General features: G+C 37.8%; 2 protein-coding genes, 2 long non-coding RNA genes and 3 pseudogenes across 4 annotated transcripts; 3 read left to right on the top strand and 4 right to left on the bottom strand.

The window, feature by feature from the left end:
* The window catches only part of LOC126611065 (7-deoxyloganetin glucosyltransferase-like), a 2,042-nt pseudogene extending 1,078 nt beyond the window's left edge, over nt 1–964 (bottom strand).
* Nucleotides 965–25,528: 24,564 nt separating this feature from the next.
* On the top strand, nt 25,529–27,842 carry LOC126611081 (uncharacterized). The gene is made up of 4 exons (XR_007618676.1): nt 25,529–25,953; nt 26,899–26,986; nt 27,117–27,148; nt 27,311–27,842. It is a non-coding gene; the product is annotated as an uncharacterized LOC126611081 (long non-coding RNA).
* Nucleotides 27,843–28,331: 489 nt separating this feature from the next.
* Nucleotides 28,332–31,090, top strand: LOC126611085 (uncharacterized). Its single transcript, XR_007618679.1, has 3 exons — nt 28,332–29,439; nt 29,864–29,956; nt 30,732–31,090. It is a non-coding gene; the product is annotated as an uncharacterized LOC126611085 (long non-coding RNA).
* A 139-nt stretch (nt 31,091–31,229) lies between these two features.
* On the top strand, nt 31,230–32,200 carry LOC126611077 (uncharacterized). The gene has a single exon (XM_050279259.1). It carries the CDS (start codon nt 31,383–31,385, stop codon nt 31,890–31,892), a length of 510 nt encoding a protein of 169 aa, XP_050135216.1. The 5' UTR covers nt 31,230–31,382; the 3' UTR covers nt 31,893–32,200.
* A 17,193-nt stretch (nt 32,201–49,393) lies between these two features.
* Nucleotides 49,394–51,142, bottom strand: LOC126611066 (7-deoxyloganetin glucosyltransferase-like). Its single transcript, XM_050279249.1, has 2 exons — nt 50,538–51,142; nt 49,394–50,321 (listed from the first exon to the last, which is right to left on the bottom strand). The coding sequence occupies exons 1-2, from the start codon at nt 51,043–51,045 to the stop codon at nt 49,399–49,401; spliced, it is 1,431 nt and encodes a 476-aa protein (XP_050135206.1). The 5' UTR covers nt 51,046–51,142; the 3' UTR covers nt 49,394–49,398.
* Nucleotides 51,143–54,204: 3,062 nt separating this feature from the next.
* On the bottom strand, nt 54,205–55,143 carry LOC126611788 (ADP,ATP carrier protein 3, mitochondrial-like; annotated as a pseudogene).
* Nucleotides 55,144–58,282: 3,139 nt separating this feature from the next.
* On the bottom strand, nt 58,283–60,425 carry LOC126611069 (7-deoxyloganetin glucosyltransferase-like; annotated as a pseudogene).
* Nucleotides 60,426–61,593: the final 1,168 nt, after the last annotated feature.

Here is a 61,593-nt window from a genome sequence, read left to right on the forward strand (position 1 = left end):
GACAACATTTTTTAAACAATTTTTTACAAACATTTTTGTGTGGCCCAATTTGTAATGTATATCAATGATCTGAACCGTCTATCTTTTAGGTATTCTCTAAAAAATCATGTTTACCATCAATCACCCAAATCTAAACTCATATGATCGTTGGATTAAAGATTTAGGGTTTTTTTTTTGTAGAACCATATTCATCTATTTTTTTTCACTACATATGAATGTTTTAATACTTTTGAATTTGTTTAAATTTTTTTTACAAAGATGACATATAAATGATGTTCTAAAAGATATATTTCAGATCGTTAAAATACACTATTGAGTGGATCCCACAAAAACGTACGTTAAAAGTTGTTTGAAAAAAATGGGGCCACTTATATTTATGTGTGTGTGTGTGTATTATTTCACCTTTGAGTGGTGCCAGGCCTTTTTCGACCAAAGCACGAAATTGTATGATTCCCATGAAACTGCATGCAGCAATAGTGTAGAACAGTACTATAGGGATTCCAATCTCCTCAGCAGCTGTGATTGTGAAGATGCTCATTCAACCATCCGAAACTATGCAAGTCACTGGAGGATTGTTGGAAGTTGTTATGGCATCATTGTTGAGTTTATTGAGGAGGTCACGAAACGGAGCCAAGAAATTTTGTTTTCTTATGGCGTCAGCTAGAAAAGTGACATCTTGGGTGGTATCTTCATCTGAATCTGGAAGGCCATCTGGGATGGCTGCGAACCGAAAATCAGGTAAGCCATCAAGGGAATTGGGGCCTAAGGATTTAAGAAAGCGCTTGTGGTTGAATTCCGAGTTGACAAAGGTAATAATATGAAAACCTCTATGGTGGAGGAGCTTTGCAAATTTAAGCATTGCCTTGATATGGCTTTGACTTGGAATCGGAATGCAAACAGCATTGCGCCTAGCAGCTACTGCCTTGGGATCCATTTTAGGTTTTGTGTTTGCATTGCAGCGGTTGCAGATTGCAGACTATTTATAGAGCTACTGAGGTGCTTTTCTACATGTCGTGTTAATTTGTCTTTCTTTTTGTTTTCTTCGCACTAGTCTGGGAGGCTAAATATCTAGTTTGAATTATTTTAGGGTTGAGAGAGAGAGAGAGAGAGAGAGAGAGAGAGAGAGAGAGAGAGAGAGAGAGAGAGAGAGAGAGAGGAAAAGGTAAAAAAAGGAAGCGTAGCTGTTAGGCATATTGAACCCAGAGGGGGCGTTGAGGGAGCGAAAGTGCAGTCGCACAAGAACTAAATTTGAAGGGGTCCAAAATTTTTGTTATCTAATATTAAGTAATAATGTTCTATATTTAAAAAACTGATTTTGTTAGCACTTTAAAACCTCATTGTGCACTTCTATAAGAGTAATTTTATTCCTTTCTAAATATAAAAATTTGGAGTACATTGAGATATTTTGATTGTCAATTATAACACTCTAAAAATGATATTTTTTTCAATTTTATTATATAATAATGTGTTATATTCAAGTGAAACTTTAAATTTAGAGTTTTGAAGTTTCTTTTTCATGTTTGATTGTTTAAGAGTTGTTTTTTATTATTTAGTGAATGTTGTAAAATCGACGGTGAGTGCAGTAGAATAAATGAAACAAGACACAAAATTTACGAGGTTCCTCTACAGTCAATGTGACTGGAGTACGTCCTCGGGGCAGCAGTGGTGCTTTCGTTATAATTTGAAATAATAGGAGTACAAAGATAACTCTCTCTATTATCTCCTCTCCTCTTCCTCTCTTTTCTCTCTTCCTTTCTTCCTTCCTATCTCTCCCGTAAGTCTCTCACATTCATTTTATAAACAAAAGAAAGCACTATTCACTTTACAAATTTTCCACAAATGAATAGTGAAAATACTGTGCATAAATAGTAACAGACTATATATGTGGGTCATCCACATATTATTCACAACAGTGAAGGTTATGTTTGTAGTTATTTTTTTTTATAATTAATGGCATTTATAAACTTGTAATCAGTGAGCTAAAGTTTATTTTAATTTAACTGATTGTTTTCTAGCATCAATATATTATTCTAATTTTTAAAAATATTTTAAAAATTGATCCTTTTATATATTTCGTACAGACCCCTGAAATTTCAAAGGCGACCTGAAACCTAGGAGACGAAGAAGCAAAGTTCAATTGGGATCCTCTATGGCCCTTTTCCTCCCGGTATGTTCTTTCTTGCTTGTCAAGTTGAACCTGATTAATCATTACAATTAAAATAAAGAAAAGTTTTGTTTTGTTTACATTGTCGTTTTTGTTTTCATAAAAAAGTAGTTACAATAATTGGACCCTGGTAGCTTATTAATTAGATATAGGTAAAATGGCATTCGTCAATCATGCAGCCATCACAGAAATGATACACAACCGCACTACCAACATGCAGCCAATGAGTTAAAGGTCCAAAATTTAATTAGAACAATAATGTTGTTATTTTAATCCCAAGATGCAACTGTCCTACCTAGATTTATTGAGACAATGTGCCAGTTGTCTTTCTTTTTTGTTTTATTTTTTTTCAGTCTGTCTGTATATCTCATATATGTATTACTTATATGTAATTGCTAAAATCCATAATAAGAATGATAAACTTTGTAGTTCATGCAGATTCACTATTAATATTGTTTCAACTTAACTATCAACTTATAAATTTGAAGGAGCCAAACCTCTAAATTGCCACGAGCACTATGTTCACAAAGAGTGAGGAAAAAAAAAGAATCAAAGAAATAGGAGATTTGAGATATGTCAAGAGAGTTGCTATTTCAATTGAGAGCATAATTATGTTGGAGTATGTGGCCAAGTGGCAGCTTTTGACTATAAAATTATAAAGAAAAAGGTAGACAAAATAATTATGTCTCTTCCTTATTTTGGGGAAAAGAAAAGGGTTTTTTGTCTAAAGTTTTCTTGGTCTATGTGGGAAGTCACGGATGAGTTTTGGAAGTAGAAGTAATTGCTACTTTTGATGAAGAGTAGTAATGAAGCCATAAGAGAGGAAAAAACGTAGCAGAAAAATCAGAGCAAAAACAGAGGTGCTGCAGCCCCATTTTGAAGAGAAGAAAGAAAGGTGATTTTCTTTCTTTGTTGGTACTCACTCAATCAAAGTTGTATGTGTGTATTAGATTTGAGCTTTGTATAGAGAGGAAATTATTCACTATATTTCCCTCTCTATTTGTTTCTTTGGTGAGTGAGAGTTATTGGATGTATTGGGGTTTTGGGTTGTGAGATTGCCAACACTTTGTAAACTCCCATTTCGTTGATAGTGGATTATTGGGTGAGCTCCTACTGCTCCGAGGACGTACTCCAGTTACACTGACTGTTGAGGAACCTCGTTAAAATCTTGGTGTCTTTTATATTTTGTTCTTGCATTTTCATTTGATAAATTTCCTGTGGGTTAGCTTGAGTTGGTTCCAACGGGTTTGGTGCTATCCTAGCACAACAATTGGTATCAGAGCACTAGTTGCTCTTGGGTACTATCTAGTTGCCAAAGATGTCAGACGGGCAAGATGAAAATCCTTTTGGAAGCAGCTCCGAGTTTGCAAGAACTACGGTGCAAAATGCAAAGTTCGAAGTGGAAAAGTTTGATGGCACAAACAACTTCGGGATGTGGCAATGTGAGGTCAAAGATGTGTTGGCTCAACAAGATCTACTTGCCGCTTTGGGAGAGAAGCCGGAAGCTATGTCGAAGTCGGAATGGGAGAAATTAAATTTGTGGGCTTGCTCTTCAATTCGGTTGTGCCTTGCAAAAACTCAGAAGTATTTTGTGATGCGGGAGATGGTAGCAAGTGTGTTGTGGCAAAAATTGGAAGACAAGTATATGACGAAGAGTGCAGAGAACCGGCTACACTTGAAGAAAAAGCTCTACCGCTTTCAATACAAAGAAGGTACAAAAATGATTAGACACCTTGATGCTTTTAATAAGTTGATTGCCGACTTGTTAAATTTAGATGAGGATATTAAGGATGAAGATAAGGCCTTAATATTGTTGAATTCCTTGCCGGACTCTTATGAGCATTTTGTTACCACTATTATGCATGGTAAAGAAACTGTGAAATTTGAAGATGTGTCAAATGCCTTGATGAATTATGAAATGAGGCATAGAGATAAAAATCATGATAGTACCTCTGAAGCTTTATTTGTTAGAGGTAGATCATCGGAGAGGAGATCATCTTCTAGTAGGAAAAAATCACATTCTCGACCTAGAGGAAACTCTAAAGGTAGAAAACCTTTGGAAAGGGATGAATGTGCCTTTTGTCGTAATAAAGGCCATTGGAAGAAAGATTGTCCTAAATTGAAGACCAAAGGCAAAGAAAGTTCTGAAGCTAATGTTGCTGAGGTTGAAACAGATTTTTCTGATTTTGCTTTAACCACTTCCTCATTATTTGATTGTGCTACTAAGTGGGTGTTGGATACGGGTTGTACTCATCATATGACTCCTCACAAGGATTGGTTTTCAAGCTTGAAAGAGTTTGATGGTGGCGTTGTGTTCATGGGAGATGACAATCCTTGCACAACAAAAGGGATTGGTACAGTTCGTTTGAAGTTGCATGATGGCATGGTTAAAGAGTTGACAGGTGTTCGGTATGTACCGAATTTGAAGAAAAATCTTATTTCTTTGGGTACTTTGGAATCCAAGGGCTTCAGGTTTCATTCAGATGGACAGACATTGAAAGTTACTTATGGTGCACTTGTTGTGATGAAAGCTCCTAGATGTGGCCATTTGTATTTATTGCAGGGAAGCACTGTGACAGGTGAAGCATCTGTAGTCTCTGAAAAAATGGGCACATCTGATTCAGATACTACTAGATTGTGGCATATGAGATTAGGCCATGCCGGTGAGAAAGCTCTACAAGGGCTTGTGAAACAAGGTCTTCTAAAAGGTGTCACGACTTGTAAGCTTGATTTCTGTGAGCATTGTGTTTTGGGGAAGCAAACTAGAGTGAAGTTTGGTACTGCTGTACATCAGACGAAGGGCATTCTTGATTATGTGCATTCGGATGTTTGGGGTCCTACAAAGACTTCCTCTTTGAGTGGTAGACATTGGTTCGTGACCTTTGTTGATGATTATTCAAGAAGGTCTTGGGTCTACACTATGAAGCACAAGAGTGAGGTGTTAAGCATTTTCTTGGGTTGGAAGAAAATGGTTGAGAACCAGACTGGGAGAAAGATTAAGATTTTGAGATCGGATAATGGTGGTGAACATCCGATCCTTTCTTTAAAGTTTGCAAAGAAGAAGGAATTGTGAGACATTTCAGTGTTCGGGGAACTCCACAACAAAATGGAGTTGCAGAAAGATTGAATCGAACCTTGCTTGAGAAGGTTAGATGTATGTTGTCTCAGTCGGGTTTGAGCAAGTCATTTTGGGCAGAAGCAGTTAATTATGCATGTCACATCATCAACCGATTACCCTCAGCTGCTATTCAGGGTAAGACACCAATGGAGGTATGGATTGGAAAATCTTCTTCTGATTATGACTATATCCGTATTTTTGGTTCACCTGCTTATTTTCATGTGACTGAAAATAAACTTGATCCTAGAGCCAAAAAGGCTATCTTTCTTGGTTTTAGTAGTGGTGTCAAAGGTTACAGGTTGTGGTGCCCAGAGATAAAAAAACTTGTAATCAGCAGAGATGTGACATTTGATGAAGAAAGTATGTTCAAAGACTCTGAGAAAAATGTGAAAGATGTCCAACAGGTGGAGCTTGAGAAAGTTGCATCTGGTACTTCAAATCCTATTTCCGCTGATGTTGAAGTCACTACAAGTGAAGAAGTTGGAGACCATGAGGATGTTGAAGAAGTTGAACTTGAAGATTCTATTCAAGTTGAAGAGCAAGTTTCACCTCAAGAGTCTATTGCCAAGAACAGAGGAAAGAGACAAATTACCAAGCCAGCTCGGTATAGTGACTATGTTGCTTTTGCTCTTCCTATTATCACTGAAGAGATTCCATCCAATTTTGAGGAAGCCATTGAGAGTGAGGAGAAGAAGAGGTGGTGCAATGCCATGGGTGATGAGATGAATTCTCTCTTGAAGAACAAGACTTGGGAGTTAGCTAAATTGCCTAAGGGCAAGAAAGCTATCGGTTGCAAATGGGTGTATGCCAAGAAGGAAGATACTGATGAGAAAAGCAATGTGAGATTTAAAGCAAGATTAGTTGCTAAAGGGTATGCACAAAAGGAGGGCATTGACTAAAATGAAATATTTTCTCCAGTTGTGAAGCACTCCTCAATTCGTATTATGTTAGCTCTTGTTGCACAATATGATCTTGAGCTTGTGCAACTCGATGTGAAGACGGCTTTCCTACATGGTGATTTGAATGAAGAGATTTATATGTGTCAACCGGATGGGTATATAGTGAAAGGGAAGGAAAATTTGTTTTGCAAATTGAAGAAATCACTTTATGGCTTGAAGCAATCTCCAAGACAATGGTATTTGAGGTTTGATAAATTTATGAGAGGCCAAAATTATTCTAGAAGTCAATATGATCATTGTGTGTACTTCAAGAAGTTGCAAGATGGGTCTTTCATTTATTTATTGATATATGTTGATGATATGTTGATTGCCTCAAAGAATGTTGAGGAGATTGAGAAATTGAAGAAACAAATGAAGAATGAGTTTGAGATGAAGGATCTTGGTGAAGCAAAGAAGATCCTTGGCATGGAGATCACTAGAGATAGAGAGAAGGGTTTGGTCAGTTTGAATCAAAGACAATACCTTGAGAAGTTGATTCGGAAGTTTGGAGTTCATGATTCAACCAAACCGGTTAGTACCCCTTTGGCTTCTCATTTCAAATTGAGTTCTCTACAATGTCCTAAAAATGATAAAGAGAAGCTGCAAATGAAAAATATACCATATGCAAATTTGGTTGGTAGTTTGATGTATGCAATGGTATGCTCTAGACCGGATATTGCTCATGCAGTTGGCATGGTGAGTCGATATATGCATAATCCAGGTAAAGAGCACTGGCAAGCAGCTAAGTGGATATTGAGATATCTCCATGGTACTCGAGATGTTGGTTTATGCTTTGAGAGGGATGACTCTGGTATTGGTCATTTTGCAGTTGGTTATGTTGATTCAGATTATGCAGGTGATCTGGATGGAAGGAAGTCTACTACAGGCTATGTGTTTACTATGGCTAAAGGGCCAGTTTGTTGGAGGTCCATTTTGCAGTCGTCTGTTGCCTTGTCTACTACAGAGGCTGAATATATGGCAGTTGCTGAAGCTATAAAGAAGGCCATTTGGATACATGGGCTGATTAGAGATTTGGGGGTTGATCAGAAGCAGGTGGAGGTACATTGTGATAGTCAGAGTGCCATTTATTTGGCTAAGTATCAGGTTCATCATGCGAGGACCAAGCACATAGATGTACGTTATCACTTTGTTCGTGAAATTGTTGGTGAAGGGGAAATCATTCTCCAGAAGATTCCAACTAAAGACAACCCCGCTGATATGTTGACTAAGGTTGTTGGTGTAGCCAAGTTTGTTCATTGCTTGAACTTGGCTCACATTTTGCCTATATAAAGAAGGCGTTGAGCAGTAGGAGTTTTTTGGAGCATTTGGCTCGGCATGAGTTGTTCTCTTGCTAGTGTTTGGGAGTGATGTTGTGTGTTAATTGTGTTGGTTGGCTTATCATGGCGTTTTTCGGAACTTGGCCAAGGTGGAGATTGTTGGAGTATGTGGCCAAGTGGCAGCTTTTGACTATAAAATTATAAAGAAAAAGGTAGACAAAATAATTATGTCTCTTCCTTATTTTGGGGAAAAGAAAATTTTTGTCTAAAGTTTTCTTGGTCTATGTGGGAAGTCACGGATGAGTTTTGGAAGTAGAAGTAATTGCTACTTTTGATGAAGAGTAGTAATGAAGCCATAAGAGAGGAAAAAACGTAGCAGAAAAATCAGAGCAAAAACAGAGGTGCTGCAGCCCCATTTTGAAGAGAAGAAAGAAAGGTGATTTTCTTTCTTTGTTGGTACTCACTCAATCAAAGTTGTATGTGTGTATTAGATTTGAGCTTTGTATAGAGAGGAAATTATTCACTATATTTCCCTCTCTATTTGTTTCTTTGGTGAGTGAGAGTTATTGGATGTATTGGGGTTTTGGGTTGTGAGATTGCCAACACTTTGTAAACTCCCATTTCGTTGATAGTGGATTATTGGGTGAGCTCCTACTGCTCCGAGGACGTACTCCAGTTACACTGACTGTTGAGGAACCTCGTTAAAATCTTGGTGTCTTTTATATTTTGTTCTTGCATTTTCATTTGATAAATTTCCTGTGGGTTAGCTTGAATTGGTTCCAACGGGTTTGGTGCTATCCTAGCACAACAAATTAGATATTCCATTGTTACACACTTTTGACAATTATTTCTATCTCTTGTTATTTCTATTGTTCAATATATGATGGACTATTCAGAATTCCAACACATCCAATATCTCATGCATTGGATGAAAAGTGAGGGGTTTAAAAATAGACTGGTTAATTAGCCGGGTCTTCCACTTAGGCCATCTTCAATGAAGATGCCTAATGGAGGGCTGTGCTATAATTTTGTGGAGTTCATCAAATTATTATCTGGCCAAAGTGTCATCAGACTGGCCAATGTAGCCCTCATCTTAGCCTTTTTTTTTGGGGCCCAGATCCTAATATACAATAATTGATTCAAATTCAACGGTTAGATTTGAAAATATACAAAGATAGTTTTATATTAACCAATAAATTTAAAGTATAAACTTAAACCTAAAAAATTATTAAGGGGGCTATATTTAGCCCCTTTGGTTTGAGATAATACATGAGTATAACCTGATACTGTTCATTTAATAATAATTTCTTGCAGAGCTATAATTATAGACGGAGCTATACTTAACTCTTTCGGTTGAAGATGATCTTAGTTTTCCCAGTACGTACACGTCAAAGGGTGTAACTCCAATCTCTCCGAAAAACATGCATGTTTCTTTGGATCCAGGGGCGCTTGCTGATCATGGTGAAGAAGCTTAGCAGAATTATAGATACGCATCGAGGTCGGCCAAAGTAGGAGATTACAGAAAGTTTCAGGAAAAGAAGCTTAGCAGCCAAACAAATTAAGGAAAGGGAGAGCCGGGGAATCGAAGTAGGATTTGATTTTCTCTAATTTTTGTTTTTTTACTCTCTTTGTGTTTTTCTTATTTTCAATGTTATGCATTTAAATATTAATGAATACTCTTTCTTAATCACCACGACAAGATCTTTTCAACGTGATTCAATTTTGTGTGTGTGTGTGTGAGAGAGTGACAAGAGAATGTAAATTTTAAGCGAAATCATCACTTGTGGCTTCTTATGTCATGTTGCTTTTTCTTCGAGTTGATTCATAATATAACCGGGAGGATCTTCGTCAGATCCTTTTTGTGAGAATCATAAGAATCCTCTAATCACATCCGTTCATCATATATTATGCAGTCAGAAATTATTGTTAATTTTTTTATTTAAAATTGAATATAAACAGCATCTGACAAAAACTGACCGTACGATATACGATGAACGGATGTGGGTAGAGGATCTGGTAAGGATCCTCTCTATTATAATACATGTTTAATTAGTGCTTGTATGCCTAATAGGATCAGCATCCTCTCTTGAGCAAAGGGTGAGGATCTTCCTGACCAAGTCTATCGGGCCATTGAAAGTTTATCTAATGACTACAATTATTATAACTTTTAGAGGAATCTCCTGTTTATAACTGTTGGATAAATTTTCAATGGCCCGATGAGCTTGATCAGAAGGATTCTCACCCTTTGCTTAGGAGAGGATCCTGATCCTGCCTAATAATACGTGTAACACTGTTTGTGTTTTTCTTGTTTTCTATTTTATGCATCTAAATATTAATGAAAATTATGCTTTAGTTGATTTGCCTTTTATGCATGGCTTAGGGACGGTTTGTCAAATTACTTTAAAAGTAATTATTTATAAAAGTTGGGGCTAAAATTGTGTTTGATAAATGAAAAAAAAAATGTTCTTTGTCAAAATTATGGGCTCCAAAACAGGAGAAAGCAGAAGCAGCTCTACTTTTGCTTCTGAAAACAACGTTTTTTTTTCATAGCACAACAACCCCAAACTAGCCCTTAGGGAGATTATGAAAGAAAATAGGCAAGGTTTTGAAGAAATCGTTTTATGCATGACTTATTAAAGCATTTCTAAAGGAGATATAAAAATGTCTACATAAATTATAATAGTAAAAAAAGATCACACTAATATTCTTCAACTTAAATGTCAATTCCTATGTGGCAATGATATAAATTAACAGCAAGAGGGTTGATGTCAAATTTGATAGTAGTTTCAAATATTTTTTAATTAATTATTAATTAAATTTTATTGGTTTAATCATTATTATTATAATTAATGTTGTTGACCGCTACATTTGTTTAGATCCTCCCTCAGGTGTTTTCAATCAAGCTAAGATGATGGGTCTCCTTTTGTTCAATAAAAAGGTGAACGGTCCCAATGTAATAATTATTAAATATCTTTTATTAATCATTTATTTTATCTCTACTAATTAATAAAACATTCTTTGTTAACTAAAATATGATGAAAAAATAAATTAATCTTCTAACATACAAAAAAAATTATGGGCAATAATTTAATTTCACATATCCAAATTTTACTGTTTTTTATTGAAGCATCACCTACATGTGATGTTAGAATACCTCCCCACGTTCTCTCTCCTCTCCCTCTGTCCTAAAAAAAATGTGTTCATACACACAAAGTGTGTAGACAAATACTAGTAATATAATAAAATAATAGTTTAATTTGATATATCGAGTAAAGAGTAAAACTTTAGAAGATGTCAAAATGTCACATAGGCTATCAAATTTAAATTTTATGTTCAAAATTTGAAATATCCTTTAGAGATACTCTTAGTTGATTTGTCTACCCCCCTAGGCCACACCTTTTATCATAAATTTCAAAAGGGAGCATTTTTGCTCATCACCATTAATTTTGATGGATGCTCACCACCCCTTTGTAAGAGCATCCCCAATAGGGGCTTTATCCTCCATGAGGCTATCACATTTCTAGCCTTAGCGAGAAATTTCATCCCCAATGAGTCAGAAAATGAGGCTAGATCCACTATTGGGGTTAGCAACTTCCTTTCTTGGGTAGCATAAAATCGAGCTACATATAGCCCCAAAAAACAATGGGTCCCACAAAAAAAATAGGAACCTATGTAAGTAAAATTTTATCACTCTTCCTCCACTTGCGAATACACTTATACTCTCATTTTATTATTTTTTAATTCTCTTTTCTTACTTATTTTTCTTGCAATTTGACTAATTAATTATTGTTTTAAATTCCATAAGAATTAAAATTTCAAATTAATTTAACGTTCATGGGCATTGATGGGTGAAACTTTCAAATATTTTATTTTTCAAAATGATTTGATACTAATTTACCCATTAGTGCTAGGAAAATTGTTGTGTTATACTTGAAAATCAAATTATTTCAAAGGGCAAAGTGGGGGTTTATTTCTTTTAACAGATGAGATTGAGATAAGGGAATCTGATCCAACCAACGGTTTGTAAGTGATGAAATCTAACTTTGTCACAATTTGAACTTTTTAGGTTGAAGGGTTCATAAAAAAAAATTAATATAGCACGTTCAAAAATCAACTTAAGAAAAGCTAACAAAAAATAAATAAAATAATAATCATCGCTTAATCAAATTACTACATAAATAAATATATAGAGCCCGAAAGATGTAGCCCCTCATTGGGAGATATTCTTTTATAAAGCCCCAAAGATTCCTCAGAGCTCTAAAATTGGCTATATCCACCACTTTTTTCGGCCCTCATATAGAGCCCCTTATTGGAGATGCTCTAAGACTGTTACATATCAATTAACATAACTAGGGTTAACAATGGAAAATTAAGGAATCTCTTAACACTTAACGAGGAGAGAGAAGTCATTTAGTGTTACAGTCTAGTGATATTCTTTCACTAGTAATAAGTGAAAGGTCTTAAAATTCGATTCTCGTCAAAAATAAATTTGAACCATATTATTGTTAGCTTTTTGTGAGATTCAACCCACTCTCTAATTCTATCATTTGTTAAATAAAAAAAAAGTGAGAAGGGAGAAAATAATTTAATATTAACAAAAATAGATTTTATGAGTTTTTATGCGTTCCTTCTTCTTCTCCAAAATCAGCCCTTGTCTCTTTCGCTGGAGACGACAATTGATGGAAACCCTATCAATAAGGGAGAGGCATAGGCATCGCCTCTCTATCCAATCAGTCTTCCCTGGCCTCCCCAACAAACTCTTGATACGAAATAAACCTCCCGCCATGGAGAAGAAAGAGATCTAAAGTCTGGTCCCCTCGAGCACCCTTCCTTTGAACCGGAACTGGTCGAGAGAGATGCCTCTTCCTTCCTTCGTCATCTTCCACACCCACGCCCCTTCTTCTTCTCTCCTCATACGTCAGATTATCTCTACTCAAAACAAATCGTTCGATACTCTGTTTTAGATCAATCTTCTATTGACATGGTCTCTCAACAACACAACAGCGCAAGAGTTGTTTGTGATATGGTCTTTCTTATTTTTCTAATATTCATTCATAGTTGTTCAATTTTAAGAGAGAGATAGAGAATGGTGGGACTAGGGAAGAAGAAAGAGAGGCTGAAGAGAAGGGGTTGGCCAGTGGCAAGGAAAGTGAGGTGGCTACCGTCGCGAGGTGTTCTGATGGGTTGGGCAACTGTTGATATTTTTTTATGATTAATTTTAGTTTTATAATTATCATTTAAAATTAATAAAGTGCTTTTAATTATGATTAAGTGAAAAGACAATTGTAAGAAGATGGTGAGCACCCACCAAAATTAATAACAATGAGCAAAATTGCTCCAGTTTCAAAAAGTAATTCATTGATTAGTGGATTTGCAAATGAAAAATCAATTGAGCAAGACAGAAAGACAGCAGTTGGTCACTAGTTCCCGACTTTTCTCCTTATTTGATAGAGAAAGAGAACTGTTTTACAATAATGTAAGAATTAAAAAGTGTTCCGAGAACTCCACCTCATATAAGTACCGAATCAACATGCATCTGAAACGTGACTTTTTGTTTTATGCATTGAAATTCGTTTTTTTGTTTTTTTATTTTATTTTATTTTTTTATGTTGAAAATCAATTAGTTCTTTATATTTTCATCAAAACTCAATTCTAAAGTTTTGAAACTTCATCTTCTTCGTTTGCAACCCCCCATTCTTTTAAATTTTAGTCATCAATTGAAAATGTCCACCACCTTCTTCACCGTCAATTTCCAATTCCGTCAGTTGTGCGCTCAAAATCCCCCAATATCACCATCTTCAGAGTCTCCATCGCCAAATCAACGGCGAGATCTTGTTGTCCATCAAATTCCCCACCCTCCTCACCAACCTAAAATCGACAGCACCGCATCGTCTCGTCCTTCATCGCCTGCTCTCTGTCAAGTCCTTGGTTGAGTTGTCCACCATGCGCAACACTAACAAGGGCTTGAATCCAGCAAAGCAAAAGGGGTTTAGTATGTTTAGGAGTTGGGTGAATCTACGAATCTACAAAGGAAGAAGATGAAAGGGGCGAATCCGCGAATCTACCAAAGAAGAAGATGAACAAATTAAGAAATTGGAGTTAAAACTTTTTTTGTTTTTTTTCCAACTGTTGAAATGTTTTATTAATAGGTTTTATCTCGAACAAACAAACAAAAAAAGCAAGAAATTTAATAGAAAATAGATTTGCCACATGTCAAATGTTGATTGGGTGGTACTACCGGGTACCCTGAAAATTTTCTCTTAGAAAACATGCTTCACAATAATTTGGTTTGTCATTTACCTTCAAAACCAAACCCGACTGAAGATGCTTTACAGAATCACTTTTGTTTTATATTGCTGAAATTAGACCTGGCAGTTTTTGACACGACACGAAAACGACACGAAAATAACGAGTTTTGGGTCAACACGATAACTTATCGGGTCACTATCGGGTGACCCGTTAATAACGGGTTCTTAACAGGTATACACGCGGGTAACACGTGGGTAACCTGTTTCGACCTGTTAAGAAAAAAATTATTTTAATAATTTTAAAGTTTAATTACTAAAAGATTTATTATAAAATACAATAGTCATATTAATATATACAATATATTCTATATTAAATATATAGTTTTGTATTATTGTTCTATATAAATTATAAAAAAATAAAAAAAAAGTTTTGGTCATTATTTATTTTTATTATGAGAGTTCCTTATTATCATTACTAGGATAAATTTTACATAACATATTCTTGTCCAAAATTAAAATATACTAGTATAGTATTTGTATATGCAAGAACTAAGAAGACATACATACAAGTATAAAAAATGTGAAAGAATATATAAACACTCGTGATTTATCATTATTCCTCTACGAATAGATAATTGTTACACTTATATTATCGTTTAGATTTTTAAAATCCTTCAAACCCTCATGAATAATGTTTTTTATTTGAGGGAAAAATTAATAAAATTAATAATAATTATTGTAGAAGTGTAAAAAATGTAAAAATATATATATACAATCACTCATATATAAAAAAATGCAAATGCTTTAAATTAAAGATCAAATTTATTCATTACATTCTTATAGGGTCGAGGAGTGTATATGTACAAAATCATCAAAATCGAAGCTAAAATAACCGTTAAATTGTGATTTTTCGTTTATAACCGTCGAAAACTTTTGTTCCATTACGTAATCTCTGAATGTTTGTTTTTTACGATTTTTTTAAGTTTGCAATCTCGGAATGTGTACAAATAAGTTTGACGGTTGGATTGTTGAAAAACGTTTCGTAGAATGCATATTGCATCAAAACGGTATATTAAACAAACACTTAGAGTTAATATTATACTTCTATTAAGTATAAAATAAGTTTTTGTGGTATCCACTAGTGTAAATACTTTAAATTAAAGATCAAATTTATTCATTACATTCTTATAGGGCCGAGGAGTGTATCTGTAAAAAAATCATCAAAATTGGAGCTAAAATAACCGTTAAATTGTAATTTTTCGTTTATAATCGTCGAAAACTTTTGTTCCATTACGTAATATCTGAATGTTTGTTTTTTACGATTTTTTACGTATGCAATCTTGGAATGTGTACAAATAAGTTTGACGGTTGGATCGTTGAAAAAAGTTTTGTAGAATGCATATTGCGTCAAAACGATAGATTAAACAAACACTTGGAGTTAATATTATACTTTTATTAAGTATAAAATAAGTTTTTGTGGTATCCACTAGTGTAAATACTTTAAATTAAAGATCAAATTTATTCATTACATTCTTATATGGTCGAGGAGTGTATCTGTAAAAAAATCATCAAAATCGGAGTTAAAATAACCGTTAAATTGTGATTTTTCGTTTATAACCGTCGAAAACTTTTGTTCCGTTACGTAATCTCTGAATGTTTATTTTTTACGATTTTTTACGTATGCGATCTCAGAATGTGTGCAAATAAGTTTGACGGTTGGATCGTTGAAAAACGTTTCGTAGAATGCATATTGCTTCAAAACGGTAGATTAAACAAATACTTAGAGTTAATATTATACTTCTATTAAGTATAAAATAAGTTTTTGTGGTATTCACTGGTGTAAATACTTTAAATTAAAGATCAAATTTATTCATTACATTCTTATAGGGTCGAGGAGTGTATCTGTAAAAAATCATCAAAATTGGAGCTAAAATAACCGTTAAATTGTGTTTTTTCGTTTATAACCTTCGAAAACTTTTGTTCCGTTACGTAATCTCTGAATGTTTGTTTTTTATGATTTTTTACGTATGCGATCTCGGAATGTGTACAAATAAGTTTGACGGTTGGATCATTGAAAAACGTTTTGTAGAATGCATATTGCATCAAAACAGTAGATTAAACAAACACTTAGAGTTAATATTATACTTCTATTAAGTATAAAATAAGTTTTTGTGGTATCCACTAGTGTAAATACTTTAAATTAAAGATCAAATTTATTCATTACATTCTTATAGGTCGAGGAGTCTATCTGTAAAAAATCATCAAATACGGAGATAAAATAACCGTTAAATTGTGATTTTTCGTTTATAACCGTCGAAAACTTTTGTTCCATTACGTAATCTTTGAATGTTTGTTTTTTACGATTTTTTACGTATGCGATCTCAGAATGTGTACAAATAAGTTTGACGGTTGGATCGTTGAAAAACGTTTCGTAGAATGCATATTGCATCAAAACGGTATATTAAACAAACACTTAGAGTTAATATTATACTTCTATTAAGTATAAAATAAGTTTTTGTGGTATCCACTAGTGTAAATACTTTAAATTAAAGATCAAATTTATTCATTACATTCTTATAGGGCCGAGGAGTGTATCTGTAAAAGAGCATCAAAATTGGAGCTAAAATAATCGTTAAATTGTGATTTTTCGTTTATAACCGTCGAAAACTTGTGTTCCGTTACGTAATCTCTGAATGTTTGTTTTTTACGATTTTTTACGTATGCAATCTTGGAATGTGTACAAATAAGTTTGACGGTTGGATTGTTGAAAAAAGTTTTTGGACCGCTAGCAATAGATAATTTTGTAGTAGTAAAACCTTAAATTTATTTAACCGTCGATTGTCATTTACGCTTTATTCTTCTTACTGAATTTCATTTTTAAAATTTTATTTTTTGAAAACATGATCATCTGGCGGATGTAAGAAGATGATATCACGTTTCGATATTTACGGTTAACTGAAATATGAGTCAATGTCATATAATTTGTAGAAATTTTATAAACATCAAGCAATATTTTCACTAACCGTAAAACTCTAAATATAATATCAACGATCCAAACCGTTGATCTACCTGCACCCTCTAATAGATCATGTTTTCAAAAAAGAAAATCTAAAAAAACGAAATTTGATGAGAACAATGAAGCATAAATGTAAACAACAATCAACGGTTAAATTTTGATCTATGATTTATATGATTATAGTGGCGAATTTCGAAGTTAAGCTCTACATGAAAGTTATAAAGCTTGTCATTACGAGTGTTTATATATTTGTTTTCTATATTTTTTTAGACTTCTACATTAATTAAAAAACTATTAAAGACTTTAGGTAAGCGAAAATATACTTAAAACAAAATTGCGTTTTTATGTTTTGGATGTGATAATATGGAATGTATATACTTATTTAGTATTATGTTTTTCATTTGATTATTTATTGGTTTAAAATATATTTTCCTTAACGGGTAACGGGTCGGGTCATATTATCTGTTAATATTATTGGGTCGATTTCGGGTCGGGTCATTTTACCCGTTTATTTTACTGGGTGTTACACGACACAACTCGTTAAGATATCGGGTATGACACGAAAATGACACGAACACGGAAAACACGACACGAATGTCAGGTCTAGCTGAAATATTACTTTACCATCTAAATTGTACATGCACTTGTTCTTCTATTCCTGTTAATAGTGCTGGAGTTTTTATCCAAATTTCGATAAAAAAAACCGATGTTTTGTATCTTTGGCACGAGAAAATCTTAGGTGCCACAACTTATGTATACCTATGTGTCTGCATCCCAGTGACAAGGTAAAATCTCTCAGCATACATAGCAAATAATGTAGCGTTAATATTTTCAACCCGAAATTAGTATCTACACAAAATTGAAGATGGTGGCAGGCTAAACATGTTTGCTAATCCATTGAACCAATAACTTCTAGTAACGCAAGGGCATTTTTCTTGGTTGTCCATATGCAGAACATCTAGACTTTTCTTATAATTGAAATTGATTCACTAATTTTTCTAAGTTTCCAGATGAAGAACCGCGTGGACAGTGTCTTCCTCTGCCAATTTCTTCCACTCCATGGCCTCATTCTTCATTCTCATACCCTTCTCTCCTTGCATCCGCTCTCTAACAAGAATTTCCACTTCATCTCTCTTCACATTTTTATCAATCTCCATACCAGTGCCCCATTCTTTGCAAGTATAGTGACAGTTTGTTTGCTGATAGCAAAGAATGGCCAACACAGCATGGGCACTCCTGCAGACACACTTTCCATTGTTGAATTCCAACCGCTGTGTGTCAAAAATCCTCCAACTGATGGGTGACCTGCTCTTGAGGGCACCAATTGTTGGAACTTGTGAGGGACTCCCAGTCCCACATCACCCAAACCTTTTTAGAAACATTTCTTTATAAGTGAGTTCACTCACTTATGATTTGAAAAGAATTGGACCAAGGCCATGGACTTTGGGCCTTAGACTAGGAATATTTGGGCGCACATATTAAATGTCAAAGATAGACCTTGGGTTCAGATGGACAAAAAACACAAGTATCATTTTTACGTTTTTGATTTTTGCACTCAGTTTTTTTTTTCGAAAGGATAAAACTAATCACGTGAACAGTTACAACCGTTTTTAAAGATAAACTTGAATGGCTTTAACTGCTCCATTACGCCATTATAAATATGGCCGTCAGATCAGAAACCAAAACAATAATTCCATCGATTCCTTTTCATACTTCACAAAGAAACACCACAACCAATTCGCCAAGAATCCAAGTTTGAGTGCAAGAACTTGGGTTAGATAGTTGTATCTTGCAAGATAGACGTCCGTTGAACTACTGCACTGGTGTAGGGGCGAATTTCTGTTTTAGGAGATTGCTACTACAAGCCTCTATCTTCCTAAGAGCAAGTTCACCCCTAAGGACTTTGTGCCAGCACCCAGCCCATTTATCAACTCTAGTGAACAGTAACAGACTCAAATGAACAGTAATAGGCCAATGCATCTCCACTCCTAAAAAAATGCGCTGGCACCCAGTGAAAAAATACGCTGGCACAAACGATCTCCACCCCTACAAAATGCGCTGGCACCCAGCCTATTTAAATTTTTTTTAAAATTTTTCTAAAAGAATAAAAAAATAAAATAGTTTTAATTTCGGATAGGATTTTTAACTAATCTCGTCATGCCACGTGTCATTATCTGAACGTACTATTTTGTGAATAGATTTCCGCTAAGATTTTCAACCAATCTCGACACGCCACGTGTCAATTCCGTTTTACAATAATTTAGCCAAGATTTCGATAAGATTTTCAACCAATCACGTCATGCCACGTGTCATTATCCGAACGTACTATTTTGTGGATAGATTTCCGATAATATTTTCGACCAATCCCGACACGCCACGTGTCACTTCCGGTTTACAATAATTTAGCCAAGATTTCGATAAGATTTTCAACCAATCATATAGTGCCACGTGGCATTGTCCAGAACCTCATCCTTTCTTTTTTTGTCCATATAAACCCTACATCCCTACATCCATCCTCACACCAAGCTCAATCCTTCTTTTTAGCTCAGAATCCTTGTTCATTGTTTTCAAATCTTGAGTTCTTATTACAATGTCTTCTTCAAGAAGGGTGTATAAACAGTTGCAGGAGCAACAACAAAGGTTGTTGGCACAACAGGCAGAATTGGCCAATCTCGAGGAAGGTGGAGGTGGAGATGAGGCTTTCTTCATGGAGGAGGATGAGGATGATCACCATAGAAGGCAGAAGGCCTCACATTCCCGCCGTGTCATGGAAGCCGTGGGTCAGATAGCCAAACTAAGACGTGTTGCAAACCTCGATAGAAAAAGGGAAAAACAAGGTAAAAATTTATTGGAAGATTATTTTATTCCCAATAGCATATTCCCTGATCATATTTTTAGACGGCGTTTTAGAATGCAACAAAATTTGTTCAACAAAATCATGAGTGATATTTGCAACCATGATCCATACTTTGTGCAAAAAGAGGATGCTTTTCATGTTCTAGGTCTTATTCCCGAGCAAAAAATTACAGCATCCTTGCGAATGCTTGCATATGGAGCATCTGCAGATCAAGTGGATGAGATCGCGAGGATGGGAAAAACAACTATTCTGGAGTCCCTGATGCGGTTTTGCTCTGCAATTGAAGCCCTCTACACCAATGAGTACCTCCGGACACCCACGCCAAGGGACATGCGAAGGTTTCTGAGGAAGGGTGAGATGCGAGGCTTCCTGGCATGATTAGAAGCATCGATTGCATGCACTGGACTTGGAAAAACTGTCCAAGTACGTGGCAAAGAGCATATGGCAACAGAAAATGAGCCAAAAACATCATTTTGGAAGCGGTGGCTTCATTTGATACATGGATTTGGCATGCCTTTCTTGGTGTTCCAGGAGCTCAGAATGACCTAAATGTCCTTGCCCAATCCCAGTGTTCAACGAACTGCTGCAAGGAAGCTTGCCGAGATGCACATATTGGGTTAATGGTACCCAATACGAGGGATCATACTACCTTGCAGATGGCATTTACCCAAGGTGGTCAACATTTGTCAAAACAGTGCCACATCCACAGACTGAAAAGGAAAAACACTTTGCAAAATGTCAAGAAGAGTGTAGGAAGGATGTCGAGCGCTGTTTTGGTATCCTGCAAGCTCGTTGGGTGATTATCAGGGCTGCAGCTAGAATGTTTGATGTCGAGGCTCTTCGATCCATCATGATGACGTGTATTATTCTCCACAACATGATTGTTGAAGATGAGTATGATTATGATGCCGTTGATGAATATGAGCCGGATCCGATGAACAACTCAAGAACACGTATCTACTGTGCTCATGACCGGACTGAAGATCCAGTGCAACACGAGCCGTTGGAACGTGATCGACGTTACAATGAATTGATCGTTCAGCGGTACACTAATGTGCAAGAGCCATACTGGCACGTAACCCGCCAGAATGACTTGATTAAGCATCAGTGGGGATTGCATGAAGGCGAAGATAATTAAAATGAGGCTTGTGGTTGAAGAATAAATTGTATTTTTTTTTAAGTTTATGTAATTCTATGTAGTGTGTTTTGTTTTTAAGTTTATTTGGTGAGTTTATGTAATTCTATTTATTTGGTGAGTTTATGTAATCTTATTTCATGTGTTTAAATAAAGTACAAAAATAAATAAATAATTACATTAAAATTGCATAATAAATTAAATAAAAATAAATAAAGTTTTAAAAATAAATAAGAAATAACATAAAAATTGCATAAGAAATTAAATAAAGTTCAAAAGAAAAAAGAAAGAAAAAACATAAAAATTACATAAGAAATTAAATAAAATTCTAAAAAAATAAGAAATTACATAAAAATTATACAAAGTCTCTCGAGTTAGGATATGTGGTGCTAGGATCTTGGTTGCCATGATTTGTGTAGCTATAACCCCCTTGACTTGTTTCCACATCTCTTGCACGCCTCCTTTGCATGACATCTCTTTTTTCCGATGTCCAAAAATATTTAGAATTCGGAGACAGTCCTACTAGAGACTTGCTCATAGTGTCACGATCTACTTGAGCCATCCTTTCATCTCTAAGCAATTCATTTTCTCGATGAAGTGCTTCTCTAACCAGCTCGTTCTCTCGATTAACTACTTTTCTTTGTCTCTCAGCCGCCGCATCACGGGCCTCAGTAGTTACTAATATTGCTGCCATTGCAGCAACTTTTTCCTCATCTCTAGCCTTTTCCCGTGCCATGTTCAGTTCACCTTGGCGAGCAAGTTCCTCCATATATTTAGTGTAGTCATTTTTGGAAGAACTACATTTTTTCTTTGACGCCTTTTTACCTTGTGGCCTGAGGGACTGACGAGTCGGTTGGGTCTCAGGCACTTGTTCAGGCGTCCCTTCCGTGTCTTGAAATGTGTCGGCTTCTTGTTCAGCCATGTCTGGTTCTGGAGAACTATGTAGACCCATATCGTGCATGACAACTTCTGGACCGGTTGCCACAATTTTGTATTTAGGGCAATCTTTGACAATTTGCCAACATTCCCATCTAGTGAATGATTTGTTCCCGTTCTTTGAATTGTAGAATGCTTGAGCTTGTAGTGTCTATAAAAATGTGGGATAAGATAGTGTTAAAAAATGCGGGTGTAACACAAATAAATAAATTCAAAATATTGATACGAGTGGAATACATATAAATTACATAAAAATGACATAAGAAATTAAATAAAAATTACATAAGAAATTAAATAAATTAAAATTTTGATGCGGGTGGAATGCATATAAAAATTACATAAGAAATAACATAAAAATTACATACGAAATTAAATAAATCAAAATATTGATGTGGGTGGAATGAGTATAAATAAATAAAAATATTGTCACCTGATCCGCTAAACTTGTCCCACTACAGAGGTTACCGGAAGCATGAGAGATGGTGTTTTTCCAACAAGTAAAGGATGCGTTGAGTTTTTTCAAACAACCTTAAAGACATTGACTAGTTCTGGCGTCTTCTCCATGTACATCACAAAATGCTTTCGTAATTTTACTCCACATTTCTCGCTTATCCATCTCATTACCCGTAATCGGGTCATGAATAGTGTGAACCCAACATTCACACAATGTAACATCTTCAATCAGCTTCCACGAAGACATTTTTTTCTCTTAAAGTGTAGAAAGTATTGAAATGTAGACAGTATAGAAAGTGTAGAAAATATTGAAATGTGGTGTAAAGGTGGAAGATGAGGGTTAGGTATTTATAGAAAAAAAAAAACATTTTTAAAAAGTTTCAGTATTTTTTTTTAAATTTTTTGTATTTTTTTAAAAAATTTATGTATTTTTTTATAATTTTTAATAATTTTTAATATAGTTAATTAATCTGGACCGTTGGATTTCAAAAAAATTCAAATCCAAGAGCCAGGGAGTTGCCACGTGGCCAACGGTCATATTTTTTACCGTTGGGCCTTTTTTTTTATATTTTTTTTTGAAAAACACGTGGACCATTGATCTATGATCGAGCGGTCAATTTTAAAAGTCAAATTTAAATTTTTTTTACTGTTGGAAATCCAACGGTCTAGAAAAACTAGCCGTTGGAAATCCAACGGCTATGAGCGTGCCGCGTCACTCATGGAATTCGGCGCACAAGTGGGCTGACAGCCCTCTGCATTCTTGTCAGCTACTCGCCCTGGGCCCGAGTGTTGTGCACGCGCCAGCCAAATAGGCCGGCTTTTGGGTCAGTCAAAATTGGGCTGGTCTGTTGCCTGGCATGGGCTGGGTGCTAGGCAACTTTGTGGGCTGGAGCAATTTGACTGAGGGCCAGGTTGTTTTTTGTGCTAGGGGCTGGGCAAAGCAAGCCCCGGTGGACTTGCTCTAACCAAGTCAGTGTTTTGTGATTTATTATTCAATTTCATTAATTGTTCATATTGTGAGATATATTGTATCTAATGTGAAATTTCCATTTGAAACAAACTGCGTAGTTGTTATATATTATACACCTGTTAATTGATTGGTCCTAACACCAACTTGCTACTAGACTTCTTCCCTTAGTTTATCCACAAACTCAGTTGGAAATATTGCTAATTTACCAATTACCATGTCAGGCCTAATTACCCAAAAGAAAGTAAGCTTGCTGTTTGCAAGTCCCCAGCCAAACTCCACAAGTTGTTCCTGTATCATGACCGTTATGCTGCCGAAATTCACATAAACAACCGAGTTTGGCTCCTTATTATCCAGGCAGTGGAGACACTCAGCTTCTTCTTTCCACATACTGTATCCCAAGGACTTCAAAGGATGTCGTGGCATCTGATCAAGAAGTAACGGGAGAGGGCAAATGGCGTAAACAGGTGGATACATACCTGAGAGGGCATCTAAAACATCTTGCTCCAGTCACTACAACAAAAATGAGCTTTGGGTACAAAACAAAGGGCACAATTGAGAATTTTGTGTCAGTTTGACCACCAAAAACCTTAAACAGTTCCCATTCCATAGAGGGCACCATCTATTGTGCCCAATGTTAAAAAAAGCAGACACAAAACAGTAATGGGCACATAAACCGTGCCTAGTGGGGCCAGATGACAACTTCTTTACTGAAGATGGGCACAAACAACATTTTGTGTCTATAAAAAACTCAAAGGTGCTTTATATTCTCTCTCGCTTGTCTATACCTCCTCTAGCACACCAATAATTAAAATGTATAAACTTGTGGTAAATAATGGTATAAAGCTGTTTATTATTGTGCAAGTTAGCAATAATTAATGTTGTTCAAATTCATTTTTTGCGAGAGCCGAACCTCATATCTCTCACTTACATGTAAACAAGAATACCACTCCACCGTAGTACTGAATGATGTGTTTTAGATTTATAATGGATCATTTCCAGCTGCAATGAATGTTTGTTAGATTCTATCATTTTGAACTACTTTTTAGATTGGTATCTTCCTACAGGTTTGTTTTCTATGCTTGGTGATAAGGTTTTTGGTTTTATAGTAAGTGTTTAATTTTTTTACTATAGCAAAAATCCTTCATGCAGTGACACATAACCAACAATTGTGCCCTTAGGGTCAGTCTCTTTGCAAAAGCAAGTTTATCTTCATATGGACAAATAATTGTAGATTCTTAAAAGTCCTTCACGTAGTGACACAAAACCAACAATTGTGCCCTTAGGGTCAGTCTCTTTGCAAAAGCAAGTTGATCTTCAGATGGACAAATATTTGTAGATTCTTTTTTAGGACACTAATGATAGAAATTGTGCCCACTAAATATTAATAAATAAGAAATCATTCTACTTTTCATTGGGTCTTCAAATGGACAAAGTATTTTAATAATTATGAATTCCTTTTTTTGACACAAATGTTAGAAATTGTGTCTAGTAAATTCTAATAAATAATAAATCACTCCATAGCAAAAGAATATGTTGGCACAATTATGGATTTGTGCCTTTATTCTAGTATAAATCATTCACACTCCCTTACTAATTTGAATATGGAAAATTATAAGGTTGTTTCATAGAGTTGTGTTTTTTTAGAATTTGATCAAGTTCTACATCATCGAGAATGGCGGACAGGCGAAGTCGCGGAGTTCGAATTGGAACCGAATCTCCAGCATCACATTCGTCTATTGCTTCCAACATTACAACAGCAAATTCCACAACGAATCCTCCATCTCAACGTAACGACAACCTGTTAATGTCGGGCGCATACCTCGTTCTATTGATAATCAGTACATTCTTACTACAGTTGCTGATGGTCGCCTTGGCTACACATTACCCTCAAATAATGGATGTGTACGCGCACCTCAAGGACGTGTCTTGCCAACGTGGGCAAACCCAGGTAGGACAAAACAATACCCTATCAATTTGGTTTCTGCTGAAACAACAACTGAACAGTCTACTAGTTCTGTCATTGTTATTGAAGAACCACGCACTTATGAAGCACAAATTCGTCCTTGAGGCCTGTCTCTTCCACAGATGAGGTCACGAAATATGCAGAATGTTACCGTTGAGATTTTAAGCAGCGACGATGAGGACAATTAATATATTTTGTATTATGTTATATTTCACTGGTGTGTGAAAATATAATAATCTTATGCTATGTTGTACACCTCTTGGGTCCTCAACTTATGTAGTATTACAATATAATAATGTTTTTTTTTGTAATGGCATTGTATATTTTTTGGTTTATAATTATGTTTCACGTCCGATTCATACCGCAAAATTCAGTGAATTCACAGCGTTGCAACACAAGCCTTATGCCACATTACCATTGCAAGAAAAGAAAAAAGAAAAGAAAACTAAAAGAAAAATAAAAGACAAAAGAAAAACAAGACAATAACAACGCAAGGCTTTTATCATGCTAATCCAAGCCTCCTCCCATGGCGCCGTAGCTTCATTCCACGGAACAAACTTTCTTCCTCCAAAATAAGTCACTTTTCAGCCTTCCTTCAATGCGAATTCAGAATTCATGAATTCCCACCTGTACCCTTCTCTCACTTCCCTCGATTCTTTCCGATTTCAAGTACTAATCCCAATCCTTTTCAGAATTGATCAATTGGGGTGTCTGTAAATCAAGCATTTTCAGTTGGGGTTTGTGTAAATTTAGTTGCACATCTAGGGAAAGGAAAATCCAAGCCTACACATCTGGGCAGAGGAATCATAGCTACAAACACAAAATTATATTTATCCTCATTTTGCTCCAAATCGCGCATCTATTCTGGGTTTCTTCAGGTATTTGAATTTTGTATATATATATATATAATTTTTTTTTCTGTTCTTATTTGGTGGCTGGCTTGGATAATCGAAAAATTGTTTTTAGAGAGATTGAACCGTTTTGTTTCTACGATTTGCTGGTACTCAATTTGTTTGGTGCATTTTTCTTTGTGGTCTGATATATAGCATGAATAAAACAAGTAATCGAAAAACATGGGAGAGATGCTGGTACTCAAATTGTTTGGTGGTATAATTTGGTTTTTGGTCTTGAGGTAACATCAGGGACAATGTTTAGGCATGTGACCCTTCCCATAGGCTGCTTATTGATTGGAGGTTCACAATACAAACTGTTTTAAAGCTAGCAGAGTTGCAGGTTAGGAGTGGTGTAATGCATAAGTGTAAGTCATGAATGTCAGGCTTATCATCCTTAACATATTAGTTCAACTGTAATGGAGCCAGCATGATAAAAGTTTATTACTCACCAGTATGTGCTCTTTTTGTGACAAAACTGTGTACTTAGGAAATCTGAGATTGTAACAGAGGAACATGGAGTTTTGAGTTGCCGTTCCTACTATATTTCTTCCATACTTTTTATATAATATGAATAAAACAACAAGGTTGCATGAAAAACATGGGAGAGAGGTTGAACCGTTTTGTTTATACAATTTGGTGGTACTCAAGTTGTTTGGTGAAATTTTGTTTGAGGTTTGATATGTAGTAAGAATAAATCGACAAGTATAAGTCTCTGGCAACATAAGTTGTAGGATTGCAGTAGCAGACTTGAAATGGAGTTAATTGAAATGAAACAAAAATCTATTCAGACTTGTATTAATCAGGAACTTATATCCACTAACAGAGCTAAGGTGTAGGTGGATAATGCAACTAATTTGTGATGCAGGTAGGCAATGCAATAAATCTGTGATGCAGGTAGTTAATTTACAAACAAAAAAAGTTGTGATGCAGGTAGTTAATTTACAAACAAAAAAAGTTGTGATGCAGGTAGAGATGATGTGGTAAATGAAATACGGCGCCAAAAATGTTCCTTCCTTTGGTACGACTGATATTGTTTTTCGTTAGTGGTTCCTTGTTTGTAAGGAAGAAATAAAATGTAGCAACTGAATTCAGTTTTTGATGTTTTCATCCAAAGAAATGATTCCTAATTCATCTTTTTCTTTGTGCAGCTTAAAATTATGCAAGAAATGACATCCGTCAGGTGAGTGTACCTGCATTAGGATATAACTGAATACTTGGTATTCAAGTAAATCTTTACAAATCAGATGTAGAGAACAAAGGTTAAACTTGTTTTTGAAAAAGAACCCGGCCGGATATCTGAATACTTGGTTTTGATGAAGTACTAAATTATCTTTCCTCACAGGAACATTGTTGAACACCAGAGTCCGAATGGCCCCTCCTACGTTGAATTTCTGGTGCATGTCCATCGGCAAATACAGATAAAAATGGTGTCATAACTGCTTACGCTTCTTGGGTTTAAATTACAAGTTTTGAGCAACTTATTGATAGAGTACCCTGGATTCAACAGATAGAAGACAAATTAGATGCTTGCTGTACACATGTACTCGGGGATCATCTCGGAAAGTATTTAATGTATGCTTGAAGAGCAAGTAGAGCCAAATGTATGCTTGAAGAGCAAGTAGAGCCGAGTTTTGTTATGATAGGTTTGTTAAAATTGCAGTGGACAATCCATAGTAGACACTACTGCCAATAAATTCACTATTATGAAGCGTATTAATGTGTTTAAGTCACCCTGACTCAATTCTTTTCTCATCTCCTCCGATATCTCCCTTTTCAATTTAATCGTGTATGGTGAGAATAATCTTTGTAAGTTATGGTGGGAGAAAGAAAAATGTATAAACAGGTTGGTTGTTCTACAAAATGTTTGAGCTTCTTGTTTGGTGTTATTCTTTTGAACAAAGCTTTTAGTTTTGTGGTTGAGCTGGTTAATAAAAGTTTTGAAGATTTTAAATCTCGAACATTTCCGAAAGTTAAATAAAACCAACCATAAGATACACCCCAACCCCGTTAGCCATCAAACTACTAGAGGTAGAGATGTGTTGGCTATCACCAAAATGATGACGAAGCTATATGTAATAAATTAAAGATGTGAATGAATTGAATTAAAACAAAACTGGACTCTAACTAATAATGGCTTATAAAATTGGATATATATTAAGTTTCCTCTTCTCCAAATTGAACTTTTCCCTCTAGTTTATGGTGCAACTTTGGTTTCCCACCACCAAATTCAAAAACCTGGTTTCCACCACAGCATTACACAATTGTGCCCACTAACTCTTATAATAATAATTTAAAAATAGTTGTTATAATAATAATTGTGCCCATTACCTCTTATAATAATAATAATTACAATTCAACCCTATTTCTGTCTCACAGTCCGTCTCACCCCTCACTTTCCAAAAAATCGAACGCCGCTCCTCCTTCCAGTTCAAACCCGCTCCTCCGTTGAGTCCATCCACTTCAACGTCGCTCCTCTGTCCAGTTCAAAGGCATTCCTCCGGTTTGGTTGCCGATTAAGTACAGTTCAAAGGCATTCCTCCAGTTCAAAGGCATTCCTACTGTAAGCAAGTACTTACTTAATTACCTTCTGTTTGGTTGCCGAGAAAGTATAGGAAAATGAGTGAGTGAGCTGGAGGCAGGCCTGGTAGGCTGGTACTGTTAACTAGACAGAGTAGAGGTTAAGATGCGTACGTTAGCATCTTGACGCAGGTTGTCCTGTAGTGCATCACACGAAATTTCGTTTTGTTTTTCATTGAAAAATGAAAATCACAGGAAGTATTTGCAGATTGTTGTCACTGCAGAAAAACTGAAAATTAAATTATGAAATTATGCATTATTTTTCTGCTCGTGTCCATGTCTTGGTGGTTGTCGTGGAACTTGCAAACGTAAGCTCAAAAGATCAAATCTCTGTTTCGCGTCCACTTTTCAATTCGTACTGTGTTGTGTGTGTGGTTTGATCAAATCTATATAATCTCTCAAATTTTTATATTTAGGTATTTGCTGGTTTATTATGAACTTGTATAGAATTGCTTATTTTCTCTTAAACTTTAATTTTAGCCAATTACTTTCCTGAACTTTTATAATTGGTGTAAATGTATATTCTTGTTGACTGTATATGCATTAGTGTAAATGAATAGTTGTCTGGTGTTAACTGTATATTCATTGGTGTAAATGAATAGTCCTTGTTGATTACAGTTTTGCAATTTGCAATGTAGATGGCTAATCTGATGCTTGATGATGATGCATTTTTGGCATCTGTGGAAACTCGATCACACTCCCCATTTGGTGGAGTTGCTCCAAATGAATCATTTTTGGCATCTGTGGAAATTCAACCACACTCTCATGAGACATGTAATGGAAATACGCAATCTTGTGGCTCAACTTCTTTGTTAGTCACAACTCGAAAGAAGAATATGGGAGTTAACAGAATACGATGGGGTAGGGGGAGGCGCAGATAAAATGGAAAATAAGGTTTGTAAAATTTTAGACCTTAGACACGCTGATCTGTATGTTTGAGGGTGTCATTTTGTATAATCCTGTAAGTGGGTTTCTTTTTAACGTGTGTTTGGTATTAGAATGATTAGTGGTCAAATGGCCAGTTCTTAGTGGTTTTCAAGGCCTCTGTACGTCTTTGAAAAGCTTTGTTCTTGTGGATTTGATACAAATTTTGAGTTTGATGACAGGCAATGTCTCAATGTAGAATATTCACACTTTTACGACATTTATTCTCCTGACTTATTTACTGCATCTTTATAGTGTGTGTTTATGTGATATATCAAAGCCTTTTCACTCAGTATAGTTACTATACTTCATTAAACCTTATAGCAATACGAAATTGATGGTTCAATAAAATGATTATTTTCCTTTATGGTGTTGTTTATTTGTTGTGAACCAGCGGAGATGTGTAACTAATGCCAAGAATCGAAAAATGTTAAAGACGAGTCACACAACTGGGACAACAACTTTTGCTCAAATACGGAATGATTATGTGAGTGGATTCTTTTACTATTATAATTTGATGCTGCCATGAATACTTTTTTACAACAACTGACCATTTCATCTTTAAGGTCAACTGACCACCACATTATTGCTTCAGTTTTGTGAAAATACATCTCTCATGGTCATCATTACCACTCTTGTCAAAAAGAAGACGTCGAGCAAGCTTTTTCTTGCCAGAAATTAAACATGTATAGTTAGAGGAAAACATGTGTCGTATTCCAACCCTCGCACTTGAAAGAGTGACATGGGTTTTTTGAAACTCCACCTCCGATTAGGAGTTCTTAAGCAATGCTCCACCTAGCCAGGAATTTTAACCACCTCTAGGCTCTAGTTTTTCTTCAACATGCTCAACTTAATCAAGTATTTTACTTGAGTCACCAGTAACCTTCATGATCATTAGCTTGCTCCACCTTGAACCACGTGTGTCCCAGTTGAATTGCCTCTGAACTAATTGTTATGCAATGGACGAGCTTGATAAATACTTAAAATGTGATTTAGCATTAGTGTTCTTCTAAACTTAAGTACTTAGCAAGTCTGAGCAGAGTCACGAACGTAGAAATGTTTCAATGCACAATAAGATATATTTGGGAAAGTACAAAGTTTACAATACATTATGAATATACTTCAACAGCTACATCTTTCCATTTTCTCTCTTCGAATGTTCTCATTGACTTTATCAGTATGTTTTACAAATGATGGAAGACACAATAAGATATATTTGGGAAAGTGCAAAATACAAAATGTTTAATTTAGTGGAATTTCAGGGGCCTCAATGATCACAGTTTACTCCTTCTCTTTGGCGCCTTACTGCTATTCAAGTACAAGTAGCTGTTCAGAAGAGAATAACTACTACTGGGTAGAGGAGAGAATCCCGAATACTTGCCATCTATCTTCGCTATGCATATGTCATGCATGTACTTTAGAAGCTCGTACTTTTGGACAAATGGTTGTGCTGCATATTTCTCATATGGCATATACTGCAAAATGCATTACGAACAAGCTTAATATGTACGAACAGATTTCAATGCAGAAAGATTACATCGAAATATAGTGCACTATATTTTCAGTCATTGTAACTATGATTGTTTAATGATTGTGGTTGTTTTTGGGATCTTTTTTTGTGTCTTAGGCTGAAGAACATGATGGAAGTGAATCTGATCGTGTCATTTTTTTCAAAATGACACACACAAGAGGACCTCAGCAACTCCCAATTGATGCCATCTGCCAGAATGTGGTAATTGGGTACATTTTCAGTTGACCAAATTTATTTCAAGCAACCTTTAATGAAATTTTATGCATTTACGAATGATTAAGACTTTTTCAAATAGTTGTCGTTTGAAAATCTAGAAGTGGAGATTCGTGAGCGTGGTGAAGAGGTAACAACAGAGGTTCGCTATAGGATTTATGCAGAAGTGATGGGGCCGGAGAAGCAGAATCAAGTGCGGGGCTTTGGCCTTGGAGTTGGTTGGGCAAATGCACCAGAAATTATTACTGAGCGGCGAGGTATTTCTAGGGAAGTGAAGTATCTTCGGGAAGCTTATGAAGCTCAGAAACAAGCCACTGCTGCTTCGGAAGAAAAAATGACTCGTATGATGCATGAGGCAAATGAGAAAGCGGAAAAGATGAAAAAAGAGCAAGAAGAAAGCATACAAAGGCTTAGGGCCGAACAAGAGGAGAATTTGAGGTTAGCAAAGGTGCAAATGGCTGAGCAATTCAAAGCCATGTTGGCACATGTGGGCATCAACATTGGTTCATTTGGAGTGGGTGCTCTACAAAGTACTTCAACTCAGCAGCAAGGGTGTGGAAGCTCTCAAGCTCAGATTTCAACGCTTTTCGAATGTGGAAATGACAAGAATGTGCAGTGTGGACCTCCATTTTGTAGTGCTATGATGCATGAGGACTGCCAAAGTGAGAATACTGGTTAGTTGTCATCAAGCATTACTTGTAGATGTGTATTTTGTTTATATATTGCTGGTTTAACCATTAGAACGTTTGAATTGGGATACAAGCTTGGATATGTTATATTTTGTTGTAAATAGAGAATCCCGGGTATATCCAGCATAGGATAACATGTATTTTTTGTTTAACATTTGGATGAGTTGTATTGTTAGGTTGCATGAATCGGTCTTAGCCAAGAACATGAGTTATGTAATATATTAGCTTCACTACTTTAGTGCTAATGTTAATGAATGTAATGTTGATTTATGTTTAGTTTGTAATGGATAATTTGTAAGTTCCTCAACTATGGTGGAAATTAGGTCATGTGAGCAAGCTTGATGATTTCTATATTTTAAAAAAAAATTCCAATTTTGCCCAAAAAAAAAAAAAATCCAATTGTGCTGGAGCTTTATTGTATTTATTAAAATATAATAGAGTGGCACAATTTTAAAGTTGTGGTGCCTTTGCCTTAACATTTATACAGCAATCTAAGCCATTAAAATAGCAATTGTGCCCATCTTACACCATACATTCAATAGCCTTTATTAGAGGTGAGGCACAAAAATGGTTGTATTTGTGCTTAGCCTTTGGGCACAAAACAGCATATTGTGTGCTATCACCAATGGTGACGCCCATAGAGGGCACATATACAAATTTTGTAGCTGCACTGTTGCTATTGGTCTATGAGCACAATTGTTGGTGCTTTTTGGCCTCAAAGGGCACAAATAATGTTTTGTGCGCAGTGGCCATTTTTGTTGTAGTGAGTGAATCAAAGGTATGTACAATAATTACTGAAGCTTCATGAACTATACTCGTTACTTCAACGACATTGTTAAAAATTTTGTCATTGAGATTTGTTGTCACAAAGTCGGTTGGGAGTTCCCTCAAACGGATATGCGTTTCATCCCTGGAATCCAATCTATCATCTAGTCTAAAAAGCCATTCATGAAACTGCTCTCATCTACAAACACCCAAGCAATACGTAATTAATAAAATTAAAAATAAAATCATTGGCATGTTTATGAAATTAAAGAGTAACTCTAGAGAATATTTTTAGGGATGTGATATCCGCACACCCCCTTTTATTTTTCATACACTCTTCTAATTTTCGGTTGTCGGATCGGATGAAATGAAAAAGATCAACAACAACAACAACAACAACAAAGCCTTTTCCCACTAAGTGGGGTCGGCTATATGAATCCTAGAACGCCATTGCGCTCGGTTTTGTGTCATGTCCTCCGTTAGATCCAAGTACTCTAAGTCTTTTCTTAGAGTCTCTTCCAAAGTTTTCCTAGGTCTTCCTCTACCCCTTTGGCCCTGAACCTCTGTCCCGTAGTCACATCTTCGAACCGGAACGTCAGTCGGCCTTCTTTGCACATGTCCAAATCATCGGAGCCGATTTTCTCTCATCTTTCCTACAATTTCGGCTACTCTTACTTTACCTCGGATATCCTCATTCCCAATCTTATCCTTTCTCGTGTGCCCACACATCCCACGAAGCATCCTCATCTCCGCTACACCCATTTTGTGTACGTGTTGATGCTTCACCGCCCAACATTCTGTGCCATACAACATCGCTGGCCTTATTGCCGTCCTATAAAATTTTCCCTTGAGCTTCAGTGGCCTACGACGGTCACACAACACGCCGGATGCACTCTTACACTTCATCCATCCAGCTCGTATTCTATGGTTGAGATCTCCATCTAATTCTCCGTTCTCTTGCAAGATAGATCCTAGGTAGCGAAAACGGTCGCTTTTTGTGATCTTCGCTAGATTGCTCCGGTCATTAGTGTGGATAAGTATATAAATGGATAGAGATAGGAAAGCAAACACAAGATGTACGTGGTTCACCCAGATTGGCTACGTCCACGGAATAGAAGAGTTCTCATTAATTGTGAAGGGTTTACACAAGTACATAGGTTCAAGCTCTCCTTTAGTGAGTACAAGTGAATGATTTAGTACAAATGACATTAGGAAATATTGTGGGAGAATGATCTTGTAATCATGAAACTTCTAAGTATCGGAGTGTGGTGTCGTCTTGACTTGCCTTATCTGTCTCATAGGTAGATGTGGCATCTTCTCTGGAAGTACTCTTCCTCCATCCAGGGGTGGTATCTTTAACTGGTGGAGATGCACAAGGTAATGTATCAATTTCACTTGAAGCTTACTTGTAGTCTCAGGCTTGGTCAAGCGCGATACAAACCATGTAGTAGGAGTCCCCCAAGTCGCCGAGCTAGGGGGTCTGCTGAAAGAGGTGACAGACAAGGTAAGCAATCAGAGCTCCGACTGATTGTTCACCTTCTCCCCATCTTGTAGCAGCATGAAGGATAAAGAGAAGAAAAATGAGAAGAGATGATATGAGATACTTTTGCTTTTGAAGAAGTTACTTTCCACAGGCTTATTCTTGAACTGAGCTGGAGGGTTTTCTGGTTTCCTCCAGAGTATAAGGCCGACTGAAGAATTTGAGGGTCAAAACAAGTCCATCAAATCTAGAGTACGTTCCACCCTGCTGATATGGGATACTTTTGCTTTTGACAGAGTAATGGGTGTATCGGCACGTGTGCTGTTACGCTTGTCTCCACATGCTTCCTTGTATCCTTCGCACTTGCCCTATCTGTTCCTCAAGCAGATGCGGAATCTTCCCTGGAAACATAAGATGTTGAAGATGAGTACTCGAGAGCAATGCCAGGTAGTAATCAGGTAAGGGGTTCCAGGCAGTCAGTTCCTGGCTGGAAGCTTGATTCCAAGTGCTGACTGATTGCTCTCTTTCTCCTTGTCTTGCAGGTAAAAACAAGGCCAAAGGAAAAGACAGGGAAAAAGCATGATATGGGATACTCTTGCTTTTAACCCTGATGATATGAGATATTCTTGCTCTAGTATAGCTTGTTTGCAGAGGTATTATCGGGGGGAAAAAAAGCTGAATATTTCGAAAGGCTTCGTTGGGAGTGCCCTCTCAGATATGATGAAGGGTTGAGCATTTTTGCAGGTCTGCCTGTCCGTTGGGGATGGAGGTCGACATATATAGGAGTCTTCCTAACAACAAGTAGTAATGCTATTCCTTTACCCTGCTTGGTCATAGCACGGTAGTGGGAGCTGCCAGTTTCACATGTTTTAACTCTGTCAGAGCACTTTGAAAAAGTGGTCTGTGGTATCTGGCTCTCGAGATTCGGAGAACGATGCCTCTTCGATTTTTGAGAAAGCAATCATGCTGGGGGTCTGGCTCTCGAGATTCGTAGAGCAGTGTCTCTTCGATTTTTGAGGAAGTAATCATGTTGGGAGTCTGGCTCTCGAGATTCGGAGGGCGGTGCCTTTTCGATTTTGGAGCAAGCAATCCTGTTGGGAGTGTTGTCTCAAATGTGAGTAAAGGTTGGGCATGTTTGCTAGTCTACCTTGCCACGAAGCACAAAGGTTGACACACAGAGACTTTCCAATTATCCAGCAATGGTACTGTTCCTTTACCCTCTCTTCGCTTTTGAGAAAGTAGTCATGTTGGGAGTCTGGCTCTCGAGATTCAGAGGACGGTGCCTCTTCGATTTTGGAGCAAGCAATCTTGTTGGGAGTGTTTTCTCGAAAGTGAGTAAAGGTTGGGCATGTTTGCTAGTCTACCTTGCCACGAAGCACAGAGGTTGACACACAGGGACTTTCCAATTATCCAGCAGTGGTACTGTTCCTTTACCCTTGTGGGTAATAATATGGTAGCTAGACCTTCAAAATTTATGTGTCTAAACTTTGTTAGTGCTGTTTCTTTGCTATTCTTTTACCTTTCTTGGTCAAAGCGATGTAGTGGGAGCTGCAAGCTTCACGTGCTCAACTTTGGCAGAGAACTTTGGCAAAGTTATCTGTGGTACCCATGAGCTATTGTTGCGTGTGGGAAGTGGGTGATTGAACAGTAAGATTCATGTGCTTTCTACTTCACCAGAAGTCTTCGACAGAATGCCCATAATTTCTGCAAAGCTGAGTGTGCGTGTGACAGGTGCTGACAAGGCTAGAAAAGTAGGTGCCTCTTCGATTTCTGAGATCGGCCCTCGTGGTCTCTGAGCAGCCCAGCTTTTGAGAAAGCGAGCGCCTCTTCGATTGATTCGGAGAACGATGCCTCATCGATTTTTGAGAAAGCAATCATGCTGGGGGTCTGGCTCTCGAAGATTCGGGGAGCAGTGTCTCTTCGATTTTTGAGAAAGTAATCACGTTGGGAGTCTGGCTCTCGAGATTCGGAGGGCGGTGCCTCTTCGATTTTGGAGCAAGCAATCTTGTTGGGAGTGTTTTCTCGAATGTGAGTAAAGGTTGGGCATGTTTGCTAGTCTACCTTGCCACGAAGCACAGAGGTTGACACACAGGGACTTTCCAATTATCCAGCAATGGTACTGTTCCTTTACCCTCTCTTCGATTTTTAAGAAAGTAGTCATGTTGGGAGTCTGGCTCTCGAGATTCGGAGGACGGTGCCTCTTCGATTTTGGAGCAAGCAATCTAATTGGGAGTGTTTTCTCGAATGTGAGTAAAGGTTGGGCATGTTTGCTAGTCTACCTTGCCACGAAGCACAGAGGTTGACACACAGGGACTTTCCAATTATCCAGCAGTGGTACTGTTCCTTTACCCTTGTGGGTAATAATATGGTATCTAGACCTTCAAAATTTATGGGTCTAAACTTTGTTAGTGCTGTTTCTTTGCTATTCTTTTACCCTTCTTGGTCAGAGCGATGTAGTGGGAGCTGCAAGCTTCACGTGCTCAACTTTGGCAGAGAACTTTGGCAAAGTTATCTGTGGTACCCATGAACTATTGTTGCGTGTGGGAAGTGGGTGATTGAACAGTAAGATTCATGTGTTTTCTACTTCCCCAGAAGTCTTCGACAGAATGCCCATAATTTCTGCAAAGCTGAGTGTGCGTGTGACGGGTGCTGACAAGGCTGGAAAAGTAGGTGCCTCTTCGATTTCTGAGATCGGCCCTCGTGGTCTTTGGGGAGCCCAGCTTTTGAGAAAGCGAGCGCCTCTTCGATTTCTGAGATCGGCCTTCGTGGTCTTTGAGCAGCCCAACTTTTGAGAAAGCAAACGCCTCTTCGATTTCTGAGATCAACCCTCGACCTTTTGAGAAAGCAAACGCCTCTTCGATTTCTGAGCAGGCGCCTCTTCGATTTCTGAAGCTCCGTCGAGTGCAGATTTTTATAGAGGCTGACATTAAGTTCCAAAGCACACTTGAATCTCCACCAGTAGAAGCTTCATTCTTGCACTTCTAAGATCTTGATTTGTCCGCCCTCTTCTCTCTTTAACACCTTTGAAAATGTCTGGCCCCTCCGACCGTCGTTTTGACTTGAACCTTGTTGAAGAGGCAGCCCCGCCTTCTCCAGACAACATATGGCGCCCATCCTTCGTCTCCCCTACTGGTCCTCTTACCGTTGGGGATTCCGTGATGAAGAATGATATGACCGCTGCGGTGGTAGCCAGGAACCTTCTCACTCCCAAAGATAACAGACTACTTTCCAAACGGTCTGATGAGTTAGCTGTTAAGGATTCGCTGGCTCTCAGTGTTCAGTGTGCAGGTTCTGTGTCTAATATGGCCCAACGCCTATTTGCTCGAACCCGCCAAGTTGAATCCTTGGCGACTGAAGTGATGAGTCTCAAACAGGAGATTAGAGGGCTCAAGCATGAGAATAAACAGTTGCACCGGCTCGCACATGACTATGCTACAAACATGAAGAGGAAGCTTGACCAGATGAAGGAAACTGATGGTCAGGTTTTACTTGATCATCAGAGATTTGTGGGTTTGTTCCAAAGACATTTATTGCCTTCGTCTTCTGGGGCTGTACCGCGTAATGAAGCTCCGAATGATCAACCTCTGATGCCTCCTCCTTCTAGGGTTCTGTCCAGTACTGAGGCTCCAAATGATCCCCCTCCGGTGCCTTCTCTTTCTGGGGCTCTACCGACTGCTGAGACTTCTCCTAAGCAACCTTTGTGAAGGCTCCGTCTTGTGTGTTTATTTTGACTCATGTATATGTACATATTTGTAGCTGATCGGGGATATCAATAAATAAGCTTTCCTTCATTTCAACGTATTGTGTTAAATACACCAAATAATAAGGCAGGGGTTGGCATCAACGTATTGTGTTAATCAACAATAGACCACTGCCAGTGACCAATTGTATAAGGGGTGTGTGAGAAGTAAAAATGGATATGTGGATAGACCCCTATTTTTATTTACCAATGCCACTACTATCGTCCATGAACTTCGGATCAATTGGTCACTGGCAGTGGTCTATTGTTGATTAAAGAAAATATCAAATAATAACCAAATTATACAATGCTAATTCTTTACCTTTAAGTGGTGCAAGTCCTCTTTCCACCAAACCAGGATATTTCATATAGCCCATAGAGCTGCTTGCTAAAAAAGTAAAGAAGAGTGTAATGGGGATGCCAAGTTGTTGAGCTGCAGTGGTTGTGAAGAAGCTCGCAATCTATCTAGATTCACAGTTGAATCATCAATCAAGCCTTTAGGGAGTACACAGCGAAGCATCCAGGAAAATACAACACCTGGAAAAGGTCTAGAAGGAGCTTGCGGTGCTTCTGACTCACACCTTTACGTGGGTTCCACAAGTAATTCAAAGTCTCAAGCAGATCGTCGAACAAGACCTCATAGGGTGAAGATTATTTCAGTTGTCTAGCAGACCAGCTTTCCTTAGCTGCACTCATAATGACGACTTCCATGCTCTCCAGTGCGAGAGGGTAAATTAATTCCTTGACACCTATCTAGGTAAACTCTCTAGCGCGAGAAGGTAAAATGATTCCCCAACACTTATCTAGGTAAGCTCTCCAATGCGAGAGGATAAACTAATTCACCAACACCCATCTGGACGAGTGGTTTGGAACGAGGAGGGCAAGGGCCCACGGTGGGCCGTGATGCCGTCTTGGTAGCGAAAAAAGAGCCCTATGCTGGGCTCGGGGAAGTAGCCTGGGGTTGCAGTCCTGGGCTCGGTGCAGGTGGTCTCTCAAGAGTGCGGAGGCGAGGTGGAGCCAGAGCTCATGCTGCAGGCCGAGCCACCATCGTTGCCCCACTTGGCAGCCATCATTTGGTATTCATAAAAGCATGTTGCATTCTTTCTCGACGAACATAAGCAAAAACTTGTTCAACGGAAGGAAAAGGCTCAGTTCGTAGAGTATCACTATGAATTTTATCAAATATCTCATCCAATCTTGCAAGCAAAGTATACACACGATCCGTTTGAACAATTTTATTATAAATTTCAATATCAGTACCGCACTTCATCGGATTGGGTCGACAATAATCAATCTCTTGCCACAAAGACTGAAGATCACTATAGTATGTCTCCACTGGTCGTCCGTCTTGCCTCATGCGAGAGGCCTTGCAGGTAAGATCGTAGGTTTGAGATATATCGGAGCCGTCATAATATGTGCGAGCAACTGCGTCCCACACTTTTATTGCCGTCGATAATCGAAGAAAATACTCAATCAAATTGGGTTCCATAGAATTCATTAGCCAACCCTTCACAATGGCATTCTCCGTACCCCATCTGGTGAAGATCATATCGTCGGTAGGTGGTTGGGGATTACTTCCAAACAAGTAGCCCAACTTATCTTTTCTAGCAACGAATGTCTCAACAATTTGAGACCAAACTCCCTAATTGGCACCACTGAGTTTGATGCCAATCGACGCCGTAGAAGAATCATGATGAACAATTTGTGTAACAACTTGAGGTAGAGGTGGAGTATGATTCATGGTAGGGTCGGTTAGGGTAGTAGTGTTTAAGGTTGTAGTGTTTAGTATAGGGGTAGGATCAGTTAGGATGGGGTTGTTTCCACCGTGGAGTGGTGTTAGGTTCTCCATGGGAGGGTCGAGTTTGCTTGAGGGAACGGGCATAGCAGAAATCCTAGGATCTTTGCTTTGATACCACACTAATTAAGGATTATCTTGGGGTTTAATTCACTGATATTATTCTTCTCACCAAGGAGGAAAATATATATTGTACAAGGATGATTTACAAGGAAAAAACATCAAATAACTATCCTAATTACATCCTGATTATAAGGACCCAAACATGTAACTAAACTAATTACAGAAGGTCAACTCTCCAACATGCATGGCATCTAACTTTTTCTTAGTAGCACTTGATTCACTAAATTGTCTAAGTTTATGGATGAAGAGCCATGTGGACTGGTAGCTTCTTCTGCAAGTTTCTTCCACTCCATCGCCCTATCTTTCATATTCTTACCCTTGTCCCCATTCATTAACTCTCTAACAAGCTTCTCTACTTCATCCCTCTTCACATCATTACTAATTTCCATGCCAACACCCCATTCCTTGCAAGTTTAGCGGCATTCCACTTGCTGGTCGGCAAAGAATGGCCAACAGAGCATAGTGTCACGGGATGACTCTTTAAGCCTTCCGCCCGTGCGGCACTTAGACTTGAATACCTCGATGAACAAGCTAAGTAAGCCTTCGAAGCCTCGCTTCCCCGGATCGAATCACAAAGAAAGCTAAGATAGCTTGGAGAATGCTAGAATCACTTAGAAGATGGGAGAAAGGAAGCTTTGTATTGAAACTTAGGAGAACTTTACAATTGCTTACAATTCTTGGATGGTTTGGCCAAATGGCCTTACCTCCTATTTATAGGCCTAAGTCACCTCCTCAATGGAGGGTTCTAGAATCCCCTACTTACATCCAAAAATATCTAGCATAGTTCTAGATACAACTTGCCTAATCTAGATTATTCTAGGTGAGGCTTAAATATGTACACTTGTGTGGAATGTTCCGGAATGCCCTAGATTATCTTGAATGCTCCGCCACGTTCTTGATTTCTCCGGGATGTTCCAGAAGCTTCCATGAAGACATGGCTTCATGGGCTTAGATATATGATGTCTTGGGCATTTTCTTTGTTTTTAACATGCGGCCCGTGACATCCTCCCCCACTTAAGCCGTCGACGTCCTCGTCGACTCTTGCCTCTCGAATGTCTGAATCAAGTCCTTATATTGCCATAAGGACGTCTCCTTCTCCCAGGTTGCTTCGGAGTATGGTAGCCCCTTCCATTTGACAAAGTACTCCACATGTTTTGGTTGTCTTGGTCGCACCACGACACGCTTGGCTTCAATGCTCTCCACTTCTTTGTCAAATGCCTCCGTCATCAAAGGGGGTGCTCGATGAGACTCACCTCGACTTGGTTCTTCATCGTCCGCATGATAAGGCTTCAAGTTGCTCACATGGAACACCGGGTGAAACTTGAGGCGGGGTGGGAGTTCCACAACATACGCGGCTTTGCCAACCTTCTTGATGATAGGGAATGGTCCCTCATATTTCCGCAACAAGCTCTTATGCAAGCCACGAGTACTCTTGTGCTGAGACGCATTGAGCTTCACAAAGACTTGGTCGCCAGTTTGGAACTCCACATTCCTTCGCTTGCGATCTGCCCATTTCTTCATCTTCTTTGAAGCCTTCTCCAAATGAGCTCGAGCAAGTTCGTGGGCTAATTGCCACTCCTTAGCAGTTTTGAAAGCGGCTGGACTATTCCCCGTGTAGCCAGTCACGACCGTGTTCGGGGTCAAGGGTTGTTGCCCTATAGCCAACTCGAACGGACTTTTCCCCGTCGACTCCGAACGTTGCAAGTTATAAGAGAATTGGGCAATATCAAGTAACTTAGCCCAATCTCGTTGATTGGCACTAACATAGTGCCGCAAATAAGTCTCCAACAATGCATTAACCCGCTCCGTTTGTCCATCAGTTTGGGGATGAAAAGCTGTGGAGAAGTCTAACTTCGAGCCAAGTAGTTTGAAGAGCTCCTTCCAAAATCTACCCGTGAATCGAGCATCTCGATCGCTGACTATGCTCCTCGGAACACCCCAATACTTCACCACGTGCTTTAGAAACAAGCGTGCAGCCACTTCGGCTGTGCACTCCACGGGTGCGGGTATGAAAGTGGCATACTTGGTGAATCTATCGACCACGACGAAGATAGATCCACATCCATCAGACTTGGGCAAATGTGTGATGAAATCCATGGTCAAACACTCCCAGGGTCTTGATGGGGTGGGAAGTGGTTCCAACAGTCCTCCCGGTTGCCTTTGTTCCACTTTGTCTTGTTGGCACACAAGGCAAGTCTTCACGTATGAATTTACATCATCCCGCATTTGTGGCCAATAATAAGCATCGCTCACCAAAGCCAACGTGCGGTGAGTGCCAGGATGTCCTGCCCACATTGAGTCATGGCACTCCTTAAGGATTTCTTTCCTTAAGCTTCCCCACTTTGGGACGTAGATCCGCTTGCCCTTGGTGTATAGCAAGCCGTCCTCAAGCCAAAACCTTCTTGTCTTCCCTTCCTTGACAAACTCCACAATGTTCTTGGCTTGGACGTCATGTGATAAACCTTCTCGGACACGGCCCAAGAGATGGCTTTGCGGCTTGAGTACCGTAGCCATTAACTCTACTCGTCTACTTAGAGCATCGGCCACCACATTCTCCTTTCCTTGCTTGTACTCTAGCTTGTAATCAAACTCCGCTAAGAACTCTTGCCACCTTGCTTGCTTAGGTGTGAGCTTTTGTTGGGTTTGAAAGTAGCTAGTGGCAACGTTGTCCGTCTTGATGATGAATGGGGTACCAAGCAAGTAATGCCTCCAAACTCTAAGGCAATGGACGATGGCGGTCATCTCCTTTTCATGGGTCGTGTACCTCTTCTCGGCATTGTTTAGCTTGCGACTTTCATAGGCTATCGGATGTCCCTCTTGCATCAACACTCCTCCTATGGCAAAGTCGGAAGCATCAGTGTGCAACTCGAATGGCTTACTAAGGTCGGGCAACCTTAGTACAGGCTCCTCCATTAGGGCCTTCTTCAACCTCTCAAAGGCCTCTTGACACCGGTCCGTCCATTCCCATGCCTTGTTTTTCTTAAGAAGGTCTGTTAAGGGTGCCGCTATAGCTGAATACCCTTTTATGAATCTCCGATAGTAGTTGGCTAGCCCCAGAAAGGATCGTAGTGTTGGTACCTTGGTCGGCGGTTCCCACTCTTGAATGGCCTTGATCTTGCCCTTTTCCATCATAAGTTTCCCTTCCTTTATCTTGTGGCCAAGAAATTCTACTTCTTTTGTAGCAAAGGAGCATTTCTCCTTCTTGACATAGAGTTCATGCTCCCGAAGGGTCTTGAACACTATGCACAAGTGCTTGACGTGCTCCTCCAATGTCTTGCTATAGACAACGATATCATCAATGTAAACCACGACAAACTTGTCAAGATAAGGATGGAATACCTTATTCATCAATGTGCAGAATGTTGCGGGGGCATTGGTCAGACCAAATGGCATGACTTTATACTCGAACGATCCATATCTGGTCACCATCGCCGTCTTCGATTCGTCTCCAGGGGCTATCCTCACTTGGTAATATCCCGATCGAAGATCTAACTTTGTGAAGTACCTTGCTTCACCAAGTTGATCGAATAAGTCGGCGATCAACGGAAGTGGGTACTTGTTCTTGATGGTAATCTTGTTCAATGCTCTATAGTCGATGCACAACCTTAGGCTACCTTCTTTCTTGCGTTGGAACAAGACGGGTGCACCATATGGGGACTTGGAGGGTTGGATGTAGCCAGCATCAAGTAGCTCGTTGAGTTGCTTCCTTAATTCCTCCAACTCGGGTGGCGACATCCTATAAGGTGATTTGGAGGGAGGCTTAGCACCAGGCTCCAACTCAATCGCATGGTCGACCTCTCTCCTTGGTGGCAACTTCTTTGGCAGTTCCTTAGGCATCACGTCCGCAAACTCCACAAGGACGTCTTCCACTTGTTTCGGCAAAGGCCCGTGCTTCTCCTCCCCTTCATTCAACATTAGGGTTGCAAGAAATGTGGCCTCGCCTTTCTTCCAAGACTTGGCAAATTGAATTGCCGACAAGTGCTGGGTACACTTCTTGGCTTGCCTTTCCAATGGCACCAGGCAAGGTTGTCTTCCGTCGGCCAGGATACAGAAAATATTGTAGAAGGGAATGGGAAAGGCTCGTACCTTGTCCATGAACTCTAACCCAATGACTACGCCATAGTCGTCCATCTTAACTACGGTGAAGTCGATTGTTCCCTTCCATGTGCCAATGTCTACGTGTACATTGCGCGCAACTCCAACAATGGGGGTGGCAGCGGAATTTACCGTCTTCACGCTACCGGGCTCCTTGGTGACTCGGAGGCCAAGCCTTGTGGCTTCCTCCGACGTCATGAAGTTGTGTGTTGCTCCCGTATCCACCAACACACGCGTCGTCTTGTCACCATTCTTGACGTCGACGAACAATGATCCTCCCCCAACTTGAGCCTTAGGTTGTGGGAGGGTTGTCTGGATGGCATTCAGTAGACGGATGCATCCCATACTTGCATCGTTACTCTCCCCGGCCTTGTCCTCCTTGAAAGCCATGGCCTTAAGGGCCTTCTTTTGTGGGCAATCTCGCATCATGTGAGGGCCGTCGCATAGGTAACAAGTGGGTTGCCAAGACTTACCCTTGCCTTTGTCATGCTTATCGGCTTTCTTCTCCTTCGGTTTGCTTGTCTCGGCCTTGTCCTTCGGCTTATGTTCTCCCCCACTTCTCTCATGGTTACCCCTCTTCCCCGTGGACTTGGAATCACCTTGGTGGCTTGATTTAAACTCGATCAAGGATTCGGCGGCGGCAATGGCATCAGACAATGTTTGCACGTGTCTCCTTTGTAGTTCGAGTTTTGCCCAATTTTGCAGTCCACTCATGAAGTACATGAGCTTGTCTTCCTCTAACATGTTGGGCACCTCGAATAACAAGCTCACGAAGGCGTTGACATAGTCTTTGACGCTCCCCGTTTGCTTGAGCCACCTTAGTTTCTCCTTGGCTTCGTACTTGGCATTTTGGGGATAGAAGTGCAACATAAGATCTTTCTTAAATTCATCCCAAGTGGTGAGAGAAAACGTACCTTGCTCAATCTCCATGCTCCGACGACGCCACCACATAAGGGCATTGTCAGCTAAGAACATGGTTGCCGTTGAGATTTTGGACTCGTCATCTTCAAGCTTTAGGTACTTGAAGTATCGCTCCACGTTCCACACGAATGTGTCGAGCTCCTTTGCTTCCCTCTTCCCATTATAGGATTTGGGTTTAAAGGAGTCGATTACCTTGGAGTCCAACGCCTTGATTTCCCTCGACCCTTGCACGAATTGCTTCACGACTGCTTCTTTACAAAACGCCACATCTCCCTTGAGTTCCCTTGTGTCCTTTATTTCTTCTTGAAGCGCCACAAACCTTGCCTCTATGTTGTCAAGGTGAACCTGGACTTCCCTCCGCATCTTGTCTGCCATGGTGTTGAGGGCGCCAAGGAGCTCATCTCGTAGCCCTTCCACCAAGCCACGCAGTTCATCCTTACCATTGTCCACCATGGTTTGGATTTCCTCCTTGTCGACAACATCCTCATCAAGTCGAGTATCGAACTCGAGTATGGTTCGTTCCACCTTCTCGAGTCGCTCTTCCATGGTCTCCATCGATGCTTGCAAGTCCTTTAACTTTGGCTTGCTCTTGGCAACATCTTGGACCTCGGCAGTACGCTCCCTTAGGTCGGAGACTCCGGACACCATCTCTCCACTTGCCATATCCTACTTTCCTTCAAGTGATTCACGAGCTTGGCTCTGATACCAGCTGTCACGGGATGACTCTTTAAGCCTTCCACCCGTGCGGCACTTAGACTTGAATACCTCGATGAACAAGCTAAGTAAGCCTTCGAAGCCTCGCTTCCCCGGATCGAATCACAAAGAAAGCTAAGATAGCTTGGAGAATGCTAGAATCACTTAGAAGATGGGAGAAAGGAAGCTTTGTATTGAAACTTAGGATAACTTTACAATTGCTTATAATTCTTGGATGGTTTGGCCAAATGGCCTTACCTCCTATTTATAGGCCTAAGTCACCTCCTCAATGGAGGGTTCTAGAATCCCCTACTTACATCCAAAAATATCTAGCATAGTTCTAGATACAACTTGCCTAATCTAGATTATTCTAGGTGAGGCTTAAATATGTACACTTGTGTGGAATGTTCCGGAATGCCCTAGATTATCTTGAATGCTCCGCCACGTTCTTGATTTCTCCGGGACGTTCCAGAAGCTTCCATGAAGACATGGCTTCATGGGCTTAGATATATGATGTCTTGGGCATTTTCTTTGTTTTTAACATGCGGCCCGTGACAATAGGCACTCCTGAGGTTAGGCTCTCAACGGTTGAATTCCAACCGCTGTGTGTTAAAAATCCTCTAACTGATGGATGGTTAAGGACTTGCTCTTGTGGGCACCAACTTGCTATTAAACTTCTTTCTTTTGTTTCAGCCACAAACTCAGTTGGCAAAATTGCTGATTCGCCAATTACCAGGTCGGGTCTAATTACCCAGAAGAAGGGCAGCTTGCTGTTTGCAAGTCCCCAACCAAGCTCGACTAGATGTGCAGGTGTCATGACCGTTATACTGCCAAAATTCACGTACACAACAGAATTTTGAGCCTTGGTGTTTAGCCATTCGAGGCATTTAATTTCTTCTTTCCATAGACTGTATCCAATATTCAAGGGATGTTCTGGTATTTGATTGAGATGTAATTGAAGAGGGCCAATGGTATAATCAAGTGGAAGCATAGACGAGAGAGCATCCAAAACATCTCGCTCCAAGGCATCAAAAGTCTGAACAACAACTGATAAAGCTTCAGGGATCTATCTGTTGATTCCATCACGAAGTTAAACAAAGTGTACGAAATTTGTGGTTCAGAAGAAGCTTGGGAGATCCTTCAAACAAATATCCTTCAAACAAATATCCTTCATTCCCGGAATCCAATCTATGACCTTGTCCAAATAGCCGGTTGTCAAATAGCTCTCATCTATGAAGAAAATTTTCATTTGCGTTTAGAAACAAGAAACTAAGAGCGAACCATAAATTAAATAATTAAAGCTCTCTCAAAATCTCATTCTACACTCCTCACAAGTGTATTTTTTTTTCTAATTATAAAGATTTGGAGTACAAAATGAGATTTTTGGAGTATCAATAATAATTATACATATATAGGAAGCCTTTAAGGGATTCCCATTTTTTTTTAAAAATAAAAATAGGGATTAGTTGTGCGCCCACACCACATCGAACTTTAACGATCCAAACCGTCTAGTTTTAACTAATTTTTTTCCAAGGATGATCTATGAATAGAGACTTACAAAATAGACTGTTTGGATTGTTGAAGTTCGATGTAGTATGGGTCCCACAAGTAATCCTCATTTTTTGTGCTGTTGGATTTTTTTTTTTTTTTTTTTTTTTGTCAAACGATAGATTTGTTAGATTAAATTTTAAATTAAGGAGTTGATGGGATTCGAAGTTAAGTAGCAGTGCAATAGTAACACGTCCACTGCTGTGGTAGAAGGCTTGTTATAGTTCTTCATTTTCTTTTTTCCTTCTCTTTTCTGTTTCTCCTTTCTCTTCCTGTAGAACGACTTTCCTAATTTTCTTCAGCCACAACTCACCCCATCCTAAACCACCTCTGACCTCCGACCACAGCCCATCCAACCCGTCCCCCACCCAGACCCCCATATTCGCAGACAACCACCCTAACTGCCCCAAATCTTAATTTCCAAACAGGTTTGTTATTAGGCGATGAGCCACCACGATTTCTGATTCTTCACGGCTCACTCCACACTTCGCAACTCGAATCAGGCATAACCAGAGGCTTCTATCCTCTTCAGAAATGGTCTCCTCCATCCTATAATGTTAGGAAATTTGATGAATAATTATTTGAGATTTTTATTTTTCCTTTCTATTTTTCTGAGAAAGGCTTCAATTGAAATTTTTAGTTTTTTCCAATTCAAGTTTTGGACGCATTTAAATTTGAACCAAATGGGGCTTCACCTCTAGAATTGGAGGAATAAAAATAGGTTGAACCGAATCGGAACCCAAATCCTCCCATTTTCCAGAAAACTAGAAAAGTTAGAAGAATAAGGAAAGAAGCCCTGGTTCACTGTGGTTGGTCTCGTTCGCAAGGAAGACAACAGGAAAAGAAAATAAGGGGACGTACGGGAGGCAGAGAAGGGGGAAGGGAAAGACGACAAAAGAAAAAAATAAAACTGGGTTAACTTACAGCGTCACGATCTCGTTAAAATAGATCGAACGGCTCCCCTCACCACCACCTCATTGTCGCCGTCAAGAACCACAGCTCCCCCCCCCCCCCCCCCATCTATATACATATATAAGGGGATGGATATGTGACAATATTTTTAAGGGAACCTTAACGAAAAACACCCGGTACTGTTCACTTTAACGAAAAATCATATTTTTACACTAAAAAGTCAATCCTGGTACTATTCACTTTACCCTTTATTTTGTCCTTATCATTAAAACTCAAAGTTTTCAAACCCTTTTCATTAGTTTTCCTAATTTTTTATTCGTGGGCCCAATTCGTAACGTATATCAATCATCCAAACCGTTTATCATTTAGATCTTTCTTCAAAGATTATGTCTACCAACAATCACCCAAATCTAAAATAATGACATTTGGATTAAGGATTTAGAGTTTCTTTGAAAAACTGTATTTATCTATTTTTTTTCACTATATATATGAATGTCTTAATGATTTTGAATTTGTCTACTTTTTTACAAGGATGACCTATTATTGATGTTTTAAAAGATAAACGATTTGAATTCTTAAAATACATTACGGAATAGACACACAAAACGTATCTCAAAGTTGTTTGAAAAAAGTTGGCGCCACATATTGTTGGATATAAGTCAACAATCTGTGATAACTTATATATGCTAATAAATAATAAATGCAATATAAATTAACAGAATATAAACTATAATATGAATTATAAAACAGACAACTTGAAGATCGAGGCTTGCGTACCGCAATGTCCTTGAAACAGAAATTTCGTCCCTACTCTGTGCTTGTAGTTCTACGGACGTATGTTCCACCAGGATTCAACGATCTAAGTCAGAAATTCCAGCACCGGAAAATAGACTTCTGGCGAATATTAATGTGGTTCTCTCAGTAAGAAGGTTTATGAATGTAGAAGATGAAGTTTATTATTTCTGTGTTCTAAATGCTATGCAGATGTATGAATATATAGCAGATAGATGCCTGTTTGCAACAGGTATGAGAATGGGGTGTGACTGTTGGGAGACATCTATTCAGAAGGGTGTTTTGCTCTGTATTCAGAAAGAACTCTCAGACTTCCATCTGAAAGGATGAGTCTTTTCATAAAAAAATAATTAATTAATTAAATTCGAATTTAATTAAAAAATAATTAAGTAAATCCGAAAAATAATTAATTAAATAATTATATATTAATTATATATTAATTACCAATTAATTATTACACCCAAAGCCCAACCCCAAGGGTGAGCCCAATTTTAGTCTCCAGGCCTATTACTCAAATCACTTTCTTTAAAGGACAAAACCTTATAAAGTGATAAAATCTTTTGGGAATGACCAATGTGAGACAAGGAAATTTCTACTCAAACTACTCAAATTTCCAACACATCTAGACTTTACCTACAATTGAAATTGATTCACTAATTTTTCTAAGTTTGCGGATGAAGAACCGTGTGGACCAGTGGCTTCCTCTGCCAATTTCTTCCACTCCATGGCCTCATGCTTCATTCTCTTACCCTTCTCTCCTTGCATCAGCTCTCTAACAAGCTTCTCCACTTCATCTCGCTTCACATTTTTATCAATCTCCGTACCAATGCCCCATTCTTTGCAAGTACAGTGACAGTTTGTTTGCTGATCAGCAAAGAAAGGCCAACACAACATGGGCACTCCTGCAGACACACTTTCCATTGTCGAATTCCAACCGCTGTGTGTCAAAAATCCTCCAACTGATGGGTGGTTAAGGACTTGCTCTTGAGGGCACCAACTCGCTATTAGACTTCTTCCTTTAGTTTCATCCACAAACTCAGATGGAAAAATTGCTGATTTACCAATTACCAAGTCAGGCCTAATTACCCAGAAGAAAGTAAGCTTGCTCTTTGCAAGTCCCCAACCAAACTCCACAAGTTGTTCCGGTGTCATGACCGTTATGCTGCCGAAATTCACATAAACAACTGAGTTTGGCTTCTTATCGTCCAGCCAGGAGAGACACTCAGCTTCTTCTCTCCACAGACTGTATCCCAAGGACTTCAAAGGATGTTGTGGCATCTGATTGAGAAGTAACGGGAGAGGGCCAATGGCGTAAACAGGTGGATACATACTTGAGAGGGCATCCAAAACATCTTGCTCCAGTGCATCAAAGGTATGTACAATAATTGCTGAAGCTTCATGAACTCTACTCATTACTTCAAGGATGTTGTTAAAAATTTTGTCATTGGGATTTGTTGTCACAAAGTTGTTGGGGAGATCCCTTAAACGGATATGTTTCATTCCAGGAATCCAATCTATTATCTGGTCTAAAAAGCCGTTCGTGAAACTGCTCTCATCTACAAACACCCAAGCAATACTTAATTAATAAAATTAAAAATAAATTCAGAGGCATGTTTACGAAATTAAAGAGCAACTCTCTTGAGAATTTTTTTTATTTACCAATGCCACAACTATCGCCCATGAACTTTAGATCAATTGGTCACTCGCGGTGGTATATTGATTAAAAAAGAAATATCAAATAATAACGAAATTATACACTGCTAATTCTTTACCTTTGAGTGGTGCAAGTCCTCTTTCCACCAAAGCAGGATATTTCATATAGCCCATAGAGCTGCTTGCTGAAAAAGTAAAGAAGAGTGTAATGGGAATGCCAAGTTGTTGAGCTGCAGTGGTTGTGAAATGCATGAAACCATCTGAAACAATGAGAGTAACTGGAGGGGTACTACGGTTGAGTTTCTTTATGAGGTCAAGAAAAGGTGCCAAGAAATTGTTTTTGACAGAATCAGCAAGCAAATTGAAGTCTTGGGTGGAATCGTCATCTCTATCCGGAAGGCCATCTGGGATAGTTTCAAACTGAAAATCATCAGGCAAGCCGTCAAGGGAGTCGGGTGCTAGAGATTTAAGAAAGCGCCTGTGATTGAACTCGGTGTTGACATAGGTTATACGAAAACCTTTATGGTGGAGAAGTTTTGATAATTGAAGCATTGCCTTTATATGACCTTGTGCCGGAACCGGAATACAAACAGCATGAGGCTGATTAGCTTCTCCTATAGAAACCATCTTAGATTTTGTGTTTGCCTATCTGTTTGCTTTGCAGTGCTTGCACAAATTTCGACTATTTATAGTGCTTGTGATCTACTTTTCAAATGATCTTGTTTGAATTAAGAAAAATACGTAATCTAACCTGAATAAGGTGTCAATTGTGTTTTGATTTGTTTAGAATTTTATAGGTCAAAAAAGAGGAGCGTAGCTGTAGGAGACGAAGCAAAGTTGAACTGGGATTCTTTCAAAATCGTGTCACGGTTCCGTCCATAAAAAATGTGAAACAAATAGATGATATTCGAAGAAAACACCTTATGGTCATTTATTAATTAGTTTAGTTTGGCCCACATAACAGAAAATTTCCAGGCCACACTCCCTCCTGATGGAATTGGATCCTCTCCTAAGCAGGAGATCAGGATTCTCCTAACCCACTAACACGGACGATTGAATTTTGATCCAACGACTACAAACATGGAGTCTTTCTAAAAGTTATAATAATTGTAACCGTTGGATCAAAATCTAACAGTCCATGTTAGTGGGTCAGGAGGATCTTGATCTCCTGCTCTGGAGAGGATCCAATTCCCCTCCTGCTAGCCATGAATAATAGTTGATATATATATATGGTCAACGGGTACATCTTTATATTTAGGGAGCTTTAATGAAAAATGATTGGGCTAAGTTTTATTTAACCAAAAACCATCATATACTATTATTTAATCAAAAAAGCTTCACATTTAATCATAAGGACAAATCTAATTTATATTAGGCCCATAAACATTTAACACACATGGGCTGAATTAAAAGCCCAAAACGAAATAAATTATTTTTCCACCCTTGCCCCTAATAGAAATCCCGATCTATCAGCCCTTTCTGTTAGAAATAAACTTCCCTTTATTTACAAGTATGCCATTCTGTTAGCCAATTCCTTCTCTTTCAGTTAGGTTTTTTTTTTTTTGCCGTCTCTCTTCTGGTTTTTTCTTTTCTTTTTTCTTTCTTGTTTTTTTCTTGTCGTCTCACCCTTCCTCCTGAAAGGTAAGTAAAACCCAACGTGGGTGAAGAAAAAAAGGAAGTAAAATCAAACTGATTTCATTTTTCGGATTGTTCAATATGGAACAATGTTTCTCCTTTATTATTTTAGAAAGTCATTAATGTTTTTTTCCGTTTGCTGGAAAAAATCTTTATTGTTTGTTGACTTTGATGTTAGTGTCAAAACTAATTTTAATGGTGAGGCTGCTTGGGGTTTCCTAATTAGAAATTTAAACGGTCACACTATTTATTGCTAGGTGATTTCCTTTTAGTTGATTAAATTATTCTTCTGTCATGCAGTTGCTGTATGCATTTTTCAATTTTAATATCGAAGGAGATTACAAGATCATTATTCAGGCCATAAAGAAACATGTTCAAATTCCTTAGAGATTTGCTTCAATCATACAAGACATTTGGCATCTTCTTCACCAAATTCCTCAAGAAGTGAATATGGTTGCAGAGGTTTCACCGCTGTTGGTCATTTTTTATGATCACTCTTATACCTAGTTCAATAACTTTCTCAATTCAAAGTTTGTTTTGGAATTGATTGTATTATATAAAATTAAAAAAAAAAGTGTGAATTATTTTTGTTCAGTTTTATAAATAGTATGTGTTATTTTCCTATAGTTTCAGAAATAATGTGAGTTATTTTTGTTCAGTTTCATAAATAGTGGAGGTTACTTTGTTATAATTTCAGAAATAGTGTGAGTTATTTTGATTCAGTTTCATAAATAATGTGGGTTGTTTTGCTATAGTTTCAGAAATAGTGTGGGTTATTTTGGTTTAGTTTCATAAATAGTGTGGGTTATTTTGCTATAGTTCCAGGAATAGCGTGAGTTATTTTGGTTTAGTTTTATAAATAGTGTGAGTTATCTTGTTATAGTTTCATAAATAGTGTGAGTTATTTTGGTTTAGTTTCATAAATAGTGTGGGTTATTTTGGTTTAGTTTCATAAATAGTGTGGGTTATCTTGCTATAGTTTCATAAATAGTGTGGGTTATCTTGCTATGGTTTTAGAAATAGTGTAGGTTATTTTGGTTCAGTTTCATAAATAATGTGAGTTATCTTGCTATAGTTTCATAAATAGTGTGGGTTATCTTGCTATAGTTTTAGAAATAGTGTGGGTTATTTTGGTTCAGTTTCATAAATAGTGTGGGTTATTTTGTTATAGTTCCAGAAATAGTGTGAGTTATTTTCGTTTAGTTTCATAAATAGTGTGGGTTATTATGTTTTAGTTCCAGAAATAGTGTGTGTTATTTCGGTTCAGTTTCATAAATTGTGTGGGTAATTTTGCTATAGTTCCAGAAATAGTGTGAGTTATTTCGGTTTAGTTTCATAAATAGTATGGGTAATCTTGCTATAGTTCCAAAAATAGTGTGAGTTATTTTAGTTAAGTTTCATAAATAGTGCGGGTTATCATGCTATAGTTTCATAAGTAATGTGGGCAATTTTGGTTCAGTTTGAGAAATATTGTGGATTATTTGGTTTAGTTTCATAAATAATGTAAGTTATTTTGGTTCAGTTTCATAAATAGTGTAGGTTATTTTGTTATAATTCCAGAAATAGTGTGAGTTATTTATTTTGGTTTAGTTTGATAAATAGTGTGGGTTATTTTGTTATAGTTGCAGAAATAGTGTGAGTTCTTTTGATTTAGTTTCATAAATAGTGTGGGTTATTTCGATTCAGTTTTATAAATAGTGTGGGTAATTTTGTTATAGTTCCAAAAATAATGTGGGTTATTTTGATTCAGTTTCATAAATATTGTGGTTTATTTTGCTGTAATTCCAAAAATAGTGTTTATTTTGTAAACCCTTAAATTAACATAATTAATTACAATCAAATTAACATGATTTATTTTGTGAACCCCAATTTGATTGTAATTAACACATGAAAACTCCAAAATTAACATAATTAATTACAATCAGAACAACCTGAAATGTTAATTAGATTGTATTAAGAAAATTAGTACTTATCAAATAGTGGGCAAATCAAATTTTACAAAAGAAAATTAGTACTTATCAAAGTATTGGTCGTTTCTCAATAGATCAAAGTCTTCTAGTTTTTCCTTTAGAAATCTACGTTCCGATAATGACTACAGTGATATCCGTCACACTTAATAGTTTTTTTTTTCTTAGCAAAGGAACGTTTAAAAACGTAAAAGCACTTCCATTCAGAGGTCAGTCAGATAACAAGCACACAAAACTCAAAATTCTTCATCCCTGTAACTATGACTTTCTAATAACAAATCCATACAAACATTTGGAAACCTAAAAGCACTTCCTTTATCCAAATTCTTCAACTAGAGTTGGTGCTTACACAATAACTAACGATTTTGTCAACATAGCATCATTAACCACTGCCGCCAGACCCATACTTCTTGCCAAGAAGTATGACTTGCAACTTGTCATAGCCAGCAAGCACACTGGCATTTGCAACAGCACCTAATATGTTTGCTCTAGCACCCTTAAACAACGACTTAGCACCCTCGTTTTTTTATAATTTGCTTAAATGCATCCAAAGAGCTACCATATTTAACTGCTGTTCCTTAGGTCATCATCATCCATGGCGCACTGTGTCAATGGGGTAAGAAGCTAATCTAGCACCAATCGTAATTCCCCATCCCAACAAGAAAACAAGAAGCTAGCGAAGAAGCTATCATGCAGGCCACCAGTTAAAACCACAGGTTTTAGAGAATCGTACATTCCAAAGTAAAGTCCACGATACACGATAATTCCAACATAACTAAACCATTAAACTGCCTTTCAACCACCCTTCTTGGCAGCCTTGAAATCACTTGCCAAACGTGTTCTTGCATAGTCCAGAGAATATACAAAAAGAAGAGATGAAGCACTAGCAGCACCGCCTGATGCCAGGTTCCAGCAAACCACTTCCAGTAGCCATTTTTATCCTTCTTGAAGTTATTGTACACTACCTAACACACAAAAACAGTACCTGTGTCCAAACAACAAATGCTAATACCAAACTAAAAGCCATAAATCATCATTCCTAGAAAACAACTTTTATTTTGATATTCAAATTCATGAAATTCTCTTTAAGCCAGACAATTGCAGAGAACTCCGGGTCCTCCATAATTCGGGGCGATTTATCCACATTTCCTACATAGGTTTTACTATGAAGTACCTAAAATGCTCCATTGAGCTGTCAATCATTAATCTTGTTTAAGTTTCTTCTTTAATTTGCTTTGGCGTTTTCGTTTCCAAGCACTGACTTCGTATTCAACGGAGCAATAACAAAAAATATGCAATTTCCACATAGCAATATAAATAATTTAAAAAAAAATTATGCATACAAACACAAAGGGGTACACCTGCATATATACATGTCTAATAACTAATATATTTGGCAGATCATGATGGATTGCTGGAGAAATTTCAAAATATAAAGATAACAAGTAAAAAATGTGTTTTTTTATTTTATTTGCAGACATGGAACTTACTTATTAACAATTGTATTAGGGAATGTTAAAGGTCGAAAAAGATTGATTAGAACTTAAAACTGTATGAAGAAATTAAGGGAAACTGTAATATTGGAGAAATTTGTTAAGAAATGTCATGGAGAAGTGTCTGTACCTAGCAGTACCACCAATGCTGCGAATGCTCATGTTGCGGATGCCCAGAACCCAATAGCCTTAAATTCCTTCATGCTCAAAGACTCCTAATATGGTGATTCGAAAAATGGTGAATTCGAATGGAATTGAAAATGAAAACAGAGATAAGGTGGAGAGATTGAAAGAGAGGTACAGAGATCAATTTGATTACAAAAGCAGAGGAATTGTTTCTGTGCAAAAGAGAAATCGAGATTAGGCGGAGAGGTTGAGACCTGGAGATCGACAAGCAGAGATTAGGTGGAGTCTGGAGAGATCGAGAAAAGGAGAGAGGATTAAAGGGGACAGAGTTGCCGTTAGGGGTAAAACTGGAAACTCATTTATTGGGCTAGTCTTATTGGGTTAGTTTGATGTTGGACTTTGTCCTAACAATTAAATAAACTTAATACCTGGTTTTTTGTTAAAATTTAAATTTTTGAAGTCTTTTTTATTAGTTTTCTTTTATATGTATATATAAAGCCAACAGTCCCATTTTGGAGACACGGCTTCATAAAAAATATTTGGACAAAAATACCCTCAAACAAAAAAAATTCAAAAACAGCCCAAAATAATCTAAGGGTATTTCCATCATATAAATATAATTAGTACTTCACAATGAGTTAGCAATAATGTGATTCAATCAGTTGTTTATTAAATATTATTTTTTTCTATTTTTAAACACGTTCAAAACATCGTAAGAGGCGCGTAGTGCCGGTTTTAAAAATGTCTTTTGCACTCACATGATAATGTGATTTAATTAGTTGTCAAATGATTTTTTTTTTGAATAAACGGTATTAATTACATTACGGGGAAGGGGGTGGGCTTAGCCTCACAATGAACTAGCAATGATGTGAATCAATCAGTTGTTTATTAAATATTATTTTCTCTATTTTTAATGTAAATTCAATAAAATGGAGATGGAGATTGAAAGACCAATTTTGTTATATGAATTCAACTGCTTTGATTGGTTTATGAGAGATTTCTTCTAGCATGGTCTAATATTATTCATTTAGTCCAAATATTTGATTTTCTTTTTGTCATAAAACAAATATTGAAGCAATTCATGCATATAAATACATTTAAAATGTGTAAGTCGCGTGTAGCACGCAGTGATTCAAAAAATGTCTTTTGCACACTTCAATTTGAAAACTATAATCAATTCTTGAATTAAGGTGTGAACCACATCTCAACAATACAATATGACATTTCAATAATTAAGATGTGACAACGTAACACAAAAATAAACGAATAACTTCAAAGCTAGCAACTAACAACAAACAAATTAAACTATAATTGGTTTTTACTTTATGATACATCATTCGTTCCAAATACACAAGGCAACCAACTCTAGCATGGAACTCTCGTTCTTTATTCAAACAAACTTTCTTGTGCAGGAGGTGGTAATTGAGTCAGACGCTCAAGGGGTTATTCAGTCCCTCAATTCCCCTCCTTTGAGCTGTGATTGGGACCTTCTCCCAATTCTTAGCCGTATCTTGGATGTTGGGAGGAGTTTTCATTCATGCTCCTGGTCGTGGATTCCACGATCGGCAAATATGGCGGCGGATTTTGTCGCAAGGAGTATTTCACCGGAGATGTGCAGCTTTGGCTGGGTTGTTCAACCTCCATCTTCGCTAGTTGGCATTTTGAACAAAGATGGTCTTCCCTATCCTCCTTTGTAATTGGGGATGGGTTGCACTGGTAATAGGGCGACGCTGGTACCTGTTGTGGTGGTGTCTTTCTTGATCCTATTTATCTGTGTCTGTATCTTCTAGGGTTGTGGAGGTTGTTTCTCTGTGTGTTGTTTGGCCTTGTGCCTCTCTGTTCTTTGAATCTATCCTTTTACAAAAAAAAAAAAAAAAAAAAAAAAAAAAGAACTTAAACAAGACTTAAACATCAAACAAACTTTCTTGCACAAAACTTAAACAAGACTTAAACAAATTTCGTTCTCAAAAATTAAAACGTACCAATGTTAGAAAACAGTTAAGGGTATTCTTCCGCATTTCAGTTTATAATTCCCATGTAGCACTTTCTCCATCACCATGTTGCCAAAGAACTTTGACCAACAAGATTGATACTGTACGAAGGGTTTGTTCTTTATGATCCAATATCAGGATTGGTCTATCTTCAAAGGATTAGCCTTCATCTGCTCAAAACTCTTGCTAGTCGATAGCATGTGTTGGATATGGTTCATATTTTCGAAGCATTGAGACAACAAAAACATTGTGAACACTAGAAATTTGTGCTGGTAAAGCTAATATGTAAGCACTTCCTCGATTCTCTCTACGATTTTAAAACAACCTATAAATCTAGGAGATGACTTCCCAGACTTTTCAAATCTTTGGATTCCTCTACAGGGAGATATCATGAGAAATACGTGATCTCCTACATTGAATTCTAATGGTCTTCATCAGCATCACATGGGAATTAGAAACCAAAATGCGGAAGAAATACCCAAAACTAATTTCTAACACCGGTACGTTTTAAATTTCTAGGACGAAGTTTCTTTAAGGTTTGTTTAAGTTTATGCAAGAAGGTTTGTTTGAATAAGGAACAAACTCGATTAGTTTGTTTTTGTTAATTGCTCTGGAGTTATTCGTTTATTTTTTTATTTTGTCACATCTTAATTATGTAAATTTCATATTCTATTGTTGAGATGTGATTCGCACCTTAATTCATGACTTGACTATATTTTTTTAATTAGAGCGTGACAATCCATGAACACCATTAACTATTCCTAGTGGACTATAGTACATGGCATTATTTTTTTCCTTTTTTTTTTTTTTTTAACAAACAACAGGATAATCTACATTAAACAACGGGGAGGGGGATTCATACACAGAATTTCAAATGCAAAGACGAATGCTTTTAACAAACTGAGTTACAGCCACTTGCTAGTACGTGATATTATTTGACAGAATTTAAGATGGTGGTCGCAGGCCAAACATATTACTAGTTTATTGAACCAAAAAACATCTAGGAATGCAGTACATGCTTCCTCACATCTTGCTAGCCATATAATTATCATTTGAGGCTATGGCCAACAATGAAAAAAACATCAAAAGCTTAACAATATTGTTAAAGCTGACATCTAGCTTTTCCTTAATAGCACACGATTCACCAAATTGTCGAAGTTCTTGGATGAATAACCGTGAGGACTAGTAGATTCTTTTGCAAGTTTCTTCAACTACATGACCTTATTTTTCATCTTCTTAGCCTTCTCCCCCTCCATTAACTCTCTAACAAGCTTCTCTACTCCATCCCTCTTCACATCATTATTGATTTCCATGCCAATGCCCCATTCCTTGCAAGTATAGCGGCAGTCCATTTGCTGGTCGCAAAAGAATGGCCAACAGAGCATAGGCACTCCTCCAGTCAGGCTTTCAATGGTTGAACTCCAACTGCTGTGTGTTAAAAATCCTCCAACTGATGGATGGTTCAGCACATGCTCTTGTGGGCACCAACTTGCAAATAAAGTTCTTTCTTTCAGCCACAAACTCTGATGGCAAAATCGCTGATCTGCCAATTACCAAATCGGGTCTAATTACCTAGAAGAAAGGCAGCTTGCTGTTTGCTAGTCCCCATCCAAACTCAGTTAGATGTTCAGGTGTCATGGCCGTTATACTGCCAAAATTCACGTACACAACTGAATTTGGGGCCTTACTATTTAGCCACTCGAGGCATTTGAGTTTCTTCTTTACATAGACTGTATCCAATATTCAAGGGATGTTCTGGTATCTGGTTGAGATGTAATTGAAGAGGGCCAATGGTATAAACAAGTGGAAGCATAGATGCGAGAGCATCCAAAAAATCTCTCTCCAAGGCCTAAAAAATATGAAGAATAATTGCTGAAGCTTCATGAGCTCTCTCTGTTGATTCCATCACAAAGTTGAAAAATACGTCATTAGGATTTGTGGTTCGAAGGAAGGTTGGGAGATCCTTCAAACGGATACCCTTCATTCCTGGAATCCAATCTATAATGTTGTCGAAATAGCCATTTGTCAAACAACTCTCATCTACAACACAAAAAAATTTATACACAAGTTATGATTAAGCAATTAAAAGAGCTAATCATAAATATCAGTTTGTCCAATAGTTGTAAATATTTAACCTTTGAGTGGTGCAAGTCCTTTTTCGACCAAAGCACGAAGTTGTATAAAGCCCATGAAGCTGCATGCAGCAATAGTGTAGAACAGTACTATAGGGACTCCAATTTCTTCAGCAGCTGTGATTGTGAATGTGGACATGAAACCATCTGAAATTATGTAAGCCACTCTAGGATTGTTGGATGTGGATAAGGCATCGTTGTTAGTTTTTTGAGGAGGGCACGAAAGGGAGACAAGAAATTCTGTTTTTGGACAGAGTCAGCAAGCAAAGTGACATCTTGGGTGGTATTTTCATCTGAATCAGGAAGGCCAAATGGGATGGATTCGAACTGAAAATTAGGCAAGCCGTCAAGGGAGTTGGGGCCGAGTGATCTAAGAAAGCGCTTGTGGTTGAACTCTGTGTTGACAAAGGTGATATGAAAACCTGTGGTGGAGGAGCTTTGCAAATTGAAGCATGACCTTGATGTGGCTCTTTGCTGCAACTGGAATACAAACAGCATGAGGCTTATTAGGTACTTCTCTGGTATCCATCCTCTATTTTCTGTATGCCTATTGTTTTTTTGTATTGCAGACTCAGCGTTTGCAGAATGCACACTACTAATATTTATAGTGAGCACTTTTCAATATGTTTGTGTGAGGAATCTAAGAGTCTGTTTTGTATGCTATTTAAATCCAAATTTTGTTTATCTCAAATATAATTTTTGAGTCTCAAGTCAATAATTCTTGTTTAATAGGACTATTTTTTTTTAAAGTAAAATCAAAACCAACTTAAAAAATTAGTTTACTTATGAAAAACACAAAAAGTCAGCTTTTAAAGTTTTTAATCTTATATCTATCTAGTTCTCCTCCAATCATCTCTTCTTATGTGTTATGATTTTTTTCTCTCGTCTCTCCTCTCTCTCACCCGAACATTTCCTTCTCTCCTCTCTTCCAATCTATTATAAATCTTTCTCTCTCCCCTCTCCTCTCTCTCTTCCTTTCTCTCCTCTATCCCTTCAAATCCTTTCCTTTAGTTTTCTCTGTCTCTCTCACTCTAGATTCTCTCTCTCTATTCTCTCTCTCTATTCTCTCTCCTCTATCTCCCTTTCTTTCAATTTTCTCTATCCCTTTCTTATTTCTTTAATTGTTAAGATTTAAAAGTAATTTTGAATTTTCGTACCAAATAAGTTTTTTAGTCTTATAAAAAATTGAGTTTTAAAAATGATAAAAATTTAATAGTATACCAAACTTGGCCCTAAGTTTTTGCAATAAAATCAATTTGCAAGATATAGAGTAACCAACGCTTACTGAAATCTTGAATTCAGAGTCTGTATTTGTCTAAGGTCTTGTATGGTGGTCACTTTTGGCTTGCTCGGCCTCTCACCCCCTCCCTGAAAGTTCCCCATGGGGCTTTCCAGGAAGGGTTTTTTCGGAGGTTTTTTTTATGAGCTTGCTCTTTGGTCTGATGTACTTGCTCTGACTTTTGTGCCTTTTTATAAAAGTTTCCTTTCCCTAAAAAAAAAAATTAAAATTAAAAAAATTAAAAAAATTTTATGAGTACATGCATGGTTTGGTAAATTTTTAATGTGGGATATTTCTTCGTTTAAGTTCCCTTATGTGTGGAGAATTTTCAAGTTCAATACGTGAATAATAATCTAGTGACACAAAATGCGTATGCGGTGGGGCTTCACATGTGTGCCAGCTTACTTTGATTCCATGAATCACATACAAAATTTGTTGAAATTCCGGTAAGGGACACTTCTTCACATCCTTTCATTCCTATTCTTATCTTCACACTAGTTCAGGCTATGAAATAATCTTATTTGAAGAATCTTGAATGGAGTGATCCAAATT

This window comes from Malus sylvestris, chromosome 17 (genome assembly GCF_916048215.2).
Source record: "Malus sylvestris chromosome 17, drMalSylv7.2, whole genome shotgun sequence".
Lineage (NCBI taxonomy): Eukaryota > Viridiplantae > Streptophyta > Magnoliopsida > Rosales > Rosaceae > Malus > Malus sylvestris.

What these genes read in the sequence shown, in the direction of transcription:
- LOC126611066 (XM_050279249.1), bottom strand. Translation starts at nt 51,045, where the DNA reads ATGGTTTCTATAGGAGAAGCTAATCAGCCTCATGCTGTTTGTATTCCG. An exon ending in AGGACTTGCACCACTCAAAG is followed by an intron (nt 50,322 to 50,537) that starts GTAAAGAATTAG and finishes GGGTGTTTGTAG; the next exon opens with ATGAGAGCAGTTTCACGAAC.
- LOC126611077 (XM_050279259.1), top strand. Translation starts at nt 31,383, where the DNA reads ATGGGGCCGGAGAAGCAGAATCAAGTGCGGGGCTTTGGCCTTGGAGTT.